The sequence below is a fragment of the Ambystoma mexicanum genome, chromosome 10 (assembly GCF_040938575.1).
Source record: "Ambystoma mexicanum isolate Mex_15411 chromosome 10, UKY_AmexF1_1, whole genome shotgun sequence".
Classification (NCBI taxonomy): domain Eukaryota; kingdom Metazoa; phylum Chordata; class Amphibia; order Caudata; family Ambystomatidae; genus Ambystoma; species Ambystoma mexicanum.
This window is the reverse complement of record NC_090932.1, coordinates 1283796436-1283868524: the sequence shown is the minus strand read 5'-3', so window position 1 is coordinate 1283868524 and position 72089 is coordinate 1283796436. Positions and strand designations below refer to the sequence as shown.

Below are 72089 nucleotides of genomic sequence, written 5' to 3'. Positions count from 1 at the left end.
TAATAACACCCTGACCTGACGGCACGAGGACGCTAGTACACACAGGAAGTCTCTAGTCCGTGTACCACTACTAGAGTTCAAAGTTCCAGAAATCCCAAGAACAACAATCCGAAAGTGGAAAAACGTATGCAGATGAGGTCTGGCCTGAAGTAACGAGGTATCCAAGGAGCAGGCAAGAGAAGTCCAATAGCATTCCGAGATCAAGATACCAGACGAGGCAATTCAAGGCAAGGCGACAAGAAAGAGCAATCCAATAAACAGTCCGCGTCGAGGAGCCAAGGTAATCAAAAACTGTGGAGAAAAGAACAAGGTAACAAGGACAGGAACGAGGAAAAACAAGAACCAGATAAGTGTAAACAGATTTCCAAACGCCACTAATCTGTGATCAGAAGCACCGACCTAGATGGAGGAGGTGCTAATAAGGAAGCAAGTCACGTGACAACACGGCGCGCTACTCGGCGTGGTCCATGGGAGGAGTAGAGCAGACGCCAGCGTTGCCATGCCAATTTCCAGGCACCAGGTTTCACATTCCTTAAAGGGACACGAGACCGTGGTTTAGAGAGGAACGAGTGCCCATACATAACATGATCCCACACATTTCATATGCACTTTCCTAAGGGCCATACGCTCAGATCTTACTAGCACCAGTTAACAGATGTCTCTAGTCTTGGCAGGCCAGCTTATTTGCCAATAGTTCTTTTTCTAGTGCTGAGTAATTTCTTTCCGCTGGAGAAAGTGTTTTAGAGAAGTATGCCAGTGGATGTTCGTCTTTAGGTTGTCTTTGTTTTCGAATGGCTCCTACTATAAGGTCTGAGGCCTCTGGTTCTAGTAGAAACCTGTGGTCATATAAAGGCTGAAGAAGCAGAGCAGTGTTAAAGGCAACATTGAGGTTGTTAAACGGATGTCTGTGCATTCTGGGGTCCATCGGAAGCAGAAGTTCTTTTTCAATAGATTTGTTAATGGGGATACCATCTTGGAGAAATGTCTAGTGAACTTATGAAAGAAATTTGCCATTCCTAGAACTTGTCATTTATATAGCGCCTTATGTATCATTGGTATGACCTCAAAGCGCTGGTAGGTTGAACACCCTTGGGAACCGTAGTTCAGGTCAGTAGAGAGAGAGAATGAGGTATGGCGCATGGGCGCACCGGATATGTGTGCAGCTGGTGTGGTTGTTGCATGATAGCTGCTTCATTGCGGTAGGTGTAGTGCTGAGGAAATCAGTTGGATGTGTTCAGTCTGGAGGGTGGACACTCAGATTCACTTCTGGCTGCATTAGGCCTGAGGAGGCACCTAAAGCTAGCCGGAATGGGCTCAGCTAGCTGTGTCTTATTAGGATGATGAGGTGTTAGTGGGGTCATGTTAGTATGAGAACAGCTAGGGCGAATGTGTCATAGCATAACTGTGTTCTAGTTGAATGATGGTGTATAGGAGAGAGTAAGCGTAAAAGTGTGATATGGTGGATTATCAGTGAAGCGCTAGCGGTCAGGGACGAGAGCAGGATGGGGGCGCACATAGCAGGATACTTATATAAAGCGACAAGATGGATAGGGTAACATAAGGATACAGCTACATAGCAGTTGTTCTGTCTGCTTCATCGGTTCTATCCACTTCATCCATTTATCCGATTCACCTGTTCCGTCCAGTTCCATCCATTACATCCTCTTCATCCGTTCTATCCAATTCATTCCTATCATCCATTTCGTCCGTTCCAATCACTTCAACCGTTCCATCCACTTTAACCGTTGCATCCACTTCAACTATTCCATCCACTTCAACCGTTCCATCCACTTCAACCGTTCCATCATCCGCCTCGTCCAGTCATCCATTCTATCCACTCATCTCCTCTATCCAGATGATCCACTCCATCCATTCCACCCACCCGCTCTATCCTTCCCATCCACTTCATTGTAGGGAGGTTTCATCTGTAAAATGGCATTAACGTTCCTGGTGTCCATGGTGGTCCTGTGCTTTGCTTTATATATCCCTATTGAGTCAGTATCAAAGATACATTTTTCAGGCTTACCTTTGAGTCGATGGGTCTGTAAACGCATAAGCACTTGCTTAATGTGTTCGGTGTGGCCTTCTGCTGTTCTGGACAAGACCAAGATATTGTCTAAATAGACCACCACACTCTGTAAAAGGAGTTCTGCAAATATGTGGTCCATAAAGTTCTGAAATACAGCAAGGGCATTTTCCAAGCCAAAGGATATGACCTGCTACTGAAAGTGACCAAAAGGAGTTCTGAAAGCAGTTTTAAACTAACCACCAACTCTGATTCTAAACAAATGGTATGCTCCCTGTAGATAAAGCTTGGTAAATAGCTGGGCAGGTCAAACTGCGTCCAGTATATCTGGAATGAGTGGAAGAGGGTACTTATCCGGGATGGTCACTCGATTCAGGCCCCAATAATCGATACAGGGCAGTAGCTCTGTTGTATCTTTCTTTGGAATGAAAAATAAAGATGTACCACCTGATGACTTAGATTCTGTAAACAATCCATTCTTTAAATTCTCATCCAAATAGGCTCTCAAGGCAGTCTTTTATGTCTGGGATAAACTGAACATATGGTTAAATGGAGCAGTCGAGTTAGGAAGCAAATCAATGGGCCTCATTCCGAGTGGGGCGGTAAGGGATACCGGGCACCGGTAAGGAGAACGGTGCTGGTAATCCCTTACCGCCCTACTACGAGTTCCCTTAGCGGGTCCCTCCTTTAACGCCTGGTCTGACCAGGCGTTATGGACAGGACCCGTGAAGGGAATTCAGAGCCAATTTGCGGTACCGTTATTAGCGCCTTCCCCATTCCCATTGAGCCCTGTGGGGGCTCAAATGGGAATGGGGAATGGCTTTTTCAATGGGGACTTACCGGTCCCGCAAAGGTCGGACTACACCGGTAAGTGCCCATTGAACCATACCGGTGCCGGACCCGTTATTGGAGGCAGTCATGGCGCAAATAGCGCCATGACTACCTCCAATCTTGGAATGAGGCCCAATGTTACAATTATCCACTCTATGGGGTGGTAATGGTTTCCTGAAGAATACATCATAGAATTCCTGGTATTTCCGAGGTACAAGATTGTAGATGCACACAGGGGGTTCAGTTACAGACATGGCTGGGGGGATAGATTCTGAACTTCTTGATTCTCCCATACATGTAGTCACACACCTCTCTGATCCCAGAAATAATGTTCTCACTCTCCATTTTATGTAGGGGTTGTGCCACTCCAACCACGGAATACCTAATATCACATGATAACGTGTTGCAGTAATAAAATCGATGAGATATGTTCTAGATTTTGCTTTATGGACATAATCAATTCTGCTATCTGTTCAACTATCCGTCCACTACATAAGGGTAGACCGTCTAGCGCTTCAAGTGGCAAGGCTTGCAGTTTGTTCTTAAGGGTAATTTCCATTTTCCGTGCCCAGATCCTGTCTATAAATACTCCAGCTGTTCCGGAGTCCACCATTTCCACTGTCTCGATTTCTCCCCCATGAGGGCAAGATCAGTCAGATCTTTATCATCAGAAGCTCATCATAGTTCTTCCTATGGCTGAATTAAAACTACCATAGATGATGGGACTGACATAATTCTCCCGGACAATCGCCCCTTCTATGTGCAGGAGCTGGTGTTTCCCGTTTTGCGCGTGGGGAGGGCAAGAGGTCAAGCTCTGACTAGATGGGTTGATGCTCCACAATACGTGCATAACCTGTTTCTGTGAGAGCATTGTCATTGTTTTCCAGAGAGCGATCCTTCTGGCTCACCCTATTTGCATAGGTTCAACTGTATTCGCTTCCTCTAGGGCAGCAGGTGATGCAGGTGGTAATGGCTGACTAGTAGTATAATGGGTCTTCCTTCTTTCTACTTTTCTTTCTTGCAGCCTATAATCCATCTGCATAACCAGTTTCAGAAAGTCGACGAATTTAGAAGGTCTGGGGACTCGAGCTAACTCATCCTTCAACTCATTAGAAAGACCTCAACAAAATAATATGAAGCTGCCCTCAGGCCATGCTGTTAGCTGTGCCAAATGCTAACATTTTGCAACATAAGCCAGTAGATCAGAGGAGCCTTGAGTTATATTCAGGAATGCATCCTGTTTGGTATAAGATAACTCTGGTCTGTCAAACATCCCTGCAAATGCAGACAACAAACCTTGATAATCATTCAGTGAGGGGTTATTAGCCACAGCTAGGGGTGTAGCCCAAGAAAGGGTCGTACCCGTCTAATTAAGATTATGAACCCAACCTTGGTTCTGTCAGTGGGAAAGGAAGCTTGCCTAAATGCAAAGGCAACAGCGCATGCATCCACACATACTTTGTATTTCTTGGGATCTCCCTGGTATTTATCCACTGAGGTACTCCTATATGGGACAGCCTCTAATATGAGATCCCTCTGCGCCATGGATTGCCTAAGCATTGCATTTTCTCCTTGCGGTTTTGTACCTCTAGTGTGAGGCTCTGGACTGCAGAGACTAATTCTTGTAACTGATCCATATCCATGGTGGGTTTTGGGCATCACAATTTGTCAGCGACAGGTTTTACCTTTGTTGACTTGCAGGGTTTTGGGTCAAAGAGGTAAGGCCTGTCTTCCTGGATAGCCATCCGGCTGTCCGCTGAGAATACTATACAAACAGAGGTAGGAGGCTACCCAGAAATAGAAGCTCCAAGTCTGGAGTAAAAAAAAAAACTATTGCGGTGAGGGGGGGGAACACCTCCTGCAGGTCCAAATAATTTAAGTCAGGGTGAGTAGCTGCCCTATGAGGGCTTTTAAAAATCCAGGGTAAGTAGTCCAAGAAACAGACATCGGGCTTTGTTAAGCCAGAACAAAAGACTGAGGACTCGAGGAAAGATTGCCACAGAAAGGAGGAACGAGTAGCCAGAATGAGGGCTGGAGCATGGTAGCAAAAGAGACCAGGAAAGAAAATAACAGCAGTAAAGGAAAGATTAGACCAGGAAAACTAGCACCCTGCAACCGCAAATGAGGCAGATTGTGACGCAAGACTTACCCAGTCAGCAGCGTCTTTGTGGCGTTCTGTGAATCCAGGTAGACTGTGCCATCTTGACACACCCGCGTCATCGCATTACGTTCTGCTGGACGTCAGCACCATGTTGAGATGGGCCTTTTACCAGTATACCATTGCCATAGCGACATGGAAGCCTGGACTTGCCATGCCGAGACGCGGCACTGATTACATGCAACTTTAAGGCTCTCCATAATTTGCAGACAGATATGGAGGTAGAAAGAGGAATCCCAAAGGAATCATACTGATTGGCTGAAATATTTTCATGAAGGCCAAACTGGCTGCAAGGGCTAGAAAACATATGTAAGATATTTGTCCCCATTCTTGTCCTTCTAATTTGGATCTAAAGCAAGAGTACTTATGGTAAGAGCAGCGGATGCAACTTCTCTTCGCAAAGAAGAAAACACCCAGACAGATGAGATAGAGATAGAGATAAAAGCAAAGCCAAAGATGGTACAAATTGAGCACCCACGTGGGCCACCATTAACAGTTTGGTCAACACCACAAGATCCAGAAAATGACCTTGAGTGCTACGTATATCCCCCAGCAGATGGAGATTGTAGCTTCCTTGGATGTAGCCCCTGGGCTTATGCAAAGGGGAGATGGATTTGAGAAGTGTCAGCAAGGTACGGGTCCCCAAAGATGGGTACGATTGGGTGAGGGAACAAGAACTGAGGGACAAAAAGTTTAATAAAGAGTTTTTTTTCTGGAAGAAACAACATGGTGGAATTTTGGGATGCAAGTGCAACGCTCCAAATGTGGGAGAAGGTACAAGCTAAGAAAATCTCTCTAGCACAAGACGTGATCTACACAGACAGCCAGCCACTTAGCCATTCCACACAACATATAGGCCTATGTAAAGCTGTCAAAGGGATCGACAAATGTCTGAGAGCAGTCAATGAAGAAATACATATTAGAAACATAAAGCATTTAACAGATTTAGAGTGCACAGCGTGTAGAGTAATGTAGGCGGGCAATACATTAGAAGTAGGCAAAAACTCCTAAGCAAGGGAATGAGACACATGGCATTTCCTATAGTTGACATTTTGCTCAAAAAAGTATAATAGACAACATTCATAGACAATAGTAAGGACCATATAGAATATCATATTGGCAAGCTAGCATGCAGCATCTGGAGTTTGTGCCATTCTAAAGTAATGCATTTCGAGCAATAGTCTTTTACAGTAGCTAGAAAACTAGGCCGCAGAGAAACATTCATACTTCCAGTGGTGAGATATACTTCATTCCTGCTTGTCTCAGATGCTTCAAGAGACTAGGTCAGACCCCTTGAAGGAAGATGCAAAAATCTGCACAGGGACTGGCTAGAAGCAGAGGGAGCAGCAGGTTCACAAGCCTTAAACAAGTGAAAAATATAACAAATAATGTTCTTACACATCACTTAAAATAAGAAAGCTGAAGGCCACTGTTTGATGAGAACGAGGTAGTGTGTTGAGATGTGCACCAATCGAAGTTGATTAGGCAAAAGACCCACACTGCCCCCTGATGGAAAACACCCACTTAAGGTTGAAGCTGCAAGCACCAAGCAAAAGGAGTATTTTGATTAATAATATAAGAAACAAAGATTAATGACCACAGAAGCAAGGAGACGCTTGGTAAATGCAGGAACTATAGTGGGAGGTAAATTAAGTGCACTGATACCTCTCCAAACCACATAAATTCCCAAGAATCAAAATCCACTCACACCCAATCACGGATAAATGCACATTCCAGATTTGCACATGGTCTCAGAGCAAAGGGCCAAAAAATAAGCCTCATGAAGTTATGCTGTCCCACCATGGGAAATGGAAGGAAATGTACTCAAAGGTGAAACATGTTTCCGAAGAGAATTCTCAATATTAGCTCTCATTTTTACAGTTAAAAGGCTGAGAATGGTCAGGTGGTACCAACATTTGGGTATCATGAGAAAGTGATGAAGTGCTTATTTGTGTTGCCACACTGTCTACACCTCACAAAATGATTGGTCAATTATGAGGGAAGAAGCCCACCATGGAACACTTGAGGTGGGACAGCCAATAAGAAACTAATTTGTATGTTGCAAAAATGTTAGAATTTACATCGAACAATTAGTAATGGAGAAGCCTGATAACCTGATTGATTAGGTCATTGTCGAGAGGAATTCATTAGAGTGGTCATAGGCCAATAGTGCTAGGTATTGTATACATTCCTGTAAGGGACAGCAATTCTTGTCCAATCAGGAGAATAATATTTTAATTGTATCTTGCAACATTGTAAGAGCTGTGATTTCACTCACTCTTACAAAAAACACTGTTTAATGATGACACGTTGAATGATTTTCTAATTGTTTCCGCCCGAGGCTGCCTGCAATGAACATTTGCTTTTCTTGCTAGTCGTGCACTTTTATTGGCTCATTGGATTGATTTTTGACTAATCTGGTTTTGTGCTTATCGTACAAAGGGCTCTCTCCTAGAGGATGCTGCTGCAAAAGCGTCTATTGCTACTGCTCTAATGTTTTTTTCAAATAATTGAATGTGTAGAGGACATTCCAAATGCTCCGGTGGAAGAATGGAAGTTGGGTGCAAAATAATTGGAACGAGTCAGAAGGTGCTGAAAAAGAAGGCAGTTCCTAGGCTTAGTAAGTAGGGTTATCAAGAATGCCTTAAAACTGCTTCAAATTGCTTTAGGGGAAAGACCAGAGAAGTAGGTAGGCTATGAAGTGAAGCCGGCATGTTGCCATATGGTCTATGTATCTAGAAATACTATATGGTATATGGAGGAGCACCTGAGTTTAGGATGGCAATATCTAGAAAATGGCATGAGTACTGTATAATGTTGCATGCCGGATGGATGGATAGGTCATGTGCAGCGTGCTATTTTTCGGAATACTACAATGACGAGCAACAGGTTTAAACAAGTAGACCCTTCTTTGTTCTGAGGGCGATGAATCAAGTTCCATTAGTATGTACTTATACCACTAATTAATTCAGAAGTAGTTCATCTACATGAATCTCTACAAAAAATCACCAATTTTTGTTATATAATGCGCGTAGTTTGCCAACATATTGCAATTCTTTGTACATTGTGCTAGTTGTCTTATGGCAACAGCCGACCATTTGTGTGAATACCTGGCAATGGTGCGAGTTCCTTACTGTTTGATGACAATACCTGTAATAGGTCTTATATTGACATATCCTGGCAAAATCTATACACCTATGGTAAATTGAACATGCAGTTGTAAATTGTGAATGTGCATGGGAATGTGATCTCAAAACCCACAGTATAAAGAAAAATAACCTTTTCACTGGACACATGTTAAAACTCTTGGCTCTGTCAATAATTATTGCTACAATAATTGTTTTCCGGCAGCAACAAACATAATGTGTCCAAAAATTGCTTTTTTTCCATACTTTAACCGTTTTTGCCTCTCAAAGAGCATAGTTTGGCAAGGTGACACCATGTCACCTGAGTACGTGTTTCCAGCCCTTGGCCTCCGCCTTCTGGAAGCTGGAGTCTTATGTTTCAACTGGATTGGAATACCAGAAAACAATGATTTTCAAAAGAAACCCCAGGTGTGTTCAGATGACATTGAGTCACTCCTTTGATTGCCATAAAAAACAAACAAGAAAACTGAGCTGAGTCAACTGCTAAAATACCAGAAATTAGTGCCATTTTCTCCCCTTCTCATATTTACGCCTTTCTTTGACCATTTACTTTGGTCCCCCACTCTTGTCCACAGAACCCCCCTGCTACTGCAGGCTAGCTCTGATCCTTTTTATTAAGTCAGCCAAACAAAAAGCAGCCCTTTCAATAGTCCACCATAAGCACCCAACCCGCCATTCTGGCATGCCAGTGCTATGCAGAATGTATTACACTCTGTGAGCAGGATTAGTTTCACAAACAAATGCTAATTTGGGAGATAGAAGCCTATTTAAAAAAGCCTCTCAGTAGAGTATTAAGTCATTGGCTGCATCACGGGAGGTAGAGGTCTATGACCGAGGCTTTTTGCTCCCTGCTCTCCTAGGGGGGAGATTAACAGGCTGCCTGCTGCCCCCAGCTGTGACCCGGGCCGTTGCCCAGTTTGCCTGTTTTGCCCGTCCCTTGAAGCGTGCCTGGCTGCCGTGTGCTCTGTTCTGCTATCAATGGGATGCCGCCTTCCAAGATGCTCATCTTACACAGTTCCCTAACACGAGTCACTCCATTGGCTTCATCTTCACATTGCTAAGCTGTGCTATGATAGACAGGCCTGGGCCCTGATGTTGCCATGTGCTCTAACTCAAGCTTCCTTGGGATACAATTGGGCTGCACCCTTGAAGGCACAGCAGACTTCCAAGATGTTCATTTCACATATGACCTTGACTCTCGTCACATCAGAGGCTTTCTATTAACATTCATCATGATATGGAAGTCACAGCTCTGATGCTGCCATGTGCTCTTACTCAAGCCCTCTTAGGCTATCATAGGGCTGCCCCCTTTGAGACACATCAGACTTCCACTAGTCATGTCAGAGGCTTCACATGTATTAAGCTTCTTGCTCATAGGCTGAGAGGATTCTGATGCTGCTGTGCGCTCTTACTCAAGCCCTCTTAGGCTATCATAGAGCTGCCCCCTTTGAGACACATCAGACTTCCACTAGTCATGTCAGAGGCTTCACATGTATTAAGCTTCTTGCTCATAGGCTGAGAGGATTCTGATGCTGCTGTGCGCTCTTACTCAAGCCCTCTTAGGCTATCATAGAGCTGCCCCCTTTGAGACACATCAGACTTCCACTAGTCATGTCAGAGGCTTCACATTTATTAAGCTTCTTGCTCATAGGCTGAGAGGATTCTGATGCTGCTGTGCGCTCTTCCTCCAGCTCCACCAGGCTTTCATTTGGGCTGCACCCTTGAAGACAAAGAAGAGTTCCAAGGTGTTCATCTCACACATGACCTTGACATTAGTCATGTCAGAGACTTCACTTTCTTTAAGCTGCTCACTCATAGTCTGACAGGGCTCTGATACTGCGGTGTGCTCTTACTCACGCTCCCTCAGATTGGGATGCACCCTTGATTATGGTTCAAGTCATTGAAAACAAGTCACCCAAAACAACCCAAATATGGAACACGGTTGAGCTAGGATGCCATAAAATGATAATCTTTTTACATATTGTGAGTAATAGAAATGCTGATTTCACCTGCAGATAGATCTGAGGATTGCAGGGCCGGGTGACATTTCCTCCCACGAAGCAAAAAGGTGTGTAATTTGCACTGGAATCAGCTTCTGTCCGTTCTGAAAAATCAGCATACGGTTCAAGCGCCACTGAAATGTTGTCCGGTTTTGTGCTGTTTCAGACAGAATGCCGTAGAAGCAGCGAAACAGTTCTGCTTTCGCTCTTTTGCCATGTCATGAAACTGCATGGTGTTTCGTTTCCATGTTGGTTTCGAATAGCGAGACAGGAAACTTTGCACGTGTCTTTTTTTGCTCCATGCTAGCTTCGTGCAGCGACACGAGAAACGTTGTGCAGTCCTGCCCGAACCATGTTAGTTTTGCGATGTGACACGAGAAACCTCGCTCAGTTTTTTGATTTGTGTTAGGTTCTTGCAGCAACACGAGAAACTTTGTGCAGTTCTTTCCGAATAGGGTTAGTTTCGTGCAGTAACACGAGAAACTTTGCAGAGGTTTTTTCAATTCATGCTAGGTTCATGCAGTGATAGGAGACATTTTGCACATGATTCACCCTAGGTTTGAGAAGCGACACAATAAACTTTGTACAGGTTTTTTTGATTTGTGTGAGAAACTTCACGTGGCTCTTTTCAAAGCAAGGGCATGGCAGACTGGAGGAGCAGTGTGAAACTGATTGCAATCTGACAGATTTCGCTTTTGTGAGTGGCAGGGCACAATCTAACAATTTTGCCCACCTCTAGTGGGTTGTTTTTCTACAAATTCTGTTGTTAAAAAAATAACACTTTTTTATTACATTTCGATTGGGGGTTGATGTGTTTGGTAGCTTGCATGCTCCCCAGGTCTTACAGTATGAGTGAACAGAACAGATGCCTGTGTCTACGTGTACTGCACCCCAAGGAATTTTCCTTTTCTGTAATAAGCTTCTCCAGCAGACTGGAACTTCAGCGAGAGTCCATTAGTGTCGGGTAGTCAGATCGACCTTAGCTCAGTACAATACAATTATCTCTTCAGTCAACCCGCCTCCTTTCGGCGCAAAACACTGCAAAAAAGCTCTTCACTGTTTTGTACCAGCTTCAAACAGCTCTTCTGCCCACTCCATACGTTAACCCTGGCTGTTTCTAATAGGTTACCCAATGTTGGATACAACTTGACCAAACATTACCAACGTTACCACTTACACACACACACACACACGCACACATGATTATGAGGCCAACACATTGGGTCAATGTTCTCAGGGTTTGGTCTGTTATGTTACAGAGCTTTAAAATTGCATGAAATGACCACCATATCTATCACAGACCTGCAAGGCTTGTCTGCAAGTTGGCAAACTGGGCTCCCACCTAGGGTATCCAGGCCTTGATGTCTGGAGGAAATGGAGCCGGGGGAAGGGGGATGTGGACACCACAAAACAAGAATAAGGTTGAAGTGCAAAGGTGGCAAGTTTCATGACACAATTATGTGGACATTCAATAGGAAATGCAGAAAGTAAGAATCTCAATGAACGTTTTTTCTGCTTCAGAGCCTTTCTGCTGGAAATATTTAGCATTGTTTTTCCTGCTTCCCTCAAGGTTCATGTCCCCCTAGAGAGTGGATATTTACTTTTTGAGGCATGCAGGAGCGTCATGAGTTAGCCTTAGAGAACTGACTTGATAGTAGCTCTCTAGGACTCTAGCAGTGTGAGCTTCCTCTCAGTGTGAGCTTCCTCCCAGTCATACCACTGTAGCATTCTAGGACTCTAGCAGTGTGAGCTTCCTCCCAGTCATGGCATTTTAGGGTTCTAGGACTCTAGCAGTGTGAGCTTCCTCCCAGTCATGCCATTGTAGCATTCTAGGACTCTAGCAGTGTGAGCTTCCTCCCAGTGTGAGCTTCCTCCCAGTCATGCCATGGTAGCATTCTAGCACTCTAGAAGTGTGGGCTACCTCCCAGTTATGCCATTGTAGCATTCTAGGACTCTAGAAGTGTGAGCTTTTTCTCAGTGTGAGCTTCCTCTCAGTGTGAGCTTCCTCACAGTCATGCTATTGTAGCATTCTAGGACTCTAGCAATGTGAGCGTCCTCCCAGTCATGACATTGTAGTGCTCTTGGATTCTAGCAGTGTGATCTTTGTCCCAGTAGTGCTTTCACTGTGCAGGGCTATATCATTGGCACTTCATCTGGCATTCTGAGAGTGCTACCAGAGTACTGCAGTCTGAGCGCCCTACCATCCATGCCATTATAGCCTTTTAGAACTCTAGTAGTGTGAACTTTCTCCCAGCCTTGCCATTACAGTGTTCTAGGACTCTAGCAGTGTGAGCACCGTCTCAGTCGAGCCACTATAGCATTCTAGAAATCTAGCAGTGCACACTTCGTACCATCCATGCCATTGTAGCGTACAGGACTCCAGCATTGTGAACCTCGTTCCTGTGATGTTATCATAGCGTTCTACGACTCTAGCAGGGTGAGCTTCCTCAAAGTCATGCTATTGTAGTTCTTTTGGCCAAAAGCAGTGTAACCTTGTTCCCAGTCATACAGTTATAGCATTTTAAGAATATAGCAGTGCGAGCTTCCTCCCAGTCATGACACTGTAGCACGCTAGGACTCTAGCAGTGTGACCTTTGCACCAGTAGTGCTTTCACTGTGTGTGGCTATATGATTGGCACTTCATTTGGCATTCTAAGAGTGCTACCGGACTACTGCAGTGTGAGCTTCCTCCCAGTCATGCCATTGTAGCATAATATGACTCCAGCAGTGTGAATCTTCTTCCAGCCATGTTATTGTAGTGTTTTAGGATTCTAGAAGGGTGAGCTTTGTCCTGGTAGTGCTTTCACTGTGCAGGGCTATATCATGGGCATGTCATCCGGCATTCTGAGACTGCTACCAGAGTACTGCAGCGTGAGCTTCCTCCAGTTATGCCATTGTAGCACTTTCGGACTCTAGCAGTGTGATCTTTGTCCCAGTAGTGCTTTCACTGTGCAGGGCTATATCATTGGCTCTTCATCTGGTATTCTGTGAGTTCTACTGGAGTACTGCAGTCTGAGCATCCTGCCATTCTAGCAATGTGACATTTCTCCAAGCCATGCCATATCAGTGCTCTAGGATGCTAGCAGTGTAAGCTTCCTCTCAGTCACGCCACTATAGCCTTCTAGAACTCTAGCAGTGCGCACTTCATCCCATCCATGCCATTGTAGCATAATAGGACTCCAGCAGTGTGAACCCCCTTCTGGTCATGTTATTATAGCATTCTACGACTCTAGTAGGTTGAGCTTCCTCCAAGTCATGCCATTGTAGTGCTCTTGGACTGTAGCAGTGTAAACGTTGTCCCAGCCATGCCATTATAGCATTCTAGGAATCTAACAGTGTGAGCTGTAACTGTTTATCGAGAGGCCACCCTCCACACAGGGGGCCTCATTACGAGTTTGGAGGTAGCATGGTGCTATTAGTACCATGGCTGCCTCCAAAGTCGTGTCCGGGTCCGGGTAGTTGGAATGGGGAGTTACCGGGTCATTCCAACCTTGGAGGGCCCAGTAAGTCTCCATTCTGAAAACCATTCCCCATTCCCATTCGAGCCCCCATTGCGGGCCCGTTTTTAGCTCCCTGGCCCCTTAGCGGCTCCCGCTAAGGGTGGCTGGTAAAGCCACCCGGCCTTAGTGGGACCCGCTAAGGGACATCGTAATGCGACGGTAGGTGGTTAACCTCACCGGCATCCTTACCGGTGCCGTTAACCCCTTACCACCAGCCTCGTAATGAGGCCCAGGGAGTTCCTTCCCTCCCCAAGCTAAGTGTCACACAATAAACGGTTAATGTTAGTTCTTTAATTCAGTCTTTATCTCAGTCTCATATCATGCCCCTTGGATCCCTCCCCCTGAGCTACCAATGAGCCAAGAACCAGGTTTACAGGAAATATATCAATTTATTTGTTTGAATTATAGGTAATAGAAATCAGTCTAAACTACATATGCCACCTTCTTCATGGCTCACAATTAACATATTGTTACACAAATAAATCACACCAATGTGTTGGGAAAAGAAACACAAATCACAGTTCTTTACTCTCCACACATTTCACTTAAAGAAATCATTAAACTAATCAATAAACAGTTACAATTATGTATGCAATATTGTGCAATTTTGATTTTCCTGCACACTTAAAGGGCTAGCAGTTTTGTGTACAGAACTGGACAAATGGATGTGGCAATTCGTTTTTCAGACCACCCCTACTTTGGTCTGTGTGAAGGATGCCAGACATAAAAATTGGGATCATTTAAGGATTTGGGATTTCAGACCCCCGTCCACTTACAGGCCTGTGTTGGGGAAGCTGGCAGCTTAGGGATTTTTTTAGTTTAAGGACAAAGACACCCCTTCTTTCTAAGTTGGGGTCAACAGGATAAATAAGATAACCCAATTGAATTACAGTCTATAGTTTTCAGCTCACACACCCCCTGGTGTTCTGTCAAGGGGAATTCATGAAATACATATTTTTGGTTAAATAGGCTAAGGATCTACACAGTCCCCACGCTCCCCACCCGCTATAAAGGGAAAGGATTTAAGGACAGTAGATGCCACCCACCTTTTGGTTTCAAAGGGTTCAATTCTACTTACATAGAAAACCTCTGTTTAAGGTTCAGGAACGCCAGCTGCATGTCAGGACCCTCCGGAAGGACAGGGGACTGGTCACTTCACTCTCAAGGATGGTCCTCAGCTCTTCACCATAAATTCCAGTCAGCTTTTTTAGGCCACCCTAGCAATAGCTCCACCCACATGCAATCTCCTTTGGCGCGTCTTTGCGGCTGTCAGATGGTAAGTGTCCGCAGCTCTGTCCCTTCCTCATAGTGCATCTACTTTATATAGCAGCGATGATACCATCAAGTTTACAATCTTGGGGAGTACCCTGCAAGAATTCTCACAAATAGTATTGGACAGTTACCCTTCCCTCTGCTCCCAAATCCAGTCCATCTCAAAGAATTGGTTTAGGAGTCTGGAGCAGACATATGCCATTTCCAATTTAAATTCCCAATTTGCTCTTAAGTCATATTTTTGCCAAAAACCAGTTATGTATCAAAAACGTGGTGAGTTATTAGTAATTGCCATAAAATATATATTTTCTGATTCAGCTAATAGGAGGTATTTAACAAACCAACAGCCGGGTCTGCACCATGTTGCACGGCTGTTTGGTAATTTTCCGCTGTTTTTACAAAAAGCATGATAGTCAGGAACATGTCATTTATTACCAATATTCCTAACTTTACACTCCACCCATCCGGCAACTCTCAAATTTGGGAAATGTTCAGATCAGCAAGAAAAACATTTAGTTGGCCATTACAGTTCCCAGAGTCATAGGTGGATACATTTTATATCACCAAAATCACCTGGAAATGTTCTAAAAAAGAAATCATAAAGCACGAATTATGGTTGCTGAGAAAAAGGCCTAAATGATAATAGTCCTTTTAAATTAATAGCAAATCTTTGGGATATGCATATTTGAGAACTCTTGTCTTCAGCACCATTTGCCTCTCTGGGTGAGTGTTTTTATTAGTCTCTTTGTTGTTTGAGGTCTAGGCTGCAGCTTGTAAATGGGGGATGCATTTGCTACACAGAGATCCCCCACTGCAGGCATCTGGTATCCTGTCTTCTTATCTGAACGAGACTGCCTTTTGAACTGAACAGCTTCTATTTTCCTGTATTTTTTTCTTTGAAGAGTTCAGCCTTGATGATAGCCCCTGTGTTCACACCTCCCCCCTACATTCTGGACATGTACCAGCCATAGCATTTGTAGGATTTAGAAGTGCAACCTGTTGACAATCTCAAAGCGAGCTCATAGGTGGAAGCCTGTTTGTAAAGTGAAATAACTGTGGCTGCATGGTAATACTGTATTGAGGTTGCCCAGTGCTGAAAGATGAGAGACAGTGTTGACTGTATTACCTTGGAGTTGCGCCTACAGTTATCAAGAAATAGTATTGATTATTTGGTTAGTATTGTGGTAATAAGGCAGAGACACAATAAAGTTAAGAATTCTTGTTTATTCAAATGTAGTTGTTGCCTACATCGTTCAGATATATTGTTAGCTTCACAATCTATATCTGTCTTGTGGTGCTTAAATTCTTATGAGTCCATTCGTGTAGTTTCTTAGATGTCCTTATTGGGTTTTCATTCTCATGAGTCCATATATGCAGGTCTTGATATCCTTATTGAGTTATTGATTGCAATTCAAATGTATTGTTGATTTCACAATAGATGACTAATTATAGTACTCTTATGAATCAGGGTCCTGTTGATTTCCTCATTACAATTTGGTCCTTTAGGTGTCTTGAAAGTCAATTGTAGTTTTAGTGCTGTGTATTTCCTCTGATTGTTGTTTTTCCTCTTCTGTATATTGTCTCTGATTTATTATTTTGCCTCGACACGTGTTTCCCCAGTAGAGAACATACTGGTTCCTCAGGAGGACTTTGGGTGAACGGACCACTGTGTGGTTATGTGAGCCTATTAATCACTGTAATGGACAACAGAAAAGAGTAAATAGAATCAGTAAATGTGTTCTGCTTGTAAGTTAACAATAAAGATTTTAACAAATTATACTTGTTGCTGAACAGTAGTGGTTTCACAGATATCGTTTGAAGTTATCGTTTGAAGTTTCTGTTTCAGAACTTTGTTGAAAAACCATATTACTCATTACTGAGCTTACCTCAATGGGTTTAGGGGTTTCCTGCTTGTCGTACAGAGTCCTTTGTTGGCTTCTGGTTTATATCATTTTGGAGTTTTTAAGTTTTATCAATGGATCAGTGGTTGTAGAGTTTTCCACTTGCAGCGGGTGCCTAAAAAATAGTGTGCTGTAATTAACAAATGTTTGGGTAATAGTGGAGCTTTAAAGACGGTGTTCCCATGGCTGTATGTAACAGAGCTAATCGCTCGTCATTATTTCGGTATCTAGATTGTCCACGAAATTGGCAAGAGGAAAGAAAAAAGTGCGCGCTTACCTTTAATATATAGTTCGATAGTGTTGTCGGAAAGTGGTTCGGTATGATAGCCGAGTTCAAGTCGAGACGCGATGCTACAATAGTGCATCCGCGTTCTTGTTTTTATATTGCGTGGTGACATCGAATTGTGACGTAAGTGCATAATAAACTACTCAAAAAGGCTCGTCTTAAAACACTTTTGAGACCCAGAACAGAACTCCTCCAAAATAAAACGAGTATCCAAGAATCTAAGAGTAATCTTCCAAGATTCATAACTACCTACAACAGAGAATCACAGAAACTCAGAAAGATCTTGTCAAAACACTGGGATATTCTCAAGGCAGACAAAGACCTTAGTGAGCACCTTACAGATCAACCAAACCTTACCTTCCGGAGAGCGCCGAATCTTAAAAATATCCTTTGTCCTTCTCATTTTGAATATCGCAACAAGGAACCTTGTCTCCAACAACTTTGGAATCAAGCCAAACTTCAAGGAAATTTTAAATGTGGCTCCTGCAATTTCTGTCAATACACAGAGGATGCCAAAAAATCCTTCAAACTACCAAATGGAAAAGATGCCTACATTCAAGATTCCATTAATTGCAACAGCACATATGTTATCTATGGCATTACCTGCCCATGCCACAAAATGTACATAGGCAGTACAATTCGCAAACTCAAAATCCGGATATCAGAACATATTCGAAGCATAAAAAACAAAGATATGACATCCCCACTGGCTCTCCATTTCCTCTCAAAATATCCACTGGAGCACATGGAGACAATGAAATTCTTTGGCATACAAAAAATAAACCCACCCCAAAGGGGGGGCAACAGAGAACGGTTACTTCGCCAACAAGAAGCAAAATGGATCTGTGTAATGGATTGTTGTCACACTGGTTTAAATTCAGACAATGAGCTGGTCCATTTTCTATCAAAAATTCAGCCCAACCAACACAAATCACCACATTTCTCGAGCCACTTAGCAAGCGATTTTAGTGCAGATATACAATCCTTTTCAAAAATGTGCCTTAAAATATCACTACACATCATTATACGGTATTTCTCAAGCACTCAGCAAGTGATTTCAGTGCAAAAATAGAATTAATTTCAACAGTTCGCTTTAAATCAGTAGCATGACTACCATATGTCACCACTACCGCAATACAATCATATTTGCGGTCCTACAACGCACATGTACTCTGGCTTTTGTTTCTAAACTCTGAATTCTTTGAAATCAACAATGTAGATCGCAATAAAACTATCAACATTATATATTGTACTCAAAATGTGAATATTTCTTCCCATTCCAAGATGGCACTCGGCACGGGCCAACCGACCGATCTAACATTACGCTATCCATTACGCACTTACGTCACAATTCGATGTCACCATGCAATATAAAAACAAGAACGCGGATGCACTATTGTAGCATTGCGTCTCGACTCGAACTCGGCTATCATACCGAACCACTTTCCGATAACACTATCGAACTACATATTAAAGGTAAGCGCGCACTTTTTTCTTTACTCCTGCCAATTTCGTGGACAATCTAGATACCGAAATAATGACGAGCGATAAGCTCTGTTACATACAGCCATGGGAACACTGTCTTTAAAACTCCAAAATAATATAAACCAGAAGCCAACAAAGGACTCTGTACGACAAGCAGGAAACCCCTAAACCCATTGAGGTAAGCTCAGTAATGAGTAATACGGTTTTTCAACAAAGTTCTGAAACAGAAACTTCAAACGATATGTGTGAAACCACTACTGTTCAGCAACAAGTATAATTTGTTAAAATCTATATTGTTAACTTGCAAGCAGATCACAATATTGTGCCAACTTTTCTCCCACACTGTTTTTCTTTTTCTACCTTGATACTTTCATTTACTGATTCTATTTACTCTTTTCTGTTGTCCATACAGTGATTAATAGGCTCACATAACCACACAGTGGTCCGTTCACCCAAAGAACTCCCGAGGAACCAGTATATTCTCTACTGGGGAAACACGTGTCGAGGCAAAATAATAAATCAGAGGCAATATACAGAAGAGGCAAAACAACAATCAGAGGAAATACACAGCACTAAAACTACAATCGACTTTCAAGACACCTAAAGGACCAAATTGTAATGAGGAAATCAACAGGACCCTGATTCATAAGAGTACTATAATTAGTCATCTATTGTGAAATCAACAATACATTTGAATTGCAATCAATAACTCAATAAGCATATCAAGACCTGCATATATGGACTCATGAGAATGAAAACCCAATAAGGACATCTAAGAACCTACACGAATGGACTCATAAGAATTTAAGCACCACAAGACAGAAATAGATTGTGAAGCTAACAATATATCTGAACGATGTAGGCAACAACTACATTTGAATAAACAAGAATTCTTAACTTTATTGTGTCTCTGCCTTATTACCACAATACTAACCAAATAATCTATACTATTTCTTGATAACTGTAGGCGCAAGCCATAGCATTTGGCCTGCTCATAACTGCCCTTTCAAAGACTTGAAGTCTAGGGAAAGTCTGTTTTCAACACCTCTGAACAGCCACTGTTTATTGCAGTTGTAAATAGCTGGGGGATGTAAAAGCCAGGCTTGAAGTGAAGGAGTTCTTTGTGAAGTTTGCCCACCAACAAGCCAAAAGGGTCTGCCTTGAGCCTAAATAAAATCTTCATGTGACCCATAGAACAGTTTTTCTTTTCCCTTGTTGCCAGTATTTTGCATGTGAAGCATAATATACATTACATCTTGTTTACACACACTAGGTTAACGCTTACCATGAACTCTGCAGAATCGCCTGGACCTTGTGATGATAATTCCTTGCCTCTGGTCGCCCCACACATGTGTAGTGCTAAAAGGGAACACCATCCAAGTATGGGGTGGAAGGAGTGGGAGTGTGGTGTATAGGTGCACGATGCGGTAACCCAAGGATAACTGGCATTGTGCGAGATTGGGCTTCTTCCTAAAAACAAAACATGTGTATCATGTGAGAGTCATGCTTGAGTAATGCCCACTGTCTATCACCCCCTCCCATGGAAGAGGCTGGACGCACCTGTTGACTGTCACAGGGATGCTTGATTCCTATTCTTCGTCTGTGCCAGTTGCTTCATTGATTCTGCCCAGACTAGCTGTGGCTTGGGTGGGGGTTGGCTAATGTCCGCTTTTCACTTTAGTCTTTTGCCCTTGTTGTCTGTGTCTCTGCGCTCCACTTGTCTTTGTTCTCAGAATCTCTGTGCTGCACTTGTATTAGTTCTCAGTGTCTCTGTGCTGCACTTCTCGGGTGCGCTCTCAGAGCTTTGATGTACATGTGCTGGTGCTGCTTTGCGCCCGTGCTAGTCCTTGTAAACTGCTTAGTATTGCTGCTTTAACACGCTGACTATGTGCATTCACTTTCTCTTCCTCTTTGCCTTTATATGTGCCGGGCCGGAGATAAAATACCTGGAGCTGAAGGAGCCGCAGCAGCTGAGGGACAGATGCAGCACCAGGACCATAGCAGATGGAGCTGGAGCCGCTGAGGGACAGATGGGGCACCGGAATCACAGGAAATGCAGAGACGAGACACGTGACACAGTGAGTGATCTGTGCATGCTATTGTTGTTGTTTCCTTGTAGCAATCCGTTTTTAACCTGTGGTTTCTTTCCTTCTTCCCAGGATCAGGTTGCTGGAAGCAGGAGCCTGCGGTATGCGTCTCGCTGCTGCAAGCAGAGTAACGCAAAGCGAGGAGGAAAGCATGAGTGTGCTTTAAATAGTCACCCATCCATGCGCACTAGGATGCAGATCTGCGGGAAAAGGAATCGCCCTGGTGTAGGCGGTATTGGTACAATCCGGATGGCCATTCAGGGTGGCCACCTTGGAGGGACAGCCTACACAATATTAAAAGCCAGAAATATGGCCATGATTATCACCAGACACGCAACAATGAAGTCCAGCCTTCCCTTTTCTTGGCCCCAGGTGTAGTGTGAGTATGTGAGTGATATGGAGACCCCCTTGTGATCATAACAGTACCCCCCACCAAGGCACCACCTAAGAGGAGACTGCTGGGACCTGGTCTGGTTGGATGATTCCAATGAAACCTTGCCACAAACCGTAGTGTGTGTACATTAGTGGTGGGTTCCCATGTGTGATCCTGTGCCCCATAACCCTTCCAATCTATTAGATAATAAAGAGTGTGTCTCACCAGTTTAGAGTCGAGAATGTCTTTAACCTCATATTCTGGCTTGCTGTCAGCCAGTACCGGAGCCGGAGGAGTGTACATGGTTGGCCGGGTTTGAGCAATGAGACATGGAACACAGGATGAGTGCCCATGGTGGGTGGTAGCACCAGTCTCATAGCAACGGGAATGATTACTGCTGATATATTGTTTAAGGGCCCAGAAACGTAGGGTGGAACTTCCTAGGTCCCTATAATTGGATGTGTCTAGTGTCTAACAATACCTTATCGCCCACCTGACAACTAGGGGAATTCCTTCGATTGTGGTCTGTAAACCTTTTATGGGCTTCTTCGCTGCTAACAGATGTACATAGAACAGGCTGTACCCTGTGGAAGCGTGCACCGATTTATTATATGCATATTTAGCTATCCATAAGAGATCAACCCAATTCTGATCAGCCTGGGGAAGCATGCAAGGGAGATACTGCTCTAACGTTGAATTAGTTATTTCAGTTTGTCCATCCGTTTGAGGAGGGTGGCTAGTGAACAAACGTACTTCGATCTGTGCCATGCTACAACATCTTTTTCAGAATTGGGACACAAACTGGCTGCCCCGATCCAAAATTATCACAGAAGGGAAGCCATGTAGCTTAATGACTTGTTCTAAGAATGTTTTGGCCAATGTGTTTGCATTTGGGAGTCCGTTAAGTGCTATAAAATGGGCCATTTCAGACAAAGGTCTACTACAACTAGTTTGGTATTAAACTGCATAGTGGTGTCGACCCCTCGCCCCTCTACTGAGTACAAATATCATGATAGGCAGATCAATGGTTGCATTATTTCAGAAATCAGGATTATAGTACCTTTATTTTAAGGTACAAAGTGCATATAGTGCTGCACATATTTGGGTTAAAATTACACAGGAAGTGAAGGGTGCTTTAAATATCACACACATATTATACATGTATAAGGATATATCATGAATATAGGGTGAGTGAGAAATGCTTAAATAATTAAATAATGACTCCCTGAAAGAGTAATACTGAAGGCAGACTGAGAGGTATTTCAAAATGGATGCCTCAAGCACAAAGTGGTGTCTATTGTTAAGGACAGGTGTGGAAAATGCAGACTCATGCTGATAAAGCAACAGAAACCGATACATGCAATGGTTTTTGGCAGCATCTTGCTGTGGGATAATTGAGTCTGGGAGGTTAATCTTGGAACTTGGCAGGAAAAGCAGAGAAGATTGATGATGGAGTCAGATAAAGGCAAGGGAAACTACCAATTTAAACAGACCAGCTACATTACTTGGCATAATATAATTGAGCTTACTTATTTCTCCACAGTATAAGGGCTAACTAAACTTGGCAGGACCCTGAAAAGGAGATAAAGGATGGACAGTGATGTGATTAAAATTGTTTTTGGCTGAAGTTGAAGAATGTTGTAATTGTGTACAGCCGGGTCTTAAACAGCCCATCAGTCTATCCGTCAGACAGCAAGTGTTAATGCCAAGTATGACTAACGGGGGCATGGTGTACAAAAGACTATAAAAGCAGGAGAGAGGCATAATGTCTTTGAGAGTGTGTAGAAAACATGTTTTGAACCCATATCTAATAATGACTGTTGAGATACTCTTCCAGATGACTGCTTTATCTTTTTGTCTATGTTTCTGAGCCAGAAATCATGGATGACAGAAAGCTTGATGGGAAGAGATTCCCTTGTTCACTTGACACCTCCAGTTGGGACCCTAAAGTCTTTCATAAAGATTCATGGACAAGGACCCAGGCTTCATGTTGATGTGCTGACGGAGGTGGGGAGATGGCTGAGGGAAATGGCAAGGTGAGTGACAAAAATTGCAGTATGCTCTCATTTCTGTTGGGGGAGTCTCTCCATGACCATCAGCATTGCACACTTGGCATCTGTGAATTATGGTATGTATTATGAGATACAGAGGCAACAGAAAATAAAATATGATCATATACATATTAAGGGGGTGGGGTTGTGGTAATTTTAAAAGTAACAGAAATATTGTGTGAGGAGATGAGTAATGCCTAACGAGTCCTGACTCAAAGAGTACAGAAGAGGTCATTTTACACTCCAGTCAGAGCCTCTAGGATACGTATGGACAGGTCCATATAAGACGATGACCTAAACTCTGTGATCAGAGTAATAATTAGGGGCAAGAGGAATAAGGGTGATCAGTGCGGTTTTACATGTGAAAATTCGACTATTTCTGTCTGTTTGTATTTGTGTTGAGTTAATGTGTTGGACAAAAAAATATTGAAATTAGAGGTTTGGGCAAGCCATTGATGGGGCACCCTCATATTTGTAGTTTTGAGATGTTTGGAGACTTTGTTTGAAAGATCTGGTAATAATATATGCAGTCAATTGTGACTCTACTTGCACCTTTAAAATAAGCGAGTGAAATCAGGTAAAGGGTTAAATATTTTATTTGCACAATTGATTGATTGATATTTTATTTCATTTCTGTCGCGCTCGTACACAAGTGTTTCAGAGCGCGACAAGGCAAGGGAGGGGAACAGGGGAGAACAAAAACAGCGATCTTACTAGGCCCAGTGACATTGAGAACGCGCAAGTGCATGGGGGGGAGGGAAAAAGTGCATGGAAGGGGGGAGAAGTGGAAAGTGTGAAGCAGAGGAAAAACAGATAAATAACAATGAATAAATAATAAAGGCAACAAACAGTGGTAATGCAGCCAGCAATTTGCAAGTGCTAGGTTTAAGGCAGCAGACAGGGTAGGTCTGATAAGTGAGTGCAGGAAGAAAAAGGGGGGCTGTATGGGTACAGATACAGACTCCAGTGCAAGGGGTGGCCCGGAGGCAGTGAGGGAGGGTGGCAGGATGAGCAGGTACCTGGGCCCAAAAGATAGAGGGTGGCAAGGTGCACGGTGCCAAGAGAGAACAGATCAGCAGGGGAGAGGGGGAGCGAAGGCAGAAGAAAAGAGGAAGGTCTTGAGGTGCTTCCGGAACCAGAGATGGTTCTCCCCAAGTTTTAGAGTGGCAGGGAGGCTGTTCCAGATGGAGGACCCAGCCGAAGACAGAGATCTACCCCCAGCTCGTTTCTTAGAAAAACTGACCCTGAGTGAGTTGGAGGTAGAGGAGCGAAGAGCTCGAGAGGGGAGGTATTTGCAGAGGGATAGCTGAAGGTATTTTGGCCCCAGGCCCCAGAAAGCCTTGTGGACAATGCAGAGGGTTTTGAATTTAATCCTTGCATCCACTGGGAGCCAGTGGAGAGATTTCAGAGCTGGAGAGATACGATCCCAGGGCTTGAGGCCAAGGAAAAGTCTTGCAGTCCTGTTCTGGATTAGTTTCAGAGGGCGGAGAGTAGAGGCAGGTAGATTTAGATAGAGGCTGTTACAATAGTACAAGCTAGAGAGAACCAGAGCTTCAGATACCATGAGCTTCTGGGGGAAGGAGAGGAAAGGCAGAGTACATCTGAGGAGGTGCAGTCGGAAATTTGACTTTTTAGAGACCTCAGAGATGTGGGCGGAGAAGGAAAGAATGGAGTCAAAGATGACCCTGAGGTTCTTAGCCTCGCAGGTGGGGGTAGGAGGAGGGCTAAGGGAGGCCGGCCAGAGAGTGAGGGGAAAGGATGGTGAAGGTGTGCCGATGAGGAGGATCTCCGTCTTGCTGGCATTCAGACAAAGATCATTGGCGGCACACCAATCTTGAATTGCAGTTAGGCAATCAGAGATTAGAGAGGGAGAGGAGGTGGCAGAGGGCAGCCTGAAAATGAGTTGAGTGTTGTCAGCGTAGCACTGGAAATTTGAGCAAAAAATGGCAATGCAGTGGGCAAGAGTTGCCAAGTATTGGTTGAAAAGCCAAGGCGAGAGGTTAGACCCCTGGTGTCTGAGAATGCTTTTCAAAGACAGAAATGCTTTTAATGGTGGGAATTCAACAAGTGGAACATAGAAATGGAGGAAAAATCAGGTAACACATGGGGGGCTTTTTGCAGCCTTGTGCTGATTAAAAAGTGATTAGTTGAACAAAATAAAATCCTTAAGGCTGAGGTGTGAGTTAAAAACCAACAGTAATTTTATGTTCTGTTTGAACAAATAAAGGCAGTTCCTACATGGCATGCTCTAAAAAGAAAACAAAACAGAAATGAGTTCATTTTGAGAAAAAGTAGGAAGTGCACAGCTGATAAAAAATGAGATTTATGTTTCAAAACCGCACTGCTGAAAGTCAGCCAAAGCTCTTTTTTTCAAAACTAACATAAGACCTGACACAGAGCCAGGAAATAATTGATAGTGCAGGAAGGTAAGCTTTGTGCATTTGGAAAAACAGCCCCGCAAAAAATCAGGCTATGAATCAGGTTGCAATAAAGACTGTTTTTTAAGTAGCAGCGATAATCTCTTTTATAAAATACTAACGAAATTGTGAGAATCTTAGAGAGAAATAATGCATGTGCATTAACATTGAAACAGAAAAATATTAAGAAGTCATGAATATATGATTGAAACAAGTGACAATCAGTAAGGCCAAAGCTGATGTATATATGTTTTCTTGGAACAAGTAGTGGCTATTTGTGTATTATTCTTTGTGAAAATATACATATTTTTTGTACAAAGCTGCAAGTGAGCCAGGGCTGACTCACACCCTTATGGAAATTTAGTCTTGCACCAGAATTCAATTAATTAATTGAGGTTTTTAAGGATTTTTGTGATACACACATGGAATGCTTGTGTTTTTAAATAGAGCAGCTCAGCTGTAGGTCCGTATGACAAACATCGGCTGACGAAATTGACAATTGAGTAGGTTTTGAAAAACAGCAATTTTTCATAGCATGTGTGCATGTTTATTGTAGCCAGTTGCTGGAGAAGCACTGTATTGAATTATATGACATTGTGGGATAATTAAGCACCTGGTTGTTTAGTCAAGCAAAGGTATATATTTTGAAAAATTGTTGTTTGTCAAACAAACTATATGTGATTAAACCATCTTGTGAGTTTATTGTTTTATATTAACAGCCGCCCCAGTTATTGCAAACTTGTGAACTAAGGTGGTCCCTTTAGGTCACTGTTTAAAGACACACAAGTCACTTCCCATTTTTACGTGTTTGTAAGTTATTTTTGGAGTTAAAAAACACACATGCACACACAGACATGCACACACACACATGCACACACGCACATTCAGGCACATGCACACACACACACATACAGGCACACACACATGTACATACACACATGATCTTGTGGAAGAACAAGCAATCAATGGATCACAGGCTCAATTCACATTAAAACACATATGGGTAGTTAGAGAAGGCATTCATTATTGCAATGAGCACACACACACATAGGATGCTTTCTCTTTACATTAGGAATACCAATTAAGGACATTGGGCCTCATTACATGGTAGGAGGTAACCATGCTGCTATTAGCTCAATGGGAATGGGGAAGGAGCTAATAACGGTACCGCAATTTGCGGTACCGTTATTAGCTCTGAAGTCCCTTAGCTGGTCCCGTCCTTAACACCTGATCAGACCAGGTGTTAAGGCCGGGACCAGCTGAGGGACCTCGTAGTAGGGCGCTAAGGGATTACCGGCACCGGTGACCTTACCGGTGCCGGTAATCCCTTAGCGCCTACTGTGTAATGAGGCCCATTATGTTTTGTAAAAATATGATATAAACGTAGCTAGATTTTTCAGACTATATAGGGAAGAGAGATGGGGTACTCTGAATTTAATGGCTTAAGAAGAGATAAGAGAAGGGTTCGCCCAAGATCTGACATTGGACCAGACGCAGGCACTGAGAGTGCAATGGGTACAACTGCCAGAGCAAATGCAAATGAATCCACTACAGGGGCAATTGTAACAAGCCCCCATGCAGACTCAGCAATATGCAAACACAGGACAGGTATTGACAACCCCAATTAGGAGGTGCCACTGTTTTAGGAGGAAATCCATTCATATACAGGAACAGAGCTATGCATGTACCCGCAATAGGACAGTTCACAGGGAGACTTGCTGGTCGATTCATGGAATTAATGTGCGCCGAAAATTCTCGCGGAGAGGTGCCAAAACGTGCGATTTGCAGTAAAAGTGCGAAAATCGCAATACAACTGCGAAGATCGCAGGAAAACCAGCGCACATCAATTCATGGAAGTCCGTGCGCGAGAAAAACATTGGATGTGCGCTGAAAAAGTGCGTGGCGCACGCCGGCGCACAGGTCATCCAACGGCGTGCGCCACGGCCACTGTGAAATCGCACATAGCGCGGCGCACATCACAAAAGTAGGCGGAACACGGGGCGTAACACTCGGAATGGGGAACAACGCGTGAAAATATGGGCGTCACGGGGGAAGTACAGGAGGCAAGTGCGCGGAACGCCCACACGCTCGCCTACAACCCATATTCATGGAATCGAATAGCGCAAACCAGCGCACGGTGAAAGACACCCACAGGGCCAAACAAGTACGCCACAAGAAAGCAGGCGGTAGCGTCCCTGCGCCTGAAATAAATGTGCGCCAAAATGTGCGCTAACAAAAAGCACCCATATACAGCCATGATGAATGGTCCATACAGTGGCCCTCTAGGACAAATGAGGTGCATAGGGGTACCGACAAACACGGACACCCGCTGTGTGAAAAATAGCATGTGCGTGTATTACGGGGTTCGCGGGAAGTTCCACACGCGATTGGCCTGGGCACGTGTATTCCGGGGCGCGCGGGTAGTTTCACACGCGAATTTGCAGGGTACGTGTATTACGGGGTTCGCGGGAAGTTCCACACGCGATTGCCCTGGGTCCGTGTATTTCGGGGTGCGCGGGAAGTATCACACGCGAATTAGCAGGGTACGTGTATTTCGGTGTGCGGGGGTCTCTCTATCTCGCCTATCTTCTCTAACTGCTTCTCTATTGACTATCCTGCTCTCCTCACTAAATCTGGTAGGAAAAAGTTTAAAAAGGACATCCTGGTCTCCAACCCAGGCCTCCCTATCGCTGACACCTACACTAGTGCCTGCTCTAAGGAAACTCTCACTGACATCCTCTTTTTCGTGCCTTCACCTGACCTATGGACCCTTCATATGGTCTCTGTGCTCTCTCCTTTTTCCTCTTCTCCCATTAATGGTGGCACCTATTGGGATGTCCTCTTGGCCCCCTTCCGCTCCTCTAAGGCCATCATTAATGTCTACGCTAATGGGACCGTCTTGGTCCAAGGCCCTCAGGCCAACCTTCACCTCTTTGATAGACAGTTCCCTCTCCTCATCAACTTCCTTTCCTCCCCTGCTGTCCCCCCCTGTCTTCGGCTACCTTGCCTCTACCCTCCCTCCCTGCCCCCTCTCGCACTCCCTCTTCACCTCCTTCTTCTACACCTCCGCAGGGCGTACCTCTGATCTGTACCCCTCCCCGGAAGTGCTTCAAGGATGGCAACCTTCTCCACTTTGCCACTCTTAACTCTCGCTTTGCCATCAAGCATTCCTCCGATATCTGTCGCCTTCTTGAGGAACTGGACCTTGACGTCCTCGGTCTCACTGAGACATGGTTCACAGCCAGCTCTGTCACGAGCTTTGACACACTCCTACCTGAAGGTTACAAGATCCTCTCTGTGCCCAGGCCCAACCGTGCAGGGGGGGTGTTGCCCTTATCTTCCCTGAGTGGATTCCTGCCACTGTCACTCCTACCCAGACCTACTCCTCTTTTGAATGTCTTGTCTGCCGACTCTCTCTCTCTCCTAGCCATTCCCTTACCGTGGCTACTATCTAATGGTCACCTGGTCAAATTAACTCCTTCCTCTCTGAGTGGGCTGACCTCTCCTCCTCACTCCTGTCCTCTACCACTCAACTCCTCTTTCTTGGTGACTTCAACATCCACCTAGATGCCTCCTGTCCCCCCACTGGACTCTTTCGTGACCTCTGCGACTCTCACTCACTCTATATTCTCCCGTCTGGGCCTACTCATTCTGCAGGGCACACTCTTGATGCTCTGATCTCTTCTGACCTTCCCCTCTCTGTCCCTCTCTCCACTCCTCTCTCCTGGAGTGATCACTTTCTCCTATCCTCCCATCTCACCCTCCCTACCCCACAGGCAAAGCCACCCTCATCATTGCCACCCACCTTCTCGGTCATCCGACCCATGAAGCGCGTGTCAGTTGCGGCTTTCGCTGCCACCTTCTCGCCCCCCCCCTTCGGCTGACTCCCACCCTGACACAGCCCTCTCCTTGCTCCACTCTGCTATATCTGATACTCTTGATATCCTTGCCCCTGTCATGAAAATCCGCCTGAAGCCCAAAGCCAAATGTAACTCCTGGTATGATTCGGATCTCGTCACCCTAAAACGCAAGTGCAGGGTGGCAGAGAGGAAATGGCGTGCTTCATGTTCATCCTCTGACAAACTGGCCTGCCGCCTGCTCCAAAGGCAATACCGTCTCTCTGTTCTCACCAAGAAGAGAGCCCTTATCCAAGCCTGCATCTCTGCGGCATCTAACAACTCGGCTGAACTCTTTAAAATCTGCAAGGAGCTTGCCAACCCTGCTGCAGTCTCTACCTCTCCTGTCCCCTCCCAGGCCCTCTGCACTGCACTGGCCTCCCACTTCATCTCTAAAACTCAGGACATCCTGTCCTCACTCTCCTCCTATCACCTCCCCCCTCTCTTCCCTGCTCTTCCTCTGGCCCTTCTGCAGCCACCCCTCCTCCCTCCTTCTCTGCCTTTCCCCTTTTTTCTGCTGACGAGGTTTCCAGACAAGTCCGATCTATGAAAGTCTCGTCTAAACAGATTCACCCCTGTTCCTCCAAAACTATCAAGGACCACATCGACTCCCTGGCTCCTGCCCTGGCTGACTTTTGCAACCACTCCTTCGCCTCTGGAGTCTTCCCATCCCCCCTCAAGCACTCCCTTGTGCACCCTCTCCTTAAGAAACCCTCTGCCGACCCCTCCTGTCCGGCTAACTATCGCCCAATCTCCATCACTCCCTTCCTGGGCAAGCTCCTGGAGAAACTGGCCATCTCCCAGCTTAACCTCCATGCTGAAGTCTCCATGACCATCAATCTGGCTTCAGAGCGGCCAGAAGCACGGAAACGGCTCTCCCGAACATCCGTGAGGACCTGCTCTTGAACCTCGACTCCAACACTCCATGTGTTCTCATTCTGCTCGATCTCTCTTCTGCCTTTGACACTGTCAACCATGCCATCCTGCTCAACCGTCTCCGTGACAACCTGGGTATCACTGGTCAGGCTCTGGCGTGGCTGACCTCTTTCCTTTCCAATCGACCCTCCCAGGTCCAACTTGGGTCCTTCCTCTCTGACATCTTTTTCTCCACCTGTGGCGTTCCCCAGGGATCTAATCTCTCTCCCTGGCTGTTCAACCAGTATCTGGAACTCCTTGCCCACCGCATCGCCGCCCTCTGCCCCAACTTTCAGTGCTATGCGGACGATACCCAGCTCATTTTGAGGCTACCCCTGGCCTCCTCCTCTCCCTCCCTCATCTCTGACTGTCTGTCTGCTATACAGGAATGGTGTGCTGCCAATGACCTCTGCCTTAATGCTAGTAAGACTGAGATCCTACTCATCGGCACACCCACTCCCTCCTTCCCTGCAGCTCGCTGGGCGGCCTCTCTTGGCCCTCTTCCTGCTCCCACCTGCAAGGCAAAAAACCTCGGGGTCATCTTCGACTCCACACTCTCCTTCTCTTCTCATATATCTGACGTCTCTAAGAAGTCACATTACCAGCTGCACCTCCTCAGAGGTATTCTTCCCTTCCTCTCCTTCCCCCAGAAGCTCACTGTCTCCCGAGCGCTGGTTCTCTCGAAGCTGGACTACTGTAACAGCCTCTATCTTAATCTGCCTGCCTCTACTCTCCGCCTTCTGCAACTCATCCAGAACAGAACTGCGAGACTTGTCCTTGGCCTCAAGCCCAGGGACCGTATCTCTCCAGGACTGAAATCTCTACACTGGCTCCCAGTGGCTGCGAGGGTTAAGTTCAAAACCCTCTGCATTGTCCACAAGGCCTTCTGGGGCCTGGGGCCTAAATACCTTCAACTCTCTCTTCCTAAATATCTTCCTTCCCGAGCCCTACGCTCATCCGTCTCCAACTCCCTCAGGGTCAGCCGCTTCTCGAAGCAACGAGCTGGGGGTAGATCTCTCTCCGCGGCAGGGGCCTCCCTCTGGAACAGCCTTCCTGCCTCCCTGAAACTTGAGGAGAACCATCTCCGGTTCCGGAAGCACCTCAAAACCTTCCTCTTCACTTCTGCTTTCTCTCTCCCTCTCCCCTGCTAAATTCTTCACCAAAACTGCACTGATTCTGCAACTGGGCCACTCTCACCGACCTCGGTCCTGGGCCCAGTCACTCTTCACTTGCACTGCCTCCCTGGCAACCCCTACACTGCGGGACTGTCTCTGTATCACTACAGCCCCCCCCCAGCACTTGTCTGCACTTACCTTGCACTTGCCACCAGCTGGCCCTATTTATTTATTATTTTATTTCTATTCTACTTATTTGTACTGCACTCCCCCCCCCCCACCCCCTTCCCCTTGCACTTTTTCCCTTCCCCCTACCCCTGCAAATGCGCGGTCTGAATGACACCTGGCCTAGTAGGATCGTTGTCTGTCTTCCCCTTGTTCCCCCCTCCCTGCCTCGTCGCGCCTTGAAACACTTGTGTATAGGCGCGTTACAAATGCCATATCATATCATATCATATCGTAAGTTTCACATGCGAATTAGCAGGGTACGTGTATTTCGGTGTGCGCGTGAAGTTCCACATGCAATTTCAGCAGGGTACGTGTACTCCGGGTGCGCGGCAAATTACACACGCGAATCCAGCAGCCTACGTGTATTTCTGGGGTGCCGGGGAGTCCCACACGTGAATTGGCCATGTGGGTCCTCCCAGCTGTTCCCTCTACACCCTCCATGGCCCCTGCAGGCGGCCCACACCACAGGGGACTACCATGCACCCCTGCACATGTCCCGCAGGCAGCCCATCCACCATGGCCATGCCCCCCAGCCAACCCACATGTCACCTTGCACTACTGCCCACCAACGCATGTCTCCCAGCACCCCCACCCCCCAGCATCCAGGGGCACCCTCCACCAGGCCCCCAATCATGTCTCCCTGCACCCCCATCCCCCTGCATCCAGGGGCAACCTCCACCAGGCCCCCACTCATGTCACCCAGCACCCCCACCCCCCACCAGTCAGGGGCACCCTCCACCAGGCCCCCACTCATGTCTCCCTGCACCCCCACCCCCCTGCATCCAGGGGCACCCTCCACCAGGCCCCCACTCATGTCTCCCAGCACCCCCACCCCCCTGCATTCAGGGGCACCCTCCACCAGGCCCCCACTCATGTCTCCCAGCACCCCCACCCCCCTGCATCCAGGGGCACCATCCACCAGGCCCCCACTCATGTCCAACTCATGTCCCCCTGCACCCCCACGCCCCAGCACTGTGGGGCACCCTCCACCAGGCCCCCACTCATGTCTCCCTGCACCCCACCCCCCAGCACTGTGGGGCACCCTCCACCAGGCCCCCACTCATGTCTCCCAGCACCCCCACCCCCCTGCATCCAGGGGCACCCTCCACCAGGCCCCCACTCATGTCCAACTCATGTCCCCCTGCACCCCCACCCCCCAGCACTGTGGGGTACCTTCCACCAGGCCCCCACTCAGGTCTCCCTGCACCCCCACCCCCCTGCATCCAGGGGCACCCTCCACCAGGCCCCCACTCATGTCTCCCAGCACCCCCACCCCCCTGCAACCAGGGGCACCCTCCACCAGGCCCCCACTCATGTCCCCCTGCACCCCCACCCCCCAGCACTGTTGGGCACCCTCCACCAGGCCCCCACTCATGTCTCCCTGCACCCCCACCCCCCACCAGTCAAGGGCACCCTCCACCAGGCCCCCACTCATGTCCAACTCATGTCTCCTTGCACCCCCACCCCCCAGCATCCAGGGGCACCCTCCACCAGGCCCCCACTCATGTCTCCCTGCACCCCCACCCCCCTGCATCCAGGGGCACCCGCCACCAGGCCCCCACTCATGTCTCCCAGCACCCCCACCCCCCACCAGTCAGGGGCACCCTCCACCAGTCCCCCACTCATGTCTCCCAGCACCCCCAACCCCCTGCATCCAGGGGCACCCTCCACCAGGCCCCCACTCATGCCCCCTGCACCCCCACCCCCCAGCACTGTGGGGCACCCTCCACCAGGCCCCCACTCATGTCTCCCTGCACCCCCACCCCCCACCAGTCAGGGGCACCCTCCACCAGGCCCCCACTCATGTCCAACTCATGTCTCCTTGCACCCCCACCCCCCAGCATCCAGGGGCACCCTCCACCAGGCCCCCAGTCATGTCTCCCAGCACCCCCACCACCCACCAGTCAGGGGCACCCTCCACCAGGCCCCCACTCATGTCTCCCTGCACCCCCACCCCCCAGCACTGTGGGGCACCCTCCACCAGGCCCCCACTCATGTCTCCCAGCACCCCCACCCCCCTGCATCCAGGGGCACCCTCCACCAGGCCCCCACTCATGTCTCCCTGCACCCCCACCCCCTGCCAGTCAGGGGCACCCTCCACCAGGCCCCCACTCATGTCCAACTCATGTCTCCTTGCACCCCCACCCCCCAGCATCCAGGGGCACCCTCCACCAGACCCCCACTCATGTCTCCCAGCACCCCCACCCCCCTGCATCCAGGGGCACCCTCCACCAGGCCCACACTCACGTCTCCCTGCACCCCCACCCCCCACCAGTCAGGGGCACCCTCCACCAGGCCACCACTCATGTCCAACTCATGTCTCCTTGCACCCCCACCCCCCAGCATCCAGGGGCACCCTCCACCAGGCCCCCGCTCATGTCTCCCTGCACCCCCACCCCCCACCAGTCAGGGGCACCCTCCACCAGGCCCCCACTCATGTCCAACTCATGTCTCCTTGCACCCCCACCCCCCAGCATCCAGGGGCACCCTCCACCAGGCCCCCGCTCATGTCTCCCTGCACCCCCACCCCCCACCAGTCAGGGGCACCCTCCACCAGGCCCCCACTCATGTCCAACTCATGTCTCCCAGCACCCCCACCCCCCAGCATCCAGGGGCACCCTCCAACAGGCCCCCACTCATGTCTCCCTGCACCCCCACCCTCCAGCATCCAGGGGCACCCTCCACCAGGCCCCCACTCATGTCCCCCTGCCCCCCGCCCCCCAGCACTGTGGGGCACCCTCAACCAGGTCCCCACTCATGTCTCCCTGCACCCCCAACCCCCACCAGTCAGGGGCACCCTCCACCAGGCCCCCACTCATGTCCAACTCATGTCTCCTTGCACCCCCACCCCCCAGCATCCAGGGGCACCCTCCACCAGGCCCCCACTCTTGTCTCCCAGCACCCCCACCCCCCACCAGTCAGGGGCACCCTCCACCAGGCCCCCACTCATGTCCAACTCATGTCTCCCTGCACCCCCACCCCCCTGCATCCAGGGGCACCCTCCACCAGGCCCCACTCCTTCCTACCACCCCCTCCCACCCCCCAGCAGTGCGATTCGCCTGTGTACATGTATATCAGGGTTGCGCGTGTAGTCTGAAACGCGATATCAGCAGGGTACGTGTATTTCGGTGTGTGCGCGTGAAGTTACACACGCAACTGTGCCTGTGAGAGTGGGGTACGTGTATTCCAGGGGTGGGCGGGATTATTTACTCGGGACTGGCCCTGGGAGAGCGTGTTACGTGTATTCCTGGGTTAAGCGGGAAGATTTACACGCTCGCCTACAACGCGCCAAAAAATAAAAGGACCAATCCTGAAACACATACGCCAGCATGAAGCAGGCGCACGTCCCGCGCAGCATAAAAGAGTGCGCAAACAACAAACAAGCTTAGACGCCAGGATGAATATACCGTTCCTAGCAGCAGTGGCCGTGGGATACCGCAGGAGGAGGAGAAGGATAGTCAGGGCCAGAATCTTCACACCCAGAACCAGCCTATTTGGTATGCCAGATGACCAGGTGTATGGGAGGTACAGGTTTCCACCACACATAATACTCGACCTGGTCAGTGAGTGGGAGGATGACCTCACATCACCCACCCTGTGCTCCCAAGCACTCAGCCACCTGGATAAGGTCCTCAATGTACTGCACATCTTGGCTACCGGATCATTTCAGCGGACAAGTGCCATAGTGGGGGGGGGTGTCACAGGCCACGCAGTCACGGTGCCTACACCAGGTGTTGGCCATCATCACTGCACGCCCATCAGTCCGCAGGCACATATACCTGCCCAGAACACCTGCAGAAAGGAAAGCTGTCAGCCAGGATTTGTACAGGGTGGCACAATTCCCCAAAGTGCTTGGTGCCATTGATTGCACCCATGTGGCTCTACGTCCCCCCAGGGCATCTGAGCACATCTATAGAAACCGCAAGCACTGGCATTCCATCAACTTCCAGGTAGTATGTGATGCCAAGGGAATCATCACCTCAGTATATGCCAACTATCCAGGGTCCACCCACGACAGCTTCATTTACAGGATGTCAACCCTAAACCGGGACATGGAAGCTGAGCGGCATGGCGATGCATGGCTGCTTGGTGAGTAGAAATGCCACAGCACACGCATGCATGACAGATACAGAGTAATGCCAATACCCCACTAATGATAGCCATCACCACCTCCTCAGGGGACAGTGCCTACCCTCTGAGCACACACATGATGACGCCAATTCGGAACCCCATCACGCCTCCCGAGGGAAGATACCACCAGCCCATATTGCAACACGGGGCATAGTGGAGCGCACATTCGGAGTGCTCAAGTCACACTTTCACTCCCTTGACCGTTCTGGCGAGCAGCTGTTATACGCTCCCCCAGTAGTGTGCAGGATCATAGTGGCAGCAGGTGTCCTGCACAATGTTGCAACACGCCGGGGCCTGGCTGTGGACATGGTGGTGCCCCTACATCCCCAACCACATGCACGCCCGCTGCACATGGGAGGGGAAAGGGCACGGGGTGAGGCAGCCCGTATGCAGATGGTGGCTAATTACTTCACATAGAAAGCACACCCCTGTGGAGTGCACACAGCCCTGGAACATACCATCTGACAATCAATGATGACTCAATCTGACAATTATGATGAACAAAGGGACAGTCAACTGTCAGAACCATAGCAGCCTGATATTGTTCATCTGGAAGTGTCACAATGTGTGCATCCCTACCTACACAAACACCACCAATGCAGTGTCATCAAAAGACACACTTCCATGCAGCAAAAATTAATACCCACTTGCAAAATACAACATGAGAACAGTGCCATGTCACCCAACCCCTCCCCGGCACGGCCACACAACACACCATGGCATGACATGCAATGTGAGAGAAAACAAATTAATCCCCACAACATGCCCCAAGTGTCACCAACTACAGTGTCCTTAATGGAAACTGGCCACACATGAAATGCTCACAGTAATGCAGGACCAACAACACACATTACCAAATACTTACCAAGAATACCAATCACCTACACAACCTCCAACCTACCATAAACATGACAGTACAGACTTAAAAAGTTGGTAGCCTCACTACCTGATAATGGCAGCACTTCGAACACTTACAAGTATACAGTGTTAGCGCCACGCAAGAGTGTAGGTGCACTGCTTACAACATGGACTCCAGTCCCAAAGTAGACCGCCTTGTGAAGACATGAGAAATGGACCTTCAAATTAGGAGGATGAGATGGATGCAGAGGCACATATCAATACACCATGCAGTGTACAATACAACAACAATATGCACTAGGAATGTATACACAGTATTGACTACAGACTGCCCACACATCAAATGGGAGTCCAACATCACCGTGTACGTCAATGTCACTTGGGCACACCCTTTGCAAGCCCATGGAAACGGGAAGCAGGAGGGGTGTGTGTCACACAAACCCAAGCATCTGACCCAAATTCAGGACAAGCCTGCATGTGCCCAGCCACAATACAGCGTATGCCCATGGGAGCCACACAAGGCAACACACTGTCCAAAAAATCAAAAATCGAAAATAAAAAACATCAAAAATGGCCATTAATGGGCCCGGGGGGGGGGGGGAGGCCACCCAGGAGGTCCGAGGACAAGGTGCACACCAAAACCCACCTGTGTGGATCTTGTGAAAAAAAACACCTCCATGGGCTCATGGCCTGCACGGTTACCCTATTGTGAGAGATTCGCTGCTGTCGCTCCCCTCACCCTCTACAGCTGCATCAGGAGGTGGTGGCACTATGGGAGGCAGCCCACGCAAAGCCCTAGTCTGGTCCCCCATGGCAGCAAGCATGCGGGTGTGGAAGGTCTGGTTCTGGAGGATAATTGTGCGCAGGTCCCCATGCAACAACTCACGGGATGCCCGGACCTCCGCCCTAGTTGCCTGCATCTCAGCTGAGAGTGCACGTGTGAGCCGCTCCAGCTGCTGTTCTGTCCCCGTGATAGCTGAAGCCTCAAGCTCAACCAGAGTTGCCCTGAGCTGACAGAGTTCCACCCTCAGGGCTTCCCTGTGGCCCTGGGACTCAATGGAAATGGCTTCCCGCAGAGTCTCCAGTGCCGCCCGCCTGTCCCTGTTGGAAGCCAACATGTCCTCCCTGTGTGACTGGCTAATGGAGTCTGTTGCCTGCTGTAGTTGTTCAATTAGCCTTTCTTGGGGGACAATGGAAGTGGCCACCCTATCCATGGCCTGAGCCATCATCTCAGTTGATGCTGCCTGTTGGTTTGCCATACCGTATATGGATTGCTCCCATGCGGTATTGCCTGGTGGCGTACGGCCACCGCGTCGGTGGGCACCACACCTGTCTGGGGCAAGGCGAACTGCGCCTTGCTGTGCCGGCACAGCCTGAGGCTGCAGGACTGCATTCCGCCTCTGATCTGCTGGCCCAGGAACAGGATCAGATGTAGCGGAGTGTGACCCTGCATCCGTAACCACCAAAGGCTGACCTACCAACACTGACATCCCCATTGAGGGTTCGACCCCTGGTGCAGGTGGGTTGGACAGTACAGAATCCCTCCCAGAGACACTTACCTGCGACGGCACATAGGTCTCATCATCCGAATCGACACCTGAATAGAGCTCGGGGGAGGTGCACCCAGAGACACCCCTTGAGATGACGGCCTGCAGCAAGTGTGGGTTCTCACCCACCACCACACCACGTCCCTCACTGGTGCCCGGTCGGGCCTGAGACCCTTCCTGGGTCTGCAACATCTCCACAACCACCGGAGTATCAAGTGCATCATCCCCTGCAAAGACATGAAAGAAAAGAAATGGGAACAGGCATTAGCAACATGGAACACAATTAGGGCTGAGAAGCAACAGAAACAGTACTTCATTGACACATGTCCCACATGACTATAACCCTCCCATGCATGCACTGTCACTGCGTATGAAGGGGAGGCAAATGGCACACATTGATGACACCAAGATGGAAGACTAACAAATTTGCTGCATGCTGCCTAGCAGTGCCATCACACATTGGCCTGTTATTGGCATGTCCAAAACACATACATGACACATGCCATCACACAGATGGCATGTACCCTAGCCATGTCACACATGTGACAATAGGACTGATAAATGCCTAGTGAAAGTGGTGGAATGCAGACAATCAGCCTGAATGAACACAGAATAACATGCAACTATGTTGTGGCAAGATGACAATTCAAGGGCAACTGGCGTGAGGTTGGGCTGAATGTCTACTGTTGCCAGAAGGGATACTGCAACACCCAAATCCTGGTGCGCAGAATGTTTTGGATGAAGCACATGGGTGACCCAAACCACTCAGGCACACACCCCCTCACCTGGCACTCAATCAGAAGCACTCACACACACGCCATGCACATGGATGACACACACATGCATGTGCACTCACCGGACAATGCCTCGTAATCTGGCAGGTCTCCCACACCTTGGATCTGTTCCTCCGTGACGTAGGTCCCAGCAACATACTCATGTGGAGTGAGTTCTATGTCCTCTGCCGGAGACCCACCTCCAGTCACTAGAGTTGCGGCATGACTTGAGGCCAGCTTTTTCTTTGCCCTGCGCTTAAGGTCATTCCAGCGCTTGTAGCAATCATTAGCTGTGCGCCTCACGAATCCAAGGGCACTTATGAGTTCCACAATACTCTGCCAGTGTGCCTGACGTTGTGCAGGTGTGGTCTTGCATCCTGCAGTAATCACCATTTCGCTGTCATGTGCGGACACATACTCCACAAGTGCATCAAGTTCGACCCGATTGAAGCAGGGCTTCCTTGGTGGGCCGGACTGTGTAGCCGTGTCTGGGGCATCAGCCTGTACTGGTCGAGCACTCTTCCTCTTCCGCTTGGAAGGTGGTGGTGATACTGAGTGTCCTACGCCGCTCTGGACACTAGGAGCAGGAGTTCCGGTGGACTGTGGACTAGGAGTGTGGGAATGAACACTCACCATGGGAGTTGGTGCAGGCATTAGCTGAAGTGTGATGTGGTCAGGGGGAACGTCAGCAGGATGGACTAGGACCGACACTGTCCTGGCTGGGACACTCAGAGCTGGGGTGGATGGAGCTGCAGCTGCCCCTGCAGCCTCCCCACCCTGCCTACTCGGGGCAGCAGATGACATAGCTGCCCCTGATCCACGTGGGCTGGTGACACCAACGTGCACCGCCACACGTGGCCTAGACCTGCTGACCTGGAAGTCAGCCATGGAGTCACCCAGTGCCAGGTCTGGTGCCACAATGGGCTGGTCCAACAAGGGCTGAGCAGGGATGGTGTCAGCCACGTTACCCTCAACCAGGGGGGGGGGCATGGGTGTCCCTGACTGGTCACCCACACATGGGGGGCTAGGGGCACCCTGCAAGTCCTGGCCACATCCCCTACCGTATCCACCATGGCCACCTCTTGTGGCTCGCCCACCTTTGCCACCCTTACCGCGTGCTCGCCTCCCAACCATGGCACTGATGTTGTGCGTATGGGAGTTGCAGTAAACTATTGTCCTGGGCAAGGGGGCGCTGTTGAGCAGCCTGCAAGATGGCTGCCTAGTGATTGAGCTCCGCGCCTAGCCACCATCTATCCGCCTACATCTGCGGTTCTGTACCTGATCCTGCAATCCTGCTTCGGTTTACATACTCCTGCTGCTGTGCACGTCCCGCACGCCGAATCCCGGAGGAAATCGGACATCGGGTGCCCCTGATCTGCCTTCATACCACGCCGGCGGCGGCGCGGCCCTAGGCCGTTCGGCGTCTCCCATGTGCACCGCGGCTCGGACGGGTGCCCGCCGCCGTCTCCATCGCCGTTGACCCGTGCCTGGGTCCCGGACGCGGCCCCTCCACGTCGCTGGACTGGTGCCCCTGTCTTCTCCGCCTGCCCGCCCTTCCCGCTGAGGATCGGCGCCGTGCCAGCTGCTTGGCTGCGGCCGCGGGGACGGGCTGGGCGTGGTGCAGAGCCCTTCGCCCGCCGCTGTCGCGGCTTTTGGAGGCGGCCCCCGGATCGGCGGCCCCTTTCTCTGGGATCGGGGGGCCGCTGGCGGGGCCTCTTGGTGTGGCGGCCTGGCCTGGGGTTGGAGTGGCGGCACCTGGATGGAGGACACTGCGGACTGGAGGTGAGGATCGGGGGCTGCCGCCATCTTTGTTTCCCGTGCTCTCTTCGCTTCTCCCTGCATGTGGGATAGCCTGCTGAGGCCTGGACACCCCGCGCATTGCCCATTCTGCTGGTGGGCCTCTCCTGCCTCGTGGCGCACGGCCCTCCCTGCGGGGGCCTCCCTCCACCGCACTGCCACAGTGGGGCCTCACCCCGCTCCCGGAGTCGAGTCGCCCTTGGGGAACACTGCAACTCGTCCTGCTGGGTGGGTGACCTGCACCGCGCCCAGCGGACTCACGTTTGCGGACCTCCCACGCTTCTGCCCCACTCTCTCTTCAGTATACTGGGCAGTCTCACCTCAAGCTGCAAAACCTCATTGCACCGGATAGCACTCATTGGCCCCACAGCACCCCATCTACGCATACGGGTGATCCCGTCCTCCATACTCCACCTCTTTGTCTCCCCAAGCTCTGCTGGTCTGTAAGCTGCTCCCTTGTGTGGGGACCTCCGCGGGGACTGCACTGGGGTGGGTTCTGGTCCCTCTGGTAAGCCCTACACTGGGTGAATAGTTGGACCTTCCACACGCATGGTCTCCTCGCCTCCTGGCTCGGGGGCTGGATCGACCTGGACCTGTTTGGCTGCCTAATTCTTGCCCGTAGCAGCCCTGTGCTGCCGTAACTGGCTAATCTCATCTTGGCATCTCCCCCTCTGATTCTCTGAACCTGATCATGTCGAATCGCTCCAAGAGTGGCGCCGGGGGGGGGGCCATGGACAAATTTACAAAGGCGGTCCCTCGATCCGAAGTGGGCCACGCGTCAACTACGCCGGAGGAACCTGATACCGAGCCGAGTCCCGTGGCTGCGGCTCCTGATCTTACTGCCATGATGGAGTCGATGGCCAAAAACTTCGCCTCCTTCCATGAAAAGCTTGACGACATCAATGCTAACGTGGCCTCACTCAAAACACGCGTTGATCAGGCTGGCTCCAGAATCACGGAGGCCGAAAACCGGATATCCACCAATGAAGATGAGATACACACACTACAGCACACTGTGGCTGTCTTATCACGCGACATGAAGAATGTAAAGGCAAAATGTGACGACTTGGAATCCCGCTCTCGCAGAAACAACCTGCGCATTATTGGGGTCCCCGAAACTGCCCTGAAGGGTCGAATGGAGGAGGCGGTCGAACGTCTACTCAAGGACTTGCTTGGTGACCCGGACCTTTCCCCCTACTTCACTGTTGAGCGGGCTCACCGGGCCCTGTCTCCGCGTCCCAGGCCCCAGGCCCATTATAGCCAAGATTCTCAATTATCGTGACAGGGACCTCATCCTCCGCCTGGCACGGGAGAAGGGGGAGTTGCGGTTGGAGGCTAATACTATCCGAATCTTCCCGGATTTCTCAATGGCTGTGCAGCAGGAGAGGCGTCAGTTCCTTGGCGTCAAGAAGATGCTCAGGGAGCGCAAAGTCCCATATGCCATTTTATTTCCTGCTAGACTCAAAATCACCCACATGGGCAAGCTCTATTTCTTTACCATCCCTGAAGAGGCGGCAAAATTTATTGAGATGCAGATACCGCTTCAGGGCCCTGGAGATGCCATCACTGATGAAAGTTAATTGGGTGTCATGGAGTGGGGATATTGGCTGCATTTGTTGATTCTGTACTTACAATTTATCACTGTTAACACTGTTCGGCTTACTGGGTCGCTCTGGCTCCTGGCGGCGCTCGCCTGTGGCGGGGGTTGGCCACGATCTGATGGCACTGGCCACTTATCCCTCACATTGCTGGGAACTGTCGTTTACTCCAGTCTCCCTTCGTGGTTGGATGTCCTGGGGGGCGGTGACTGGCCCCGAGATCACCCGAACACTTCGCATGCCATAGAGCTGGGCCTCGCTCAGTACATGCTGGATCGTGGTATGCCCATAAGGCTGGCCACGGTGGGACACTCTCTCCGGCCACCTGCTGTTGGCGTTGCGCTTGCTTGGGAGCCAGATGTCTACTCTGGGGCCTGCTCCCCCTGGGATGGTCTACGTATCTGCTGATTACCCAGGCCACAGTGTCCAGGCGCTCATCCTTCTTGGGGCCTTGATGATGCTCTACACGAAGCCAATGTTGCAATATTTTGCTGCCCTACTGTTATTTTTCCTCTTCCAATTGCACAACGGCAGGACTTCTACCTCTTTGAGACTGGCCCAATTCCCCACTCTGGGACACAGGGGGCGATGCTATATGACTGTTGACACCGTTATGGTAGTTACGGGAACCGCAGGGGCTCGTGCGCGGTCCCCGGCTTCCCGCTCCGCGGGTGGGGACCTGCGTTATGAGTCCACTACTACTGTTTGTTTTGCAACAGAGCCACTTGGCTCTAAGCGTGCTAGTGCGTGGCAACGGCGCACCCCATTGCGATTGCACTGTTCTCTTCTGTTTTGCTGGAATGGGTTGGCCCCCGTTGGGCCTTGGGGAAGTGTTGGCCAGGTTGGTGTTGGCTCATCTGCACGCTGTTAAGGGTGGGTGATGTTTACACTGCTGATTCATGTTTAGTGGTGCGGGTGGGGGGTGGAAATGGGGTTGTTTCTCAAAAAGGCATACGAGGTTTCGCGAGGCGCATCCTGAGGTGGCACAAGCGCGCATGCTGTTTTTACTTTGGGAGCTCACATGGTCATTTGTGTTGGGATGTTCACTGAGGATCGATATTGCAGTTGGGGATGGCCACCACTGAAATGTCTACTGTCATAATGTCCTGGAACGTTCGGGGGTTGAGCAACCACACCAAAGCCCGCAAGATCATGGCGTATGCCAACAGGCATAACTGTAGGATCCTGCTGCTACAGGAGACACATTCCAATGGCCTTATACCAAGGGCAGTTGCCCCGTCATGGGGTCCCGCCAGATTTTTCACTTCCTATTCCACGCAATCTAGGGGTGTTCTCACGATTATCCACAAATCGATTAAGTTTGGGCTGCATAAAAGCTACATCGACCCCGAAGGCCGCTACGTTATACTGCACTGCACACTAGTCAACAGGGAATATTTGCTTGTTAACACCTACTGTCCCAACGTGGACTCTCCGGAATTCTTTGACACAATAGCCAATATACTTCTGGGCTTTGTGGGGGTGCATATTATATGGGGAGGGGATCTGAACCTTATATTGGACACTGTTCTGGACAGAACTGCCACGGGTCCCAGAGCGTTGTCTCGTGCGGCACGCAGGCTGCGGGGCCATATGCAGTCGCTCAACATTTGTGACGCCTGGAGAACTCTCCATCCCCAGGAGCGGGAATACACCTACTATTCATCTGTGCATGACAGCTCGTCCAGGATAGATCTGTTCTTGGCCTCCAGCGAGGTGATGGGCGGGGTGGAGGGTGCGGGCATTCTGGCCCGCACGCTTTTGGATCACGCTCCAATCACACTGTCCCTAAGACTGGGCACCCCTGTTCCAACAGTCAGCACTTGGCGCTTTAAGTCCGAAGCCCTAAAAGACATTGTGTTGAAGTCCGAAATACTAGCTGATATCGGGTCGTTCTTTGAACTTAACTCACTTCCGGATACGACTGCCGCGGTTAGATGGGAGGCCTTCAAGGTATACATAAGGGGCATGTCCATATCCCGGGAGGCCGGGGTACTGAGGGCCATTAGGGCTGCTCTGGGGCAATCTGAGATCAAACTGAAACAACTTGAGCAGCGCAACACTACCGGCTCTGACCCCTCCATTCTTGCCCAAATCTCGGATGAACTCCAGGTATATAACACACTAGCCACCTCCGAAGTCCGTTACTTCAGCCGCCCTCAGGCCGCCAGGAGGTATGAGGAGGGCGACAGGCCTGGGAAAACGCTTGCGACACTTGTGAGGGGAGAGGTGGGCCGAATGCAGATCTCTTCTATCAAAGATCGAAATGGTGAGGCTCAATAGGCAGACCGGGAAATACTAGACACATTCACTGAATTTTATAGCTCCCTTTACTCCCAGCCCGTAGAACACGCTGAGCAACGAATGCGCGAGCTCCTTGCGCAGATCCCCACTACAGAAATTTCCCAACAGACCAGGGACCAGCTAGACTCCCCGATCACGCTAGACGAGATAGTGTCGTCCATCTCTGACTTGCCCAAAGGCAAGGCGCCTGGCCCTGACAGGCTCACCGCAGACTTTTACCAGGAGCACGTGGCGGTTCTGGCCCCTCGGCTGTTTGAGGTATGGAATGAGGCACTCCAGGCCTCCATCCTCCCCCCCTCCATGCGTGAAGCGGTCATCACGGTGCTGCGCAAACCGGGTAAGCCTGAAGATGAGTGCGGGTCATACAGACCTCTTTCCCTCATGAACCTTGACACAAAGATCTTTGCTAAGATCATTGCCAACCGCTTTTTGCCAATCATGACGCACCTGGTGCATGAGGACCAAGCGGGCTTCGTTCCGGGCAGGTCCACCTCCCATAATATCAGGAGATTGTTTAATGTCATGTCCCGCATAGATCAGGACGCCCAGGCGGCAGCGGTTACGTTGGACGCCCAGAAAGCCTTTGACATGGTTTCTTGGAAATACATGTGGCTGGTCCTCGAGTCAATGGGTATTGGCCCAAACATTATAGGGTTTATTAGACTATTATACACCTCCCCCGTTGCGCGGGTTCGAGTTAACTCACTAACATCCGAGATTTTCACGCTATTTAGAGGCACCCGTCAGGGTTGCCCCTTCTCTCCAATTCTCTTCGCATTAGTGATAGAACCAATGGCGGACTATGTCCGTTCAAGACACTCTCGTAAGGGAATAAGATTGATAGAGGAGCCTGAAATTATATCCCTATACGCAGACAATGTCCTACTTTATATCAGAGATCCCACAACTCACCTCAATCCCATATTGAGAGATATCACCCGCATTGGCACCCATTCCGGTTTTACGATCAACTACTCCAAGTCGGAGATCTTCCCGCTCACTAAATCCACCACACAGCCCGTCTCCGAATATCCCCTGCGCTGGGCCCCTGACGGCATTAAATACCTGGGTGTACATGTATCCCTTACTAAACCCACCCTACTTACCGATAATTACTCTGCGGTAGCGCAGATAGTTGAGGCTAAACTCTCACGATGGCGCACTCTTCCGTTATACGTTGCGGGACGGCTGTCCCTGATTAAAATGATTCTGCTCCCCAAACTCCTATACACCTTCAGTAACATACCTGTATGGCCTGGGAGGGCATACTTCATTAAGTTGCACACGCTCTGCGCACAATTCCTCTGGCATTCAGGTGCGGTGCGCAAGAAGTGGACTGACATGGCACTCTCATACAGACGTGGGGGTATTGCTGCTCCTGACTTTGCTACATATTGGATTGCGGCCCAAGCCCAATATGCCACTCACTGGTACCCTGGTGCCCCGGTGCGCCCTCACGTTAAGCTGGAACGGCTGGCATCCGCTGGTATTAATCTAATGTCCCTAGTGCTGCATCGACACTACACTCCGGACTCCCCCGTTGACCCCATTGCTGCGACCATGTTTGCCTGGACACGCATACTAAGCCCATCAGATGGGACCTCCCCGTACTACAAGTGGCTGCCCGCATGGGCCTGTCCCGGGCTGGAGCCCACGCTGGACGCTGCCTTGGCCCGCCACTGGGAGGCTCTGGGGTATAGGGCGCTGTCGGACTTCTATCCAGAGGGCAAATTCATAGACCCCCAGACTTGGAGGCCGGGTCACACTAGGTCCCCCTTAGAGACTCTTCAGTACTACAGGCTCCGCGCTGCGTTCCGTACTCTGTGGCCCTCCTTCCCAGATGAGCCCCCTGATAACCCGGCAATAGCGTACATTGCTAACTCGGGCGGTGCACGGGGCGTCATCTCATCATTGTATCATATCCTGCAAGACGTCTCCTCTACCCCGGTTCTCGGAGCGCGCAACAAATGGGCAGACGAACTGGGCCTAGAGATAACTGATGAGCTATGGGAGAGCATGTGTCTCCACACCCAAAAAGTCTCCCTCAACTTCCGTTTTCGGGCCATGCAATATAAACTCCTTAATAGGCTATATTATACACCGTGCAGGACTTCGGGGTTTGCTCGTTCTGAGGTGCGCCTCTGCCCGCGCTGCGGGGCCGCGGACGCTGATCACCTACATATGTTCTCGACCTGTCATAAATTGTTCGATTTTTGGGACGGGGTCCTAAATACACTTAGTGCAGTAACTGAAACCACTATTGATCCCGATCCTCTGGCAGTTCTATTTGGGGTTTGGAGCACTGAGGAAACTAAGCGCCTGAAAAAGTTTTTAAATATAAATTGTATGATTGCCAAGAAGTGTATACTCCAGAGTTGGAGGTGTTCCTCTCCCCCGACCCCGCAGAGATGGTTGGGCCTGCTCACATGGTCACGGAACTGCGAGGAGGACTACTTGACTATGCTGCCGGCCCAATCTCGTCCCAAGAACATTTGGAATGAATTTAACACATATCTCAAAAATCAGTCCGAGGGCGGGTCGGGGTTTTGTCTGTCCCCGGCCTCCACTCCTGCATCGTGACCTCCTCTGGTCTCCTCCTTTATTCGTAAAATATTGTAGTCGCTGTTGTAATGATGATAAGGTAGCCTGTAAGCTGCTCCAAGTTTTATATGATTCATATGCCTGTTGCCTCGATGTTTGTACCTTGTGAACCTCTGCCGATAAAAATAAAAGTTTTAAAAAAAAAACTATTGTCCTGGGCAATTGGGGGTCAAAGGGGTAGGGTACTAGATGGAATTCGTACCCTAGTGCTCTAGCAAGGCTGTATGTGACCCCTGGGGGAAGATGACGGGTCACGCAACGCACAGGCACCCCGAAAAAGGTAGATAATATGCACGCAACCCCTCCTAGACCACGTACGTGGAAAAAAAACCCTGCACTACGCTGTGGCACCCAGAAACACAAAAATGAACGTATGCGTGTCACACGCAGCCTAGAATGACCTCTGAAGGGGTAGGCAACACACGGGGCAAGCACAGATGTCAAATACGTGCGCAACTCACCGTCTGCCAGGAAATATCGCATGTAAAATACGCGCGTGTGCGTGTTGGCAACACCCCCGCCAAAAGAAGAATTGTACGCTGTCTGAGGAGACAGGCCAACAGGAGAAGTGAACGCTGTTTGAGGAAACAGGCCCAGGAAAAATACAAGAAGAGAAAAAGCTGTCAGAGGTAACAAGGAGTACGAACTTGGAACGCCGTGAAGTAAATCGCGTGTGAACCGACAAGAAGTACAGATTTCACCCCCTCGCTCTCCACGAAAAGCACGAGCACGTACAAGGAAATGGCATTCTACACGTACCTTTTAAACATGTCCACACGTCCAGCGTCACTTCCGCGTGTACGCGCTAAGGCCCCATCCTCCAATTACACGTGCTGACACTCTGACGTGCAGTCATTGGACGTGTAACATGCACCCGAGTACAGGGAAACGCCCACGCACGCACATCACAGACGCGCATACGCGCTGTTGGCCTTTGGGCCAATGAATTCGCGTACGTGTGCTGACGCGCTTACGCGCTAAGGCCCTTTCCTCGAATTACACACAGACGTGCTGGATTTTCACGTGCCAAATCACTCCGTATCAAGCTGGCCACACGTAAGCACATAGAAGACCATGCTCCTGCCCAGAAGGCCGAATTACTGCCCCCCAGAGCCCTGAGCACGCTCCCACCTGCCATCTGCTGCTGCCTGATTGCCTGCTGCCCACGTGCCCTGCCATTTGCTGCCTGCACATCAACAAGAGGTGCTGTTGCTGTGACCACCCCTGCTGGAACCGAAGACTCCCGACTGGGATTCCATCGCTCCACAGCCTAGCCCCAGGACCCAGTTGCCCACCCACTCCTGCCTCTGGGGTTGTCATGTCGGGCACTGCAACATCTGACACCACTGACAACCCCCGGCCAGAGAGGCAGAGGGGCACCACTTCACTGCCACCGAAGTTGGTGTCCTGGTGGAGCAAGTCCTGGGGCAGTATGATGCCCTCTTTGGAAGTTTGCGCACCGACAAGGAAGGACGGACTCGGATCTGGACGGACATCGTGACTGCCATCAATGCGGAGGGGGTGGCAGTCTGCGACTTCCAACATGTCAAGAAGAGCTGGGAGGACTTCAGGTCCAGGACCCTCAACAAGGCCCGGCACCTCTTGAAGGCAGCGGATGCTAAGGGGCGCCGGGGCCACTTGTCGGAAGATCAGATGAGGGTCATGGAACGCATATCCCCAGCGCTCCACGTCCAGGTCCTTGAGAGGCAGACCCGTCTGGAGTCGAGCGGTAAGTGTACATGCATCATGATTGTAAGCTGTGCGTGTGGTGATGTGCCTGTAGTGTGCAGGTTGCACATCTGTTTGTATGGGGCCGAGTATGGGTGGGGGTGTACAGGGCCGTGAGGCTAACACATGCGAGGGCTGTCATGTGTGAGACATGGATGGTGCTTGTGTGTGTAGGCTTGCATGCCAAATGCAGTTGTGTGGGCACACATGTTTGGATGAATGTGTATGTAAGTAGGCATGTTTGTGATGTCACGCATGTATGTTGTTTTCAGCTGCGTGTATCAGCACTGTGTACATGTGCATGTGTGTGTATTTGACAAGGGTGCAACAGTGATGCAACATGGATGCATGTGACAGCGGGATGTGGAAGCCTGATTGGCAGATATGACATGGATGCCCATCTGAACACTGCGACAGTTGGCAGAGGTGTACACATGCATGCAAGTGTGGTGGTGTGTGTGCATGTGTAGTGCACTCCCTGTGTTGCATGTGATGTCTGTCTCACCTTTGCTCATGCTGGTGTATGTGTATGGATGGTGCTGGCAGTTGCGATATGACTGTGGTATGGTATGACTGTGGTATGGCTCATGTGTGCAAGTTGAAATGACATGTGTGTTGGCGATTGTGATGCCATGTCTGAGGTTTGCCAATGCCACTCATGTACAACTGTCATGTGTGTATGTGTCCATTGTACAGTGCCCTGATGCCTGTGTTTTATTTCTCCCTGTCTGCAGCGTCAACTGATGAAGAAGGCGGAGAAGGTGCTGTGGAGCACAGCGGCGGGGATCGCACCGCCAGCCGAAGACGCAAGACCCGGCTCCCCTCCCAGGTTGTGATCTCGTCGGGGAGTGAGGAGTCCGGTGCCGCATCCCAGGCCGCAGCTGCCGGGGGGAGGTCCAAGAGGCGGAGGTCGGAGTTGGACTCCTCGGCAGCAAAAGGGGCAGCTGGGACCCCACAGGGCCCAACAGGGGAAGATGGCACAGAGTCATCCAGGTTGGTGGGGGGTTTGGTGGAGGAGGAGGCTGTGCAAGCAACAGAGACAGGGTCTGGAGGTGGGGATTCCACTGGTGCTAGTGGTGCAGTGCAGGACCAGGGACAGGAGGCAGCACAGGCCGCCGCGGAGGTGCCTGTGTGCAATCCTGTCCCTGATCCTGTCACTGCATCATCTTGCACCAGCAGGGATGCCTACATCCAGACCCGTTTTCAGGCAGGGGATGAGCTCACAAAAACTGGCCTTCCTCTGCCTGCGGACGTGGCTATCCGGGTCTGGGTTGAGCCTGTCCTGACTGGTGTAGCGTTGCGTCAACGGGCCATGCGAGGTGACCTGCAGTCTTTTCATGAGGAGACTGCTTGTCATCTCGAATGGTTCGTTGACCACGTCGGCCTACTGGGACAGGTCACCCAGGCCGGATTCCTCCGTTTGATAGGGCTTGCTCAGACCCCCTCCTCAACTGAACCCCCTATGCGCCAGTCGTCCTCCGTGCCATCTTCCCACCCATTAGTCACCTTGGTGACCTGTGGAGCTGCCTCTGACAGTGCGGCCAGGCTGGTGGAGGAGGCATCCCTGCCACAGTCGGGAGTCGGATGTCCAGCAGGGGTGGCCACATCAACGACTGCACCCCAGCCAGTGGAGGATGTGCAGGCAGCAGGAGTCAGTGCACGGGCAGAGGCACAGCAGCAGCAGCAATGAGGTGGGAGCCATGATGGCTCGGGGCCGTCGACATCGGAGGGGCAGGCATCGGCCAGAGGGCAGGAGGACCCAGGACGGGAAGTGTCTTCCGTGTGGCAGCGGTTGGCCCACGCCATAGATGCGGAGCGGCAGCGGGCGGAAGAGGCACGGCTCACGATGGTCAGGGCGGATAACTCCATGCGGAGAGCCCTGAGGCGGGCCGAGTGCCTCGAGGCAATCCGCAGGGAGTTGGAGGTGAACATGTCGACGGCCCTGCGGACCCTCGGGGCCATGGAGGAGGAACGCCTCCGGGACATTGAGCAGGAGTTCGATGATGCCCTGGCCCGGAACATCCCGAAGTGAGCCGTCGGACTAGCCCGCTGCCATTGTAAATAGTTCTGTAGTTAGTGTTAGGTTTCCTTTGGTTTTGCATTTTTTTTGGACCTTTTGGACAATGAGCCGCATTTTTGTATATAGTTTTTTTTATTAGGTAGTGTTATTAGATAGGTTTCATTTCTTCTGTTGGGATCATGGACCCTGGATTGTTTATCTGTATATAGTTGACTGTTGGATTTTCATTTTTTTTTATGATTTACCCATGGAGCAATGGTTTTCGATTTTAATTTTCCATTGGATTTACTTTTGTGGACTGTGACTTTGGACACCTTTCCTTTGGATTATGATTTGGATTTGTGGTTTTGCATTATTTCACGGACATGCTGTTTTTTTTTTTAAATTCCCATTTTTGTTTGTTTATTTTTGATTCAATTTATGTTGCTTTTAATACATATTTTTTCTTCAAAGTTCAATGTGTAGTATCATCTCATTGGTTTCATGCATATCATGATGTGGGTTTTGACATTCACTGACACCCATTGGGTGTATGTGAGGGACATGTGTTCATTTCCAAACTTGCAATTGGGGTTCTATCATGTTATTGCCATTTCTAAGTGGGTGGATGCAATACTCGGGTGGGTGTTTGGCATTTGGAGGCTGACCATAAGGGCCAGGGATCTAGATTGTGAGGACATGTTGGCTGGGGGACATGTGTGGGGGCCTGGTGGAGGGTGCCCCTGGATGCAGGGGAGTGGGGGTGCTGGGAGACATGAGTGAGGGCCTGGTGGAGGGTGCCCCTGGATGCTGGAGGGTGGGGGTGCAGGGAGACATGAGTGGGGGCCTTGTGGAGGGTGCCCCACAGTGCTGGGGGGTGGGGGTGCTGGGAGACATGAGTGGGGGCCTGGTGGAGGGTGCCCCTGACTGGTAGGGGGTGGGGGTGCAGGGAGACATGGGTGGGGGCCTGGTGGAGGGTGCCCCTGACTGGTGGGGGGTGGGGGTGCAGGGAGGCATGAGTGGGGGCCTGGTGGTGGGTGCCCCTGGATGCTGGGGGGAGGGCTGCTGGGAGACATGAGTGGGGGCCTGGTGGAGGGTGCCCCTGGCTGCAGGGGGGTGGGGGTGCAGGGAGACATGAGTTGGACATGAGTGGGGGCCTGGTGGAGGGTTCCCCTGACTGGTGGGGGGTGGGGGTGCTGGGAGACATGAGTGGGGGCCTGGTGGAGGGTGCCCCACAGTGCTTGGGGGTGGGGGTGCAGGGAGTCATGAGTGGGAGCCTGGTGGAGGGTGCCCCTGACTGGTGGGGGTTGGGGATGCAGGGAGACATGAGTGGGGGCATGGTGGAGGGTGCCCCTGACTGGTGGGGGGTGGGGGTGCAGGGAGACATAAGTGGGGGCCTGGTGGAGGGTGCCCCTGGATGCAGGGGGTTGGGGCACTGGGAGACATGAGTGGGGGCCTGGTGGAGGGTGCCCCTGGATGCTGGGGGGTGGGGGTGCAGGGGGACATGAGTGGGGGCCTGGTGGAGGGTGCCCCACAGTGCTGGGGGTGGGGGTGCAGGGAGACATGAGTGGTGGCCTGGTGGAGGGTGCCCCTGGATGCTGGGGGGTGGGGGTGCTGGGAGACATGAGTGTGGGCCTGGTGGAGGGTGTCCCACAGTGCTGGGGGGTGGGGGTGCAGGGGGACATGAGTTGGAAATTTGTGGGGGCCTGCTGGCAGGTGCCCCACAGTGCTGGGGGGTGGGGGTGCTGGGAGACATGCGTTGGTGGGCAGTAGTGCAAGGTGACATGTGGGTTGGCTGGGGGGCATGGGCATGGTGGATGGGCTGCCTGCGGGACATGTGCAGGGCAGTCCCCTGTGGTGTGGTCCGCCTGCAGGGGCCGTGGAGGGTGTCGGTTGAACAGCTGGGAGGACCCACACGGCAGATTCACATGTAGAACTGGCCTGCACCCCCGGAATCCATGTAGGCTGCTGGATTTGCATGTGGAATTTCACTTGCACCTTGGAATACACGTACCCTGCTGAAATCGCGTGTGGAACTTCCCACGCACTACCTGCTGAAATCGCGTGTGGAACTTCCCGCGCACCTTGGAATACACGCACCCTGCTGAAATCGCATGTGGAACTTCCCGCGCACCCCGAAATACACGTACCCAGGGCAATCGCATGTGGAACTTCCCGTGAACCACGTAATACACGTACCCTGCTGATATCGCGTGTCAGATTACACGCGCAACCCTGATATACACGTACACAGGTGAATCGCACTGCTGGGGTGTGGGGGGGTGGTAGGAAGGAGTGGGGGCCTGGTGGTGGGTGCCCCTGACTAGTGGGGGGTGGGGGTGCAGGGAGACATGAGTGGGGGCCTGGTGGAGGGTGCCCCTGACTGGTGGGGGGTGGGGGTGCAGGGAGGCATGTGTGGGGCCTGGTGGAGGGTGCCCCTGGATGCTGAGGGGTGGGGGTGCTGGGAGACATGAGTGGGGGCCTGGTGGAGGGTGGTGGGTGCAGGGAGACATGAGTTGGACATGAATGGGGGCCTGGTGGAGGGTGCCCCTGACTGGTGGGGGGTGGGGGTTCTGGGAGACATGAGTGGGGGCCTGGTGGAGGGTGCCCCTGGATGCAGGTGGGTGGGGGTGCAGGGAGACATGAGTTGGACATGAGTGGAGGCCTGGTGGAGGGTGCCCCTGACTGGTGGGGGTGGGGGTGCCGGGAGACATGAGTGGGGGCCTGGTGGAGGGTGCCCCTGACTGGTGAGGGGTGGGGGTGCAGGGAGACATGAGTGGGGGCCTGGTGGAGGTTGCCCCTGACTGGTGGGGGTGGGGGTGCAGGGAGACATGAGTGGGGGCCTGGTGGAGGGTGCCCCTGGATGCTGGGGGGTGGGGATGCAGGGGGACATGAGTGGGGGCCTGGTGGAGGGTGCCCCACAGTGCTTGGGGTGGGGGTGCAGGGAGACATGAGTGGTGGCCTGGTGGAGGGTGCCCCTGGATGCTGGGGGGTGGGGGTGCTGGGAGACATGAGTGTGGGCCTGGTGGAGGGTGTCCCACAGTGCTGGGGGGTGGGGGTGCAGGGGGACATGAGTTGGAAATGTGTGGGGGCCTGCTGGCAGGTGCCCCACAGTGCTGGGGGGTGGGGGTGCTGGGAGACATGCATTGGTGGGCAGTAGTGCAAGGTGACATGTGGGTTGGCTGGGGGGCATGGGCATGGTGGATGGGCTGCCTGCGGGACATGTGCAGGGTAGTCCCCTGTGGTGTGGTCCGCCTGCAGGGGCCGTGGAGGGTGTCGGTTGAACAGCTGGGAGGACCCACACAGCGGATTCACGTGTAGGACTGGCCGGCAACCGCGGAATCCATGTAGGCTGCTGGATTCGCATGTGGAATTTCACTTGCACCTTGGAATACACATACCCTGCTGAAATCGCGTGTGGAACTTCCCGCGCACTACCTGCTGAAATCGCGTGTGGAACTTCCCGCGCACCTTGGAATACACGTACCCTGCTGAAATCGCATGTGGAACTTCCCGCGCACTACCTGCTGAAATCGCGTGTGGAACTTCCCGCGCACCTTGGAATACACGTACCCAGGGCAATCGCGTGTGGAACTTCCCGCGAACCACGTAATACACGTACCCTGCTGATATCGCGTGTCAGACTACACGCGCAACCCTGATATACACGTAAACAGGTGAATCGCACTGCTGGGGTGTGGGGGGGGTGGTAGGAAGGAGTGGGAGCCTGGTGGAGGGTGCCCCTGACTGGTGGGGGTGCAGGGAGGCATGAGTGGGGGCCTGGTGGAGGGTACCCCTGACTGGTGGGGGGTGGGGGTGCAGGGAGACATGAGTGGGGGCCTGGTGGAGGGTGCCCCTGGATGCTGGGGGGTGGGTGTGCAGGGGAACATGAGTGGGGGCCAGGTGGAGGGTGCCCTTGGATGCTGGGGGGTGGGGGTGCAGGGGGACATGAGTGGGGGCCTGGTGGAGGGTGCCCCACAGTGCTGGGGGGTGGGGGTGCAGGGAGACATGAGTTGGACATGAGTGGGGGCCTGGTGGAGGGTGCCCCTGACTGGTGGGGGGTGGGGGTGCAGGGATGCATGAGTGGGGGCCTGGTGGAGGGTGCCCCTGGATGCTGGGGGGTGGGGGTGCAGGGAGGCATGAGTGGGGGCCTGGTGGAGGGTGCCCCTGGATGCTGGGGGTGGGGGTGCTGTGAGACATGAGTGGGGGCCTGGTGGAGGGTGCCCCTGGATGCAGGGGGGTGGGGGTGCAGGGAGACATGAGTTGGACATGAGTGGGGGCCTGGTGGAGGGTGCCCCTGACTGGTGGGGGGTGGGGGTGCTGGGAGACATGAGTGGGGGCCTGGTGGAGGGTGCCCGCACAGTGCTGGGGGGTGGGGGTGCAGGGAGACATGAGTGGGGGCCTGGTGGAGGGTGCCCCTGACTGGTGGGGGGTGGGGGTGCAGGGAGACATGAGTGGGGGCCTGGTGGAGGGTGCCCCTGACTGTTGGGGGGTGGGGGTGCAGGGAGGCATGTGTGGGGGCCTGGTGGAGGGTGCCCCTGGATGCTGAGGGGTGGGGGTGCTGGGAGACATGAGTGGGGGCCTGGTGGAGGGTGCCCCTGAATGCAGGGGGTGGGGGTGCAGGGAGACATGAGTTGGACATGAGTGGGGGCCTGGTGGAGGGTGCCCCTGACTGGTGGGGGTGGGGGTGCTGGGAGACATGAGTGGGGGCCTGGTGGAGGGTGCCCCTGGATGCAGGGGGGTGGGGGTGCAGGGAGACATGAGTTGGACATGAGTGGGGGCCTGGTGGAGGGTGCCCCTGACTGGTGGGGGGTGGGGGTGCAGGGAGACATGAGTGGGGGCCTGGTGGAGGGTGCCCCTGACTGGTGGGGGTTGGGGGTGCAGGGAGACATGAGTGGGGGCCTGGTGGAGGTTGCCCCTGACTGGTGGGGGTGGGGGTGCAGGGAGACATGAGTGGGGGCCTGGTGGAGGGTGCCCTGGATGCAGGGGGGTGGGGGTGCTAGGAGACATGAGTGGGGGCCTGGTGGAGGGTGCCCCTGGATGCTGGGGGGTGGGGGTGCAGCGGGACATGAGTGGGGGCCTGGTGGAGGGTGCCCCACAGTGCTGGAGGGTGGGGGTGCAGGGAGATATGAGTGGTGGCCTGGTGGAGGGTGCCCCTGGATGCTGGGGGGTGGGGGTGCTGGGAGACATGAGTGTGGGCCTGGTGGAGGGTGCCCCACAGTGCTGGGGGGTGGGGGTGCAGGGGGACATGAGTTGGACATGTGTGGGTGCCTGCTGGCAGGTGCCCCACAGTGCTGGGGGGTGGGGGTGCTGGGAGACATGCGTTGGTGGGCAGTAGTGCAAGGTGACATGTGGGTTGGCTGGGGGGCATGGGCATGGTGGATGGGCTGCCTGCGTGACATGTGCAGGGTAGTCCCCTGTGGTGTGGTCCACCTGCAGGGGCAGTGGATGGTGTCAGTTCAACAGCTGGGAAGACCCACACAGCGGATTCACGTGTAGGACTGGCCGGCACCCCCGGAATCCACGTAGGCTGCTGGATTCGCATGTGGAATTTCACTTGCACCTTGGAATACACGTACCCTGCTGAAATCGCGTGTGGAACTTCCCGCGCACTACCGGCTGAAATCGCGTGTGGAACTTCACGCGCACCTTGGAATACACGTACCCTGCTGAAATCGCATGTGGAACTTCCCGCGCACCACGAAATACACGTACCCAGGGCAATCGCATGTGGAACTTCCTGCAAACCCCGTAATACACGTACCCTGCTGATATCGCGTGTCAGACTACACACACAACCCTGATATACACGTACACAGGCGAATCGCACTGCTGGGGGGTGGGGGGAGTGGTAGGAAGCAGTGGGGGCCTGGTGTTGGTGCCCCTGACTGGTGGGGGGTAGGGGTGCAGGGAGGCATGAGTGGGGGCCTGGTGGAGGGTGCCCCTGACTGGTGGGTGGTGGGGGTGCTGGCAGACATGAGTGGGGGCCTGGTGGAGGGTGCCCCTGGATGCTGGGGGGTGGGTGTGCAGGGGGATATGAGTGGGGGCCTGGTGGAGGGTGCCCCTGGATGCAGGGGGGTGGGGGTGCTGGGAGACATGAGTTGGACATGAGTGGGGGCCTGGTGGAGGGTGCCCCTGACTGGTGGGGGGTGGGGGTGCAGGGAGGCATGAGTGGGGGCCTGGTGGAGGGTGCCCCTGACTGGTGGGGGTGCTGGGAGACATGAGTGGGGGCCTGGTGGAGGGTGCCCGTGGATGCTGGGGGGTGGGTGTGCAGGGGGACATGAGTGGGGGCCTTGTGGAGGGTGCACCTGGATGCAGGGGGGTGGGGGTGCTGGGAGACATGAGTGTGGGCCTGGTTGAGGGTGCCCCTAGATGCTGGGGGGTGGGAGTGCAGGGGGACATGAGTGGGGGCCTGGTGGAGGGTGCACCAAAGTGCTGGGGGGTGGGAGTGCAGGGGGTCATGCGTTGGTGGGCAGTAGTGCAAGGTGACATGTGGGTTGGCTGGGGGCCATGGGCATGGTGGATGGGCTGCCTGGGACATGCGCAGAGTAGTCCCCTGTGGTGTGGGCCACCTGCAGGGGCCATGGAGGGTGTAGAGGGAACACCTGGAAGGACCCACACGGGCAATTCACGTGTAGTGCTCCCCGCGCACCCTTGAAATACACGTGCCCTGATGGAATCGCGTATGATACTTCCCGCGCACCCCTGAAATACACGTGCCCTGATGGAATCGCGTGTGATACTTCCCGCGCACCACTGAAATACACGTACCCTGCTGCTTTTGCGTGTGATACTTCCCGCGCACCCCTGAAATACACGTGCCCTGATGGAATCGCGTGTGATACTTCCCGCGCACCACTGAAATACACGTACCCTGATGGAATCACGTGTGCTACTTCCCGCGCACCCCTGAAATACACATGCCCTGATGGAATCACGTGTGATACCCTCCGCGCACCACTGAAATACACGTACCCTGATGGAATCGGGTGCGATACTTCCCGCACACCCCTGAAATACACGTACCCTGCTGCTTTTGCGTGTCATACTTCCCGCGCATCCCTGGAATACACGTACCCTGATGGACTCGCGTGTGTTACTTCCTGCGCACCCCTGAAATGCACGTACCCTGCTGTTTTTGCGTGTGATACTTCCTGCACACCCCTGGAATACACGTGCCCTGATGGAATCACGTGTGTTACTTCCCGCGCACCCCTGAGGTACACGTACCCAGGACAATCGCGTGTGAAACTTCCCGCGAACCACTGAAATACACGTTCCCCGCTTGGCGTTTGCTGTTTGGCAGCCCTGTGAAATGGTCCAGGGTTAGCGCAGCCCTTTGCGATGATTTGGGAATTTTGAAGGCTTTTCCTTGCGCGAGGGCGTTCTTGGGGGCGTAACTGGCGCTGCTGCAGGGTCGCTGCGCCACTCTGCGCCACGGCTGGTTTTTGAGGCTAAAATCCATGAATACGCTGTGCGATGAAATGGATTTTATCGCACGCGGCTGGCGCAGTGTTTTGCACGGGGACACTGTGCGCCAGCCGCGTGCACCACTTTTGTGCGAAATTCTATGAATTACCTGATGTGTTCAGTACTATTTGTGATGACAGGAGGCACATAATTTTCTTTCTAGTATACACTATGGCTACATGTTCATGTATACAGGAGGGAAAGTAGTCAATGTTGGGAATTGCCATAAATGCTCAGGGGTTCTCTGGAACTACAAGTGAAGTTCCTTTAATTGATGAATTACTGGTCTCTGTAGGAGAGTGTGATAAGTCTGTTCCCTTCTTTGTATTGACGACAGACACCACTTAACATTCTGGGAAGGGAGTTGATGACAGAACTTAACATGATGATTTCATTTTCTGATGAGGGAATAGTATGTTCCACTCCTGGAATAAACTATTTAAACATGGGTAAATGTATACTGGCATTGACAGAGCAAGTGGCCCTGTGAGGCGTTGCAGTTGACCAAAGGTTTTCCTTTACGGGGTGAGAATTTTATTAACATGGCTACCTGGTTGAGTTGGGAAGACTGTGAGGATACCTGACAAATTCTTGTTTAGACCACAGATACCCATGGTACGAAGGGAAATGATAATCTTCGAAGGAATGGACAATGAGGGTAGACCATGGAGAACAGCAATAGCTCCTCAAGAAGGGTCTAGGTTGACTGACATCACTGATGATGACATTTTTAGAGAAGACCAAACAGATGATGAAGTGGTGTTCTTTATGAGCATCACATAATGGAATAAATAGAAAAGAGGGAAATCTCGCAGTGTATTGCAATAATGAGGTGGCACCCAGCATAATTTCAGGAAGACATGGAGAAGGTCCCAAGTGTCCTGGGGACAATGGGCCCATATGATGTGGGCCTATGGAAAGGAATAGGGGAACAAAATAAAAGTACACACATGTGAGGGATTATAGTATGTAAAATATAAGGGTTTGTGTTGTGTTTAGACTAATTAATGTAAGATAATAATAAATAGTTAGAATTAAAAGCTCTGAAGTAAGAATCTCAAAAGATTGACATCAATCCATGAGTTAAATAAATAAATAAATAAATAAATAAATAATATTAATGCAGCAAAGGCACAAGTTGATAGAAGGTGCAAATAAAGGAACCAAGAATAACATTGTCAGACAAGGGTAATAGAGGAGGGTGTGGATGAGATATCCAGATTTGCAAACAATGAACACAATGGATGGTGCTTGTTTCAATAGATCAGTGAAGTACATTTGATGAAAAAAAATGTGATAAATGAAGGGTCAATAAGGTACGAGTGGCCAAGATTGATCTAGTAATATGAGAGCATTTTTTAGTAGTACTGCACAAAAGAACATATGAGAGTAAGTAACAAAAACATTGTTTATGTTTATATGAAGATGTTGATTTATATTTTACAAATGAAAAATATTGTTATTTTTGAAGCACAGGAGGACTCTCTATATGGCCTTAGTGGAGTATAGCGATATAATGAGAAGAAAAATTAGGATAAAGGTAAGTACTAGCGGACAAGAAGAGAATGAAAAGGTGAGTACTAGTTGACACAGTAAGTGCGTGAACAACCTTATTGATCATTATTAGGAGTAAGAAGACCCAGGTAAGTACAGAAAAAAAGATAGCAAGAGATACTGTCCTTTTGAATAGGTAGCATTTTCCCAAGAAAGGGGTAAACAGGTGTGAGCACAGAAAAGCATATATATGCAGGTATAGCCATGTCTAACAAAGAGACTGAAGAAGGTAGAGTAACCCTTTTGTAATTCTGGTGATAAGGACATTCCAAATATGTACATTTGGCAAATGTGTGAAACCTTAAGGATAGGCAAAATAATGTATGCCTATATGCCACACTCACATGCATTTAATAGGATCAGTGCTGGTTTCCAAATAACATGGGTAAGCAAGATTAGTGTAGGAAGGACAATGAAAAATGTTAGTTATGTCTCAACAGAATAAATACAGAAAAGAAAGAAGAGACCACAGGCCCACACCATCAGGAGGAGGACTTCAAAAGTACAGAGAAAATGTTCAGCATAGCAGAAGAAACTCAAAAACAGGCCTGTTACTACACTTATGACAATCCAACTAAAAGTGGAACACAATATTTTTATTTTTCAGAAAAGCAGCCTACATTTTAATGGGCTGAGAATACCAAGAGATGTCCTCAGCAACATAATGTTGAAAGAAAGAACAAAGGCCTACTTTAAGAAAATAACTAATCGCTTTGCCAGCTTAAACCTGACTTTGCCCCAATTTTTGTTTCTACAGGGAGCAAGCAAACACATCACCTAGAGATATGCCAAGAAGAAAGAAGGGGGGGCGACTGAAGAAAAGACACATCCTTTATTCGAAAAAATGTTTTGAATTTGTTATGTTGTTTGTTTTGTTTTTTTATGGTTTGTATTATAAAGAAGGAGACTGTATAACTTTATTGGTTTGAAGAATGACACAACCATAGAGAAAATGTTTCCTTTGTCATTTAATAAGTACACTAATATATTTTTTAGAAAAAAGCCCATGAAAAAATAGGGCAATGCCAGGAAAAGGCAAATATGTATGTGCTTTATGGTCTCATGTCATAGCCACACTCCGGTATCAGCCAGTATGTATGAAGCATAGGTGATACAGGAAAGGGAGAAAGGGGCACCCATTCTATTATATTAGAAAAAGAAAATAAATCAGTAGTAATTATTTTTACAAGGCAGGAATGCTTAAAGGAAAGACATGGATATTTTAAGATTTGGGTTTGAGGAGGCAATACTGATGATAAAAACACTTATTTTTCAAGAAACAGATTCAGTTTTTGTATTACAGAGGGATGGGAGATACCTGCACACCAAGTGATTTACAGCAACAGATCCTGTGAGCAGGGAGAAAAAAACATCTTGAAAAGGGTTTTGAAGGACCGAGCCAGATGCCCAGCTGAAAAGCACCTTTGAAAACATTTTCCATTATTGCAGAAATTAGAATTATAGTGCCTTTATTTTAAGGTAAATAGTGCATATAGCACTGCGCATAATTGGGTTAAAATTACCCAGCAAGTGAAGGGTACTTTAAATATCACACACATATCATAAATGTATAAGGATATATCATGAATGTAGGGTACATAGTGAGAAATGCTCAAATAATTAAATAATGACTCCCTGAAAGAGTAATACTGTAGGCAGACTGAGAGGTATTTCAAAATGGATACCTCAAGCACAAAATGGTATCTAGTGTTAAGGACAGGTGTGGAAAACGCTGACTCATGCTGATAAAGCAACAAAAACCAACCCATGAAATGGTTTTTGGCAGCATCTTGCTGTGAGATAATTGGGTCTGGGAGGTTAATCTTGGAACTTGGCAGGGAAAGCAGACAAGATTGATGATGGAGTCAGATAAAGGCAAGGGAAACTACCAATTTGAACAGACCAGCTGCATTACTTGGCATCATATAATTTAGCTTATTTATTTCAAAGGCCTAACTAAACTTGGCAGGACCTCAAAAAGTAGATAAAGGATGGACAGTGATGTGATTAAAATAGCTTTTGGCAGAAGTTGAAGAATGTTATAATTGGGTTCAGCCGGGTCTAAAATAGCCTATCAGTCTATGTGTCAGACAGCAAGTGTTAATGCCAAGTATGACTAATGTGGGATTGATGTACAAAAGACTATAAAAGCAGGAGAGAGGCATAATGTCTTTAAGAGTGTCTCTAAAGAGTGTCTTGAACCCACATTCAATAAAGACTGCTGATATACTCTTCCAGGTGCTTGCTTTTTCCTTTTGTCTATGCCTCTGAGCCAGAATTCATGGATGTCAGAAAGCTTGATGGGAAGAGATCCCCTTGTTCAAAACCCATCACATGGGGGTAGATAAGTGATGAAGTCTAATAACACAGTATGCCATGAAGCGGGGGGCATAGCCAGAGATTGAAGGAGATCTAGAGGTTTCTGTTTCTGAATCTTGTTCTGTGCACATACACTTCACGCTTGGATGTACTGCGCAGTGTCCTTTTGCCAGGTCGGCCACCAATACTGTTGTTGGACCTTGGCTAGGGTTCTTGTGATCCCTGGGTGCCCTTACACTAGGGCACTCTGGTAGTTGGACAGCACAAGAGTTTGTAGCGGAGCATCTAGAAGATACAGTAAGCCTTTTTTATAAGGGAGGCCTTGCCGGAATTCCCGCTGTGAGTCTACTGCTGCCCAAGCCTTTTGTTCATCCATTATCATGGCTCACTTTACCGATACAAGTAACTCACCCAGCGGGGTGGTTGTGGTATTGATGGCGCCTAACAACTTATCCGCTGGAATGAGGGCCACCAGACCTGGGGAAGCGTATGCACTGTTCCCTTCTCCCAGACATAATAGAGTGTCAGCCTTGCCGTTGCATACTCTGAATCAATAAGTTATTATGAAGTCATACTCTGCAAAGAATAGGGCCCACCTTTATTGACACGATGACTGCGCCTTAGCTCTCCGTAAGTACTGTAGGTTCCGGTGGTCAGTTGTTACTGTTATAGTATGCCTTGCTCCCAACAAGTGATGCCTCCATTCTATGAAGGCCACCTTGATTGCCAGAAGTTCTTTGACCGTGACTACATAATTCAACTCTGTAGGCGAGAATTTCTTTGGCCAGAAGTCCGCTGGATGTAATTGACCTGTCGTTGGGTTTTTCTGGGACAAGACGGCCCCCATGGCCACATTCTATGCATCGGTCTCCACAAGATAAGGAAGGTCTGACTTTGGATGCTGAAGAATAGGTGCTGTCGTGAAGCTTTGTTTCAATGCAAGGAATGCCTGTTCTGCTTCCAAGGACCAATTGAATTTCTTGTTCTTACGGAGCAGTGTGGTAATGGGACGTACAAGGTGAGAAAAACTGTGAATAAAATGGCGATAAAAATTCACGAATCCCAAAAAACTTTGGACGCCCTTTTTCTGAAGCGGGTGAAGGCCAATTGAGAATTGCATCGACCTTATGATTATCCCTATGGATGCCTCGGTGAGTCAATACACAACCCAAAAATTCAACTTCAGACACATGGAAGGCACACTTCTCCAGTTTGGACTTTCAGTTTATGCTGCATAGTTTCTCTAGCACTGCTCGCACACGATGTACATGGTCTTGAGGTGTGACAGAATAGATTAGGATGTCATCGATGTAGACAATCACGCACACGTCCAAGAGCTTACGCAGGACATCATTCATGAAATACTAAAACGCAGCTGGGGTGTTGCATAGATATGCCCCTCTGAGGTCCAGTTTGATGTAAATGCAGGTGTCCTTCACTTGATCCAAGAGCACAGGTATGAATGGCAGTGGATACCGGTTCTTTACCGTGATTTGGTTCAGGGACCGATAATCGATGCAGGTGCTTAGGTCCCCCTCCTTCTCAGGTACAAAGAAGATGGGAGATGCTGCTGGAGACTTGGACGGACAAATGAACCCATTGGCTAAGCATTGGTTCTATGTATGTCTTGAGATGGGCTTTTTCTTGTTCCGTCAGTGCATAAATACAACTGCAGGGTACTTGTGAATTGGGAATTATGACAGTCGTAAGGTCGATGTGGAGGGAGTGTGTTTGCCTGTTCTTTATGAAAGACGTCCTGATACTCTGAGTATTTGGGTGATAACATTCCCACGATGCCTAGAGTAGAGCTTGTCTTGCTTCTTGTGGACACTACCGGATGACTGGGGTCAGTGGAAGTGGTGCCCTCATGGTAACACGTATGCCCACACTTCTTGGAAAAGGTCAAGGTCCTGGCGCACCAATGAATGCTGGGGTTGTGGGACTCCAGCCAGGGCATTCCCAAAATGATCTGGAACTATAGAGCCCAATCAGATCAAAAGAGATGCTTTCATGATCATGATGTCCGTCTTGACAAAGTAGCACAACTTCCTCCCTGCATTGGGTCACTGGGCCCGACGATAATTGGGTTACGTCCACAGCAGTCAAATTATGCGCTGTAGGCTTGAGGCGCGAAGGGAACCCCATTCTGCGGGCCATGTTGTGGTCCACATAATTGCCTACCGCCCTGCAATACATGTACTTCACCAAAGCGTCTATCCGTGTAGGTTGCTGGTGGCAAATGAGCACCAAAGGTAAAACCAGATGTGAGGCCATATATGCCTTTTCCTTGCTCGCAAGCAGGCCTCTATTCTTGTCGGGCAGTGGAGTTTTCCGGATTGTGTTAAGAATCGCCCTTGTCCATGTCTCCCACTGTCTTCCTTGGCGGTTTCATTGGACAATCTCACAGGAAGTAGCCTGCCTTGCCACAATACAAACACAGTTGTTTCTGCCGTCTCTTCTCCCTCTGGTCCCTGGTGAGTGGGCCTCGGACACCTCCTAACTGCATGGGCTCAGGATGATTCTCTGAATGACATAAAGGGCTTTCATTTGGACAGATGTATGACGATTGCCCCTCTGAATGGACACGATCAGCTCTTTGGTCTTTTAACCAGTGATACAGCTGTAGAACTGGGTCTATATATTGTGCACACCCTTGAGGTGGGTTGACTACTTGGGACAAGACATCTTTCAGCTCCCATCGGAGTCCTCGATAGAATAACGTGGTTCACTTTTCATCGGGCAAATTGGATTCAGATACCAGTCGGTTGAAGTTGGCCACATAAGCGAGGAGATTCCGAATGCCCTGGCGTAGGTACAGCAGTTCGTTATCGAGAGCCTGCCCTTGAGTTCTACGGCCAAAAGATTTTTATAGCTCTTGCTGAAACCACTGGTAATTAAGCAGAATGGGGTCATCACGGTTTAACAGTGGGTTTGACCAGTTGGCAGCATGCCCTCCCAGGTATGATAGGACAAACGCCACCTTGGCTTGATCGGTGGGAAAAGCTCCAGGTCTGCAAAGGAAATGGAGCCTGAATTGATTCATGAAAACCGCAAATTTGTGAGGGTCCCCGGTAAATCGTTCTGGGGAACTAAAGGGACTTCCGCTGAGACTACCACTTGAACCGGGGCTGCAGGGATGACAGGGAGAAGCATTCTAGGAAGTAGGACTTGCCCTGCTTGCGCCTGTCGCAGCTGTGTAGCTAACTCCTCACTGCGGTCCTTATTCACCAACAGCTCCCACCGTAATTCATTAGTCTCTGACCTGGCCACTTGAACTTCAGCCCTGAGGTCACCTAGTAGCAGCAATAACAGGTCCAATTCAGAGGAGTCCATGGCGCTCAGGCAGAGTAGTAGCATGGGCTTTGTGTTCTGTAACGCTTACCCTGGACTCTGCGGGAGCACCTGGACCTTCTGATGATAATTCCTCGCCTCTTGTCGCCCCACACCCGTGTAGTGCTAAAAGTGAACACCATTCAAGTGTGGGCTGGAAGGAGCAGGAGTCTGGTGTGTAGGTGCAGGATGCGGTAACTCAAGGATAACTGGTGTTGTGCAGGATTGGGCTTCTCCCTAAAAACAAAACATGTGCATCAAGCAAGTGTCATGCCTTTATAATGCCCCTGGCTATCACCCCCTCCCGTGGAAGGCTGGACTCCCCTGTTGACTATCACAAGGACACTTGATTCCTATTCTTCATCCATGCCAGTTGCTTCACTGACTCTGCCCAGACCGGCTGTGGCTTGGAGGGGGGTTGGCTAATGTCCACTTTTCACTTTAGTCTTTTGTCTTTCTTCTCAGTATCTCAGTTGATTTCCATGCGCTGCAGCTGCTTTGCGCTCGTGCTTGTCCTTGTAAACTGCTTAGTATTTCTGCTTTAACACACTGACTATGTGCGTTCACTTTTTTTCTTTCTCTTTGTCTTTATAGGTACCGGGCCAGAGCCGAAATGCCTGGAGCTGAGGGAGCCGGAGCAGCTGAAGTACAGATGCAGCATTGGGACCGGAGCAGATGAAGCTGGAGCTGCTTAGGGACAGATGCAGCAATGGAATTCCAGGAAATGCGGACACACGGCACGGTGAGTGATCTGTGCGTGCTCTTGTTGTTGTTTCCTTGTAGGGATCTGTTTTTAATCTCTGGTTTCTTTCTTTCTTCCCAGGACTGAGTTGCTGGAAGCTGGAGCCTGCGGTAACCCAAGCAGAGTAACGGAAAGAAAGGGGGAAAGCATGGGTGTGGTTTAAATAGTCACCCACCCATGCGCACTAGACTGCAGATCTGCAGGAAGAGGAATGGCCCTGCTGTCGGCCATCTTGGTAGTGAATCCAGATGGGCATTCAGGGCAGCCATCTTGGAGGGACAGCCCATACAATTTTAAAGGCCAGACCTATGGCAGGATGAGCACCAGGTGTGCAACAATGAAATCCAGCCTTCCCTTTTCTTGGCCCTGGTGTAGTGTGAGTATGTGGGTTTGGGTGATATGGAGACCCCGTAGTGATCATGACAGATATGCAAATTGGAGGCCTCCTGTATTCAGTGCTATTTGCCTCTCTGTGTCAGTGTTTTTAGATCGTAAATGGGGATGCATTTTCTACACAGAGATCCCCCACTGCAGACATCTTGCATCCTATCTTCTTTTCTGAAAGGCAGTACGTTTTGATCTGAAAAGCTTCTACTTTCCTGTATGTTTGCCTTTGCAGAGCTCCTCCTTGATTATAGCCTCTGTGTTCCGACCCCCCTACATTCCGGATATGCACCAGCCAGAGCATTTGGCCTGCTTAGAACTGCCCTTTCAAAGAAAACAAGTCTACAGAAAGTATGTATTCCACACCTCTTAGCAGCCACACTTTATTGCAGTTGTAACCAGCTGGGGGGAAGTAAAATCCAGGCTTGCAGTAGGGGAGTTCTTTGTGAAGTGTATCCACAAACAAGCCAAAAGGGTCTGCCTTTGGCCTAGATGAAATCTTCATGTGACCCTTGTTTGTTTGTTTTATTCAAATGTATATAGCGCACAACAGCTGGTGAGCATTGTGGTACTTGTTACAGGGCAAAGCTTTGTTACATAAAAAGATGTCAACATCTTTTACATAGTGATTTACATATGTGATACAGTATATATACAAAGATTACAATGGATTATATTACATTTATATTACAGTATACAAGTTAGAGGGGCAGGACATGGTGACAGATTTAGTTGAGGAAGGTGGTCTTGAGAGTATTGTGGAACATAGAGATGGAGGTTTCCGCTCTGAGGGTGGCAAGGAGTGAGTTCCATAGTTTCGGTGCAATGTAAGAGAAGCCTAACCCACCAGCAGTATCGTGCGTGTGTGTAGCTGGTTGGTGTACTGAGATCTTGTAGGGCGCATGGAGCCTGTTCTTGATATAGCTTCCGATAGGTATGTGGGAGCAGTGTTGTAGATGCATCTGTGAGTGATAGTGAGAATTTTAAGAGTAACGCGGTCTTTGACCTCTAACCACCGTGCTGCATGTCTGACATGAGATATGTGGTCTCTTCTAGGGATGCTCATGGCGGCTCTTAAGGCATTGTTTTGTGTAGTTTGTAGTCTGTGAATGTTTTTGGAAGAGGTGCCAGCTAGGAGAGCATTACAATAATCGATTTTGGCACCTATTGTTGCTCTGGCTATTGCTAGACAGTTGGGAGCGGACAGGTATGGTTCAATGGCGTTGATAAGTTTGGTGCTGTAAACTGATGCCGAGGCTATGGCGCTGACTTGTTTGCTCATTGATAAGTTTGCATCAATGTGTACGCCTAGAGTCTTTACGGAAGATGAGACAGTGATGATAGAGTTGTCTATGTTGAAGTTGGCGTACTGGGGGCTTAGCTTAGCTATAGTGTTTTTCTGACCGAGGATAAGTGTTTCAGTCTTATCCCCATTGAGACAAAGGCCATTGATCGCCATCCAACTTGGAAAGTAGCATAGATATTGTGAAGGGCTGTGGCATCTTGGTGGTAGAGGCCAGATAGTGTTAAGAGTACTTGGGTGTCGTCTGCATAGTTGGTATATGCCACACCCATAGAGTCAAGTAGGTCGAATAGGGGTTTTGTGAAAAGGTTGTAAAGAGTGGGAGCTGTGCATGATCCTTGGGGGACACCGCAGTTTATGGTGGTGGGGTCGGCGTTGGCTATGTTAGAGAAGACCTTCATGGCTCTGCCTTCAAGGAAGGACGTGATCCATGCTGCTGCTTGATTAGAGAAGTGAGCTGCTTGAGTGAGATGGGTAGTTAGTGTTTTGCGATCTACCGGATCAAAAGCTGCTGATAGATCAAGAAGGAGGAGCAGGGCAGGTTTACCTTTATCCAGGATCTGTGATATTTGATTTAGGTCTAACAAGGCGGATTCTGTTCCGTGCCCGATACAGAAGCCAGATTGCCCTTTGCCTAGTATGGAGTTTGTTTCTATGTAAGATTGGATTTGTTTATGAGGTGCCTTATCCAGGATTTTTTATTGTTTTATTTATTTATGGTTTTAAAAAAACCTTTACAAAACATGTTACAATATACTGTATACATAGTTAAATCTCCATGTAATAACATTACAAAGAGGCAAAATAAGATTCATACTCTTACAAATAAATTCCTAGTACCTCAATTTGAAACAGGCTAAAACCTTAAGAATAAAAGGAATCAAAATAGAAAAGGGAATTACCGTATTCTAAGCGTATTGGCACAGTATTATAGTCTGAAACATGATAAATTCTTCATTGCATTCCTTTATAATCAGTTATCAAATGCAAGAACAACAATGCACATGTACTAAATGTTTCAAACTTAGAAATATATAAAACATTGATCCATCCTATCATTTTAAAACTTCTCGCACCAATCAAGGCGTGTGTGCAAAATACACAATGTGCAAAATGTTAAACGATAGCTCTTGTGCAAATCCTACAGGATACTTCATTACAATACAGTGTCACAATTCTATCAGTCAAGACCATTTAATGCCATCTATACAGTACTGCCACAGACTCTTTATAACATTAAAAACGAATAAGATGTTTTTCGATAAAATCTTGCTAGTAGATCAATGTGCAAAATATTATTTTCTATTCTCATTCAAGTCTTGCAAATTAGTCAGGTCCCTAGTGAGCAGCTGGAAAGTTCTCATCGCACCTTGCAAGCGGACCATTACAACATTTCGGTACATGAATTTGCAATGGAACCTTTGCATCATTAGTGGCCAACAGTCCATGACAGTGATCAAAATTTGTGCTAGGTTCACTCAGCACATTCTTTGTGCAAATAATTGTTGAATAGACATTTTACAATTTTATGCAGATAGAATCTTTTACAATATTTTATGGAAACTATGTCAATCATGGTCGAAATGTGCCACGGATACTGTCCTACAAGAGATTCTATACCTTCTATTATAACAATGTTAATTCAGATTCTATTATTCTAAGTAATTGGACCAGGGCAAAAATAAGTGGTTTATGCTCACCTATCATCATTCTGGCCCATAGCGATTCAGATGCATACACAAAATCGGGATTAAAGAATCTAATTAACAAATGGGTTCTTTGCACTTTAAAATGCGGGCTATCGAATAATAGGTGTTCCAATGATTCCCTGGGCTTTTCACAGGTTGAAAATTGGCATTTTGTAAAGGGAACCTGTCCCAATTCAGCCGACCATTTGGCAACCCTCTCTCGGGTGTGAATCTGATTTAATTTGAAGCGTATATTTAGTCTGCGAGATACATGAGACAATGACAAGAAATTATATATGAGCAACACGGGACCCTCTTCCTACAGCATCTTGCATATTCCTTATAGCTGGTCTTCTATCATCAGAGTCCAATCTTTATTATATAGTGTTTTTATGACATATGTCGGACGGATACATAAATCCTGTTGCAAGACACCAAGATCACTTAATAATAAATTCATCCGATTAATATATTTGATAAAAGATCTTGGACCATGGCCCATTAACATTTCATGAAAATCCAGGTATATCGAGTTTTTTGGAGGCTCAAGGACTTTTGCGTAGTTACACAGCGCCCTCCACTCAAATCTGCTTGCAAAAAAAATTAAACCAAATTCATGCTGAATCACTGAATTGGGGATTGATAGGGCAATGCGAATGGTGGATTTCATGAGGCGGCCTTGTAATGTTTTCAAAAGCGCATTAATATTACACAAACACATGTCCATGCAGTATAGGATAACAGATTCAACTTTCTTAGTAAGGAATTCTAACAAAGGTAGGATAGAATATTTTCAAAATTTTGCAAATATCACCTTCATTTGTGATAGTAAGAGCCGCGACATAGAATTTCTGACCAATGTTTAGATTAGGAGTAATTACTCAATGAGTACCCAAGGTATATCATCTTGGAACATTGCTCAATTGGACCATCACCTATTACCCATTTGAAAGGTCTAATTTTCCTGCCTGCCGTGAATATCATTGTCTTGGTTTTGGCGGCGTTTGGCCTAAGATTCTGAGCACTTACAAACTTTTCAAAGGTGAGCAATTTCTTTTGTAGGCCGTAAGGGGTAGGATGCAGGAGGATGATATCATCAGCGAACACGATCCAGTGGAGGCAAATAACCCCCAATTTCACTGCATACATATCAGCGGCCACCCATAAGTCATCTAAATCACTCAAATATCAATTAAATAAAGTGGCAGCCAAATTACACCCTTGCTTTAGTCTTATATACGTGGAAATAGAAACAGTAGTAGCACCCTCGTCAGTAATTCTTACTTCGTAAGATGAATCTGTATGAAGCTTTAGTATCCAAAAAATGAACAAGCGCTTTGAAACACATTGTGTATAGGCGCTATATAAATAAACGATCATATCATATCATATCATATCATATCATAACTCCTTGGGAATCCCCATTTCATGCATTTTACACCATAGGACATCTCTAATCACAGAATCAAATACCACAGACATGTCGATAAAGGCCATATATAGCGGATTTGCATCTTTAATTTTAGTCTGTGCCAATAAATGCGACATGACAGTGGCATTTAAAACTGTGCTCATTCCTTTGCAGAAACCAATTTGGTAATTTGAAATGATATCCTGAGAAGAGATGTATTTTTCCAGTTGATATAGAATAAGTATGGAAAATACTTTTGCAGCATCGTCTGTAAGCGCAATTGGGCAATAATTTTCCGGGGAGGAGGGATCCCCCTTTTTATATATAGGCCCAGTGATAGATGTTACTCAAGTCTCAGGTAGAGAAAAGGTTGCGAGGATTAGATCAAACTTGGATTTCAAAGTGACAGCCCATAAAGCCGGATCGGACTCATAGACACATGGTGGAATCCCGTCAGGCCCCGCTGCCCTGGACGGATTCAATTGACCGATTGCCCATTCAATATAGTGTAGAATCATCTTAATTGATGGTATTTGTCCCTTCATATCTGTTAAGTAGCATATATCTTTAAATTCAGTGGGCAAACAAAATGTGTTTTTAATATGTTCCTCCCAAACAACTGCAGGAATGTGGGAGCGACGAGCAGTGCTGTATAAGGTGCCAGTTAGTTTAGTTTAATTAATGTCCAAATTTCTTTGGTGTTTTGTTGACAAATGTATTTTAACATGTTGAGATTCACAGAATTGTGACACTATCTGAAGAACTTTGAGTCTATTTTTGTAGGTTTGCATAATTCGTTTTTTTTTTAACCAGGAAATTCCTAACTGAACAGTCTTTTTATGTACAGCTTTCAAATCTCTATTTT

At 49.4% G+C, this 72089-nt stretch overlaps 1 long non-coding RNA gene across 1 annotated transcript; it reads left to right on the top strand.

The window, feature by feature from the left end:
* The first annotated feature begins 19570 nt into the window (after nt 1–19570).
* Nucleotides 19571–62285, top strand: LOC138492244 (uncharacterized). Its single transcript, XR_011276172.1, has 3 exons — nt 19571–20683; nt 20765–23101; nt 60805–62285. It is a non-coding gene; the product is annotated as an uncharacterized lncRNA (long non-coding RNA).
* Nucleotides 62286–72089: the final 9804 nt, after the last annotated feature.